We start from the raw sequence: 72,089 nt of genomic DNA, 5'->3' as shown, positions 1-72,089 counted from the left end.
CTTTGAAAATATTTTATAAACCTCACAGAATCAAGCTGAAAGTGTAAAGCACATTTCAAATCCATTGTCGTGGTGTATTGTTACGGCAATGTGTTCATAAGTAATATTGCAAACCAAAAAAATCCTCCTAATATGTCACAGAGACTCAGGAATAATGTTCATATAACAAACTGAACTCACCAACAACAACAGTACAGACAAAATATTTGCATTAAAAAAATATTTTGGAGACTGCAAATCGTGTTTATGTTTTGAAGTCTTGTTTTGGCATGTGGCGCCACCTACCGCCGTGTACCAGTCATTGCAGTCAGTAGAGTCTCAGCTGCCGAGCAACCACGGGTTGCCAGTTACGTTAGAAAACGAAAACCTAAAAGACTTATATATCTATAAGTATTTTGAACTTGAATGTAGTAACCGTTTTTGGCCACATTCTTACATATGGCACCTTTAAAGTCAAGGTATGAGGTATTATATTTCTCACTTACGATGCTGTACAAGTGTGTTTTTTACATAAATAAATGACACAATAACCTGTCAGTATAGTGTAAACCAAGTAATAGTGATACTTTAATACATTCTCCAGGCTCTGTTTACAGCCACACAACTACATTATGTCCTGTCACGATATGCTGTGACCAATCACAGGGAGTTTTATAAAGAGAGCAGGCATTCCTATTGGTTGTTCCACTCCACCTCCTCTGCATACATGTGTTTTTCCTCTGGTGGATGCACTCACATAAACTTCTTGAGCTGCAAAAAAAAGTGAATCAGATGTGGATAAGTTGCCTGGTCATAGGTCTGTCCATGCTCATAAGAGGACCTCAGGATTTCAAATTTTGAAATTGGCAAATGTAAGCATATGAGAAATAGATAATACGATGTGTATGTGCAGGTGTAATGTACCACAAGAGGGCGATATTTGTCAACCAGAGATGATATTGACAGTCTGCGTTGAGAGTTTACAAGAAATGAAGAAGGTTATATAAAGTTATACTGTATGTTTAATGTGGTGGTCCTTGAAATAAAAGCTTCTCTTAAATATATATTGTTATCCCTGATTTACAAAGAAAAAAAAATACACTCGTGTTGATTAGTTTCATGTCACAAATGTGACATTAATTTGCTCCATGCAGCTGGTATTGTAGCTCTCACGCTCCTGCAGAATGTGCATTAAATCTTGTTTCATAGTGTCACTTAGTTGTCGGTTGTGAACAACTCGTCTTCCACCAGCACAGCTGTCAAAATTCAGTGGAAAACCTGAACACGCTTGATTAGAGTGAATCATTTCCTCTTTCTTAACGATGTGACACTTCTCTCGGAATGGCACGATTTTTGAGATGCAGCTTTCAAAGCAGGTTTGTTTATCTAATGGGTAAAGTCAAGAAAGCAGCTGTAGCCTCAAGGCGTCATTTCACAGACTTCACTGAGTGGAAAATTCACTGCATCGGGGCATAGAAAGTGGAAAAATAATAAAAGCAAAATTATAAGTGTGCCTGTTTATAATAAAAGATAATGATTAAGATGATTATTTTCCACAGCAATGTTATAAGAGATCTGTTTGTCTTCCCACTTCAAATGCTCTGAGCATTAATGTTTCAGATGTTATAGCATTGTAAGCTTTTGGTTGCTTTTGCTTTTACAATTGATCACCAGCTTGCTGATTGTTCATTAGCCTAAAAGTCAAAAGATTGATCATTTCATTTTTAGTTATAACATAAATGCCAAAACAGCCCTGTTCAGAACGCTCAGATTTGAGTGTCTGTCTCTTTAAATGCAAATGAGACACAGGAAACTACGTCAGCGTCACTGAAGCTCCTGCAGCTAACAGCAGTTAGAATTTGGAAAAGCCATCATTCTCCGTCTCGAGCCGGCACATTGCCGCCATTTATAAAATGTATCCACTGGACATGTGAATCCTCTGAGGCTGGAAGTTTGTGTAGAACTCTGTGCTGCACTGTGCAGACAAGAATAGAACACTTTGCGAACTTCTGCTCTTCCGGATGCTATTGCCCTCGCCTGCACTCTCACATTTTTTTTTAGGGACAAAGCGGAGCTCCGCAAGACAACAATTCCAGGAATTACTCATTATGATGTAGCAATGAGTGCAGAAGTCAACATTGCATGTTTTATCTCCTGTACTTAGACTGAGGAGGACCACAAAAACTTGAGTGAGTCATCTTTTTCCACACTGCCGACTGATAGGACCTCCAGAGTCCCAAATCAGACTTCCCTTTTTTTAAATTTATAACTAAACTTCCTGCTGAGGCTAATTTTGGTGGATTACGCAAAGCATTAACCACCTCTACTATAGTCTAGATTAGTTAGATTGAATGTGCTAACAAAAACACTCCCCACTGTGAGATACTAAAAAGCTATCTTATCTTTTGTTTAACATGTAGCCAATTTAAGGCCACATGGTTGGTGTAGTGGTTAGCATTCTTGCCTTTGCAGCAAGAAGACCCCAAGGGCCTTTCTGCATTTTTTTGTTTGCACCGTGTGTTTTCTCCAGTTTCCTCCCACAGTCCATGCAGCATGCATAATTGGGATAAGGTAAAATCACTCTAAATTGACAGTAGTGTGAGAGTAAATTGGTTGTTTGTCTCTATGTGTGGCTCTGTGATGGACTAGCGAACTGTCCAGGGTGTACCCCGCCTAGCGCCCTATGTCAGCTGAGATTGCCACAGCACCCCGCGATAAAGCGGTAGAAAAAATGGATGGATGTAGCTCATTTCAAAGGACAATCTCGATTTGAAACAAGTCTAACAACTGCATTTGAGTATGATCTAGATGAACAACTACTGCATCTAAATACAGTGAAACCTGTCTGTTTAATAAAGTGGTCAGTGCATAATTGCCACAGTGGTAAAGTGGTGCAGCAACACCCGAACCTTACCTCCCTGAACTGAATAAAGAGGATCTATTTGCATGAATTTCATCTTGAATGTCAGTTATTTATAAGTGAATCAGTAATATAATAGCGCTAAACTTGTGTCAATCACAATAAATCCCTCTTCATTTACAGACTGACACATGCAGACATGATGAATGATTGCCTTTACAAAGCACAAGAACAAGTGTCAGCTTGACGCTGATTACGTTTGTTTATAATGAGTTGTACTCGCACAGTGATTTACACCTCTATCACTTCAAACACCCTAAAGCGTCATTACAACGGATGGGAACATCAGTGTCTCTGTAACTGAGATGTCACCCCTTGGTGTGTGTGTGCTGCCTTTTTTGAATTTATTTATATAGTTTTTTTGTGACCAAAAGACACCATATTTTGGGAGAAAGAGAGTGGTGAGAGCAAGAAAACCGACAGGTTGCATCTGTTGTCCATCACCCCATAGCCACGCCCCAAAGTATAGCCTGCTTGTTAAAGGAGACATATTATACCCTATTTCTACAAGTTAACCTCGTTCCCTGGTGTTCTTGTGAACATGTCAGTGACATGTGACATAGCAGCTCAAACACCCTGCCAAAACAGCCCTGTTCAGAACGGTCGGTTTTGAGTGCCTGTCTCTTTAAATGCAAATGAGACACAGGACACTACGTCAGCATCACTGAGGCTCCGGCAGTTAGCATTTGGAAAAGCCATCATTTGCCGACTCAAGCCAGCACATTGCCGCCATGTATAAAATGTAAATTCTCTGAGGCTGGAAGTTTGTGTAGAACTCTGTGCTGCACTGTGCAGCCAAGAATAGAACACTTTGCAGACTTCCGGAGCTCCACGAGACAACAATTCCAGGAATTTGCACAATGTGACGTCACAATGAGTGCGGAAGTGTGTTTTATCTCCTGTACTTAGACTGAGGCGGATCACAAAAACATAAGTGAGTCATCTTTTTTCACACTTTGCCGACTCATAGGACCTCCAGAGTCCAAAATATAAGTATTAAAATGTTTAAAAAGTTGATTTTGCATAATATGTCCCCTTCTATCAATTTCACTGAAAAAGGGTTTATAAATTTCCAGTGAATGCAGCATCAGTGCGATGCTCTGCCTCTCTGAGCACGCCAATAATAAAGATAAAGAAATAAAGAAATAATTGCATTTTATTCAAAAGGGTTCAAATGTTCTCAAAACTAAACAAAAACAGAAACTCAAAAGTCCAGCTATTGCTATGATGATGTCAGGGATGCGATGAAGAGACTGACTTTATAGGGAAGGCAGGTTTTCTGGAGCTTGGGGGCCGTAGCCAGCTGCCTTTAATTCCATAATTGTACCATGACGAAACCTGAAAAACATCCAGAGATCAGTAAAGCACCACACACAGGACCAGGGGTGAATGGATGAAGGAATGACCTGATTGTACACTGGGCAGGATAAAGCAAGGCAACCTCTAGTTATCATCTGTTGACCTGGATAATCTGGATCAAGTGTGCGAGCAGTTCCATCTGTGTTTGCTGAGGTGTCTGAAGTAATCTTCAGCGGAGTGTGATAACCACCAGTGAACCAGTGTTCTCAGTGGTGTTAGTCCACACTCTCCTTCTCCAGGTGAGTTAGTTCCTTTTTGAGAGCCAGGATTATGTTCATGTCGCTCTGTTATTCTGGTTGTGGAGGCTGCAGAGTTGTGGAGTGAACATGTGCTACCTTTAAAGCTGCAGTGCATAACCTTTAGTGAATTTCTTCAAAGGAGACACATTATGCAAAATCAACTTTTTAATCATTTTAATACTTATATTTGGGACTCTGGAGACCCTATCAGTAGGCAAAGTGTGAAAAAATATGACTCAGTCATGTTTTTGTGGTCCTCCTCAGTCTAAGTACAGGACATAAAACGCGCAATGTTGACTTCTGCATTCATTGTGACGTCACAATGAGACATTCCTGGAATTGTTGTCTTGCGGAGCTCCGCTTTGTCCCTAAAAAACACGAGAGTGCAGGCGAGGGCAATGGTATCCGGAAGAACGGAAGTCCATGAAGTGTTCTATTCTTGGCTGCACAGTGCAGCACAGAGTTCTACACAAACTTCCAGCCTCAGAGTATTTACGTATCCAGTGGATACATTCAATATATGACGTTAGTGTGTCGGCTAGAGTCGGCAAATGATCGCCTTTCCACGTCGTTTCCTGTGTCCATTTGCATTTAAAGAGACAGGCACACAAAACGGAGCATTCTGAACAGGGCTGTTTTGGCAGAGTGATTGAACTGCTGTGGTGCTTCATCCTTAAGGTATTTTGACCAAAGCATGTCACAGACATGTTCATTAGGACACCAGGGAACTAGGTTAACTTGTAGAAATAGGGTACAAGATGTCTACTTTAAACGTTCTTCTTCTGCCTCTTTTGGTCCAAAATAATGTAATATTATTTGTATGCTGCATCCTTTGTCTGAAAACAGGCTCTGTCAAGCAATATTATCAGACCTGACTGAGGGAGTATTTATGTGTCCACCTGCAGCACAAGGGCAGTACACCTTTCTCCTGTCAAACTGCTAAATATCCAGGTTTTTATACGACTTACTTCTGACTCTAACAGACGTTTGTATGTGTTTAAAAGTTCTGCATTACACGTTTAAACCGATGAAGAATATTTCAGGACCTACCTTGCAATGAGAGCTGGAGCAAAAGTGAGCACTCAAGACCGACAGCGTCAGTGCACATTTATTATTTATGCTAATTGATTCTGGCAGTTTGGAGATAGTACCTTGTAATGCAACACCCATCCAGGACAGGAAGACGATAAACACACACTAATCTCCCCCAGCTTGCATCCTAAACACGCCACTTCCTGCACACGTGATTCTTCCTCTTGCATCCAGCTGGAAGTGGGGAAAACTGTCACTTTTCATTTCTACTCTGACACTTTTTTCGGACACGTTTGACACTGACATCGGGTTAAAAATGAAATGAACGCTTGTTTAGTCTTCCACACATATTCATCTGTAATATGTGTAACAGATTAAAAACATATATGCCACACACAAAATTCAATTAAATGCAGATTGTTCTCTGAGAAGCCTCGCGTGTTTAGTTCTGAGATGTTAAAATGAAGAGTCCACATTTTCCCTTCAACAACATCCTTTTGTTTAATCGCATGCTGAGAAGCTGACAAGAGGACTGATGCGATACGCGCACGGGGCTGAAGAATAACGAGATAAGAAAGAAGGTCAAATGCATCTTAAATGGCAGCGCACTCAGAATGGTGCTACATACAATTAAAATTTAATGGAGCTTCTCCATCCTGCTCAGCTGGAGCGGTCAGATGTCGCTGTACAGACTCAGCCTCTTGTTCTTACATGTTCAAAATATCAAATGAAAAACAACTATTATTTGTAGTATTACTATTATTATTATTAGTATTATGACATACTGTGTTTTACACTTTCAAATAATCTCCTTTGTCTCCCATGTATGTACAATTGTAAACCTCCCTGAAATCTTAGGTATAGGTGCGTAGGTATGTATGAATGTTTGTGCTCTATTTTCCTTCTGTGAATCAGCTGTCTTCGTTCGGTTCCTGGTCTTGTTCATATGTGCTGCTGGCTCGACGCAGCCTCTAGATTTACAAGGTGCCAAATCTCTTACGCATCGGCGTCTCATCGTTACCATCCACTGATGTGGCTCTGAAAACAGACCAGTTCTTCCACCAAACACCGCTGTTCAACTGTGTGGAGTTGAAGCTTCGGCCGACTACTTTGCGCTTTGTTTTCTGCAGATTTGTTGCCCTGTTAGTCTGAATTCTAACGTGTTTGTTTGGGATTTCCTTCCCAAACTGGAAATTTGACTCATGGATGTACACGCTTAGAAATAAGGGTTCTTCTACAAGGGCTGAGGTTCTACCTGGAACCATTTGCTTCTGAAAAACTTTTCCCAGAAGAAAGGCTTTTTCAAGGGTTCTTGGTAACACTAATGGTTCCAGTAAGAACCATTTTGATCCAGAGAACCCTTTCCTGAATAAAGGGTTTTAAAAGGGTTCTTGGTGGAACCCTCCAAAGAGGGTTCTCCTATGAGGACAAGCCAAAGAACCTTATATGGTTCTACTTAGCACTTTTATTTCTAAGAGTGTACTTGAAAAGCGTATCTGTTGAGATTGTGTGAACGTTCAGTCACAGGCTCAGGAGGTAGCGTTGGTCCACCGCTCATCTGAAGGTTTGCTTCCTGGTTCCTCTGCATGTCAAATTGTCCTTGATTAAAGTGAAGCCCGTAGAGCTGTGACAACCGTGAACAGTCTCAGAATGAAGTGTTTATGAATGTGTGAACTAACAGATCTCAGGCTGCAATATTTGATTATATTTTTATTGTGATTTTATATCTGTGAAATCTGTATCTGTACTTACTTACTTACTTACTTACTTAATATACAATACATTACAATGCAGAGGTATCAAGAGTACAGCCCGCATTCAAGAACCGGCCCACCAGAAGGTCCAATCTGGTGAATTTCTTGGTGGAACCCTTTTTAAATCCTTTATTCAGGAAAGGGGTTTTAAAGGGTTCTCTGGATCAAAATAGTTCTTACTGGAACCATTAGTGGGTTTTTCAGAAGCAAATGGTTCCAGGTAGAACCTCAGCCCTTGTAGAAGGACCCTTTTGGAACCCTTATTTCTAAGAGAGTGTAGGTTGTTATGCTATTGTTTTACTGGTATATGTACTGGTACTGCATATACATATGTTTGTGTCATGAAAAAAATAGTTTTGACTAGTTTATAACAAATGTGCTCATTTAGATTATTGAATGGATTGGCACAAAAATACAGGTTAAAAGTTTCACTTTATGACAAACACCATCAAAGCCACGTTCATGTCCAGATTAACAGTAAGTAGTAAACATAAAGTCTGTATATGTACACTCTGACATCATTGCAGCTGCTTGACTGACATTTATCAAGGGCATTCGTTCCAACTCATACTGAAGCATCAAGGACTCCATTTCAAATCCTCTGACAGACCACATCAGGAAAGAGTTTTTTCTAACATGCATGATTTCTCCCAGTGTTTATGTTTTTAACACCCTGATCTAATTTGCATAATTTCCATTATGCCATAAGAAGTGGCTATAAGCTTCGTAAGATGAAACATATTTCACTCAGCTGTCCCTTCTCTCCTCATGTAGAAAATTCATTCTGCTCACTTGGTTTTATGATAAAATTCACAGGTGCTGTCGATAAGACTGACTCAGCGAAGCTGCTGCCTGTCGTGTATTATTTGGTGATTGTATATAGCGCTTTGAAAGTTCAGCAGAGCGAGGCACAACGGAGATTGTGATGCATTTTATCCAGCATGGCTTTGTATAAAACATTCAACAAACAAACCTGTGCCGAATCCTCACTCGCTTCTCTGTTTCCTAAGATTACAAAGTGTTTTATTTAGTGCCGAAGTACGATGATGAATATACCGTGAGCGCGTGAAAGCAAATATTCATCACTGATTCCAGATAGAACAAAAGCATGACAGATTTCCTCGGCGAAAGTGTAGACGACACAGTGTATGCATCCGCTGACAAGTGTACAGACTCTGAATTTGTCAAAGGCCGCTGAGCTCGATGATGGATAACGAAGGAAAAGAAGCTGAGCTTTCATTCAACTGTCAGGAGGCGCCTGTCTGCTTCAGCACTTCTATAACGGCCTGAGAAATGAGCAGTCACCAAAAATGCTTTAAAGCTCACATAGAGTGGTCCTGTTGCACATATATGTGAGTTATGGAGGTCTACTTGCATACATTTACTTGTTTTTATGGTCAAAAACCTCCTAGTTGCTGTAAATGAGCCGATAGAAATCTCTCCTTACTGACGCTCTCCTCAGCCGCGGTGTTTCAGACTGAAATTTCACCCCCAGAAGGCAAAGTGTGTTGTGATTGGCCAGCCAGCGTAGAGCCTTCCCAACTGTCTTGTGATTGGCCAGTACCCGGATGTGACATATTTAGCACACCCGCTCTCAGAAGCGCAGCTCCCCCCTCTGGAATGGTGGATGCACTGCTACTCATTATAAAACATTGTTTTAACAATGTTTAAAAATAGCTTCGTCACGACTCCCCGCCGCAGTCCCTTTTATGACTTTGACCCGGAGTCAGACCCAGAGTCAGAAGACACTGTCGCTCGTGAAACACCTCCACAACGGACATTATTCTTCTTCTATGGTTCAATGTACGCAACCGGATGTGCCCGGACTAGTGCCCGGAGCAGGAGGATCTGCTGTTCAGGAGAACCACTGTTTACGTAACCAGAAGAGAGATCTCGCTGAGCCCGAGATTACAATAAAACACAACTGTTTGTTTCGAAACTTCAGGGCTTCTTAGACAAAGTAATGACGCAGATACACACTAAAAGCATTAATTGGAACTTCCAGTCTAGGTCCGCTTTAAGAAATAATAAGAGTGAATTGTTTAAAAAGCCAAATATACAGTGGTGTCACAGATTAGTCATAATAGTGTTATGGAGTTTTGCCTTAACATAAATCTTGGTGACTGTGACAGTTTTTAGATGCTTTCGTTATCATTTATTCTTTCACTTTTTTTTTTAACGGAATTAGTCATTTTGAATTCATTTAATATTTTATCTCTGAATCTGCGTCAGGGTTAGCTGCAATGCACGGTGCAGACAGTCATCTATGCAGTGAATTTGTTAATAAATTTAAAGTTAGAGCAGGGAGAGTGGGAGTGAATTTGCATGCAAAGATGAAAAACTGAGATTGCTTCTTGCCTGCACTCAACCACTCTTTTTTTTTTTTTTTTAACACTAGTTAATCAGAGAAAATGTTTATAAAATCAACAAGCCACCGGGGCATTAATATTTTATGACAACATGAGAGCCGATAAAGAGGAAAGATAAAAGCTGTGCTCATGCTGCACTCTGGATGCCGGGATCCATCACATAGACTTGTGTCTGTGTTGAATCTTAATCTGAGTGTCTCAGTCTTTGGCTTTGAGGTGTGCTGCTGCTGCTGCTGCTGCTGCTGCAGTGGGACAGTAATGACATACAAAACATATGCATATAATACTGGATATTTAAAGGTGCATTATGTAATAAATCTAAAGCAACTCACCGTCAAATCCTCCTAATATGTCACAGAGACTCAGGAATAATGTTCATATAACAAACTGAACTCACCAACAACAACAGTACAGCCAAAATATTTGCATTAAAAAAATGTTTTGCAGACTGCAAATCATGTTAATGTTTTGAAATCATGTTTTGGCATGTGGCGCCACCTACCGCCATCTACCAATCATTGCAGTCAGTAGAGTCTCAGCTGCCGAGCAACCACAGGTTGCCGGTTACGTCAGAAAACGAAGCCTAAAAGACCTCGGTATTTTGAATTTGAATGTAGTAACCGTTTTTGGCCACATTCTTACATATGGCACCTTTAACTGGAGCTTTGTTTACAGTCACTTTTCTACTATATATAATATATTGTGGATGTTGTACAATTTATTTCAGATACATAATTCCAGTATAAAATGTGACGTGATTTCAATTTGGCATGCAAATGCATTTACTGGAGCTATTTTCTTTAAATGAACCCTTTACGTGAACATGAAAATCTTTTGTTTTGTCTAATTGCTTAATTTTTCAAAACAGAACACAGTATAATATTCATAACGATTAATGTTTACGGCGTTTAATGTTTGCTCTCAGCACTGCAGCGGTGCTTTTTGTGTCCTTGCCGTCTGCGAGTGCACAATGCGATCAGTAATGTGTAATAACTTAACTAAAGCTTAATGTCTAATTCAGCCATTTGGGTCCTGTCGTGCACTTTTCCAAGAGAAATGAATTACCAAAAAGAACCCTCTTTGTGATAAATATGTTACTATATATGCACCATTAAAACATATTATAAAACAGGAGCAGCTCACAGATCTACAGTCACACTGCGTCCAGCACTGCATCAGTTATGTCCCTGGGAACCTTGTGTGAAAATTAGCATTTGATTATTTCCCTTTGCTGGCCTTCATCTTCCATTAGCACCACAACTTTACTGTTCCCAAGGACTATGAATGTAAATTAGCAGTGCAACTAAAAAACTGTTATCAATCTCAATAGTCTCTATGGGTGTTTGTTTATTTTATGAGGAGGCCAATGTTCATTGGTGCACATTATTGGCAGAGCAGAGCATGGGCTGGTGCGATATAAGATGCGGCTAAATAACTAACTAACTAAGGACACATATCAGTGAGCGACACGGCGTTGACAGAGAAATGGTGAGACACCGACGCGTCCATATCAGATAAAGCGAAACGCCACATTCTAGTGGTGCAGTAACTCTTCTTTTCCAAAAGTTCAAACCAGGGACGGTCTCAGCATACAAATAGCACAGATCAAATAAAAGGTGGGGGTTTGAGCACCTTATCTCTCACAGTCAGTCACTTTTGGAGTCGGTGCCTGGAAACACGTACCTCTCACACACACACATGCAACATTTTTCTCCAAAAAATGTCATCATGCTTTGTGGTAACTTCATACAGCAGCACAGTAGCAATAAAGTAATCATAATGTATTACATCTGTAATATCAAGCCAATTCCATTTTATTGTAATCAACAACTATGGGACATAAGGACTTTGAATGTTAACATTTTTACATGGAAATATTCATTTCAATTTACAAACATTTTCACATGAAGATGTTACATGTGATATTTTACATATTAATTAATAAATGAATATTATAGTAATTCTCATTACCAAGCAATAACCTGGATATTCATTTGGAAATAATATGTAATTACTGCTATATTATTATCACACTTTACCATTATTATCATTATTACCAAGCTATACATTTTATTAGAAATAAGATGATAAGATTAATTATGAAATGATTATCATACCATCTTATTATAAAGTTGGTCTTTTAAACCGCTTCAGTTATTCTCCATTTTAAACTTGCAGATTTTGAGTTTGAGGCACAGAAAACGCATTGAAATCTCTTCAGCTATGATGTGTTTAATCAGCTTTCGTCATCCAATCATGGCTATTTCTTCTTTCTTTCTTTCTTTCTTTCTTTCTTTCTTTCTTTCTTTCTTTCTTTCTTTCTTTCTTTCTTTCTTTCTTTCTTTCTTTCTTCTCAAAATAGAAATGTGAGTAAGCTATGAGATATCCTGTCACATGAGGACAGCTTGCTTTGATTTGTCTCGTTTTAAACCCAGCCCGTATCCGTCTGTTGTCTAACAATATCAAGTATACAGCTGAAAGCTTTCTCCTTTGAATTAGGGCAATGATTCACATTAATGAAGTCCAGTGTTTGTGATTTCCTGTCCCTGTTAGGTAATTAGGAACAGTAATAAATAAATAAATAAATGAAGGCAAGCTGTATATGATAATTTCACAGTCCGTCACACTAAGAATAAAGCTCCACACAACTCTTGATGCTTCTTCAAAGCTTTGTTGTTTACTCAGCTTCATCTTATTTTTGGTAACCAAAGGAGCCCATGTTTGAATAAGAGGGTGGAGAATTCAACCGAGTGCTAATGTTTACTGATGTTTTAAATCCATCCATTTTCTACCACTTCATCCTCCACAGCAGGGTTGAGGCAGGTGCTGTGCCAACATCTCAACAGGGCAATAGGTGGGGAACACCCTGGACAGGTATAAATCAAATCAGTAAAATTGCCTCCTGCTGGTCATTCAGGAGAATACAGGTTCCAGACACTTCTGCAGTGGCTTCAGTCTTGGGATCCAAAGACTATAGCATGTTTAGCATTTTAGCACGTCATCAACATTTGCAAATTCACACTAAAAATAACTTCAAAACTGAAACTGATGGGACTGTCATATAGTGACTTGCTTATGGACGTATTAGACCTTTTTAATTTTAAACTGGACGAGGAACTAAACCTCAAGTCGTTGAGAATTGGTGCTTTTCCACTACACAGTTCCAGCTCGAGTCGACTCGCTCTGACAAGGTTCCATGAGAGCTGAGCCGGTAATAACGTTACGTTGTCAGACTGATTAGCAGAAAGAGTCGGCACTGGAAAAGTCATGACCACAGCGTCCGGCACAAGAATCAAAGTGAACAATGTGATACCGAACTGTAGATCGGTTGAAAAGACTTAAAATCCTGAAGACATGCATTGATTTCCAACATATGTGAATTATACATTACATTATAGCAAGAAAATGTCTAAAATCTCAACATTTAACAGAACTGAACTAATCTTTTTAATTAACTGATTCTAATGATTCAGTACACCGAAATGAACTGCTTTACAAGTCACAAGTCACTAGTTTGTGTGTGTTTTGTGCTATGATGACATGTAGAGAGAATAGAGACATGTCATTGCAATAAAATATCCGATAAATATGAAGTTCATCTGGGATCTGTTAATGCCTGTTAATTTACTGTAATGGGAACGAAGATGCAGCCAATACCAGGCTCATCCCAGTCGCATACATACATCCAATAATTCAGAATAAGTATGGATGTGAGAGAGTCTCAGTGAAAATTAAAAACATTTTTCAAAGGAAAGATGTTGCAGTCTTGCATCACCCGTGTGCTGCACCACTGTTCTGTTTGCCTGTGATGATCTCATCTTCTTTTATTCATTCTCATCATGTACTAGACACAATTTGGTATCAATGTACATCTGAAGAGTGGGGAAAGTCTTGTTTTGTTTTAGCATTTGGAGAAATGTACCAGACACAAAAACACATTTGACATGACAACAAGCTGTGGATGTGAATGAATCTTTATTGCCACAAAAACTGACAATTTACATCAGCCGAGTCACATTTATAACCTAATCTAATCTAGGGCTTACACAAACAACTCTCAACTATAGCATCAGAATAATTTGATTCCCTAGATTAAAATTACACTTGTAACTGCTTTATCGAGATATTCCCTAAACATGTAGCTGCTGTTTTTCATGTACATGTTGGATGGAATGAGGATGGTAGTATTTTATAGCACTTACTAGCACTGATTTATTTTACTTTATGTATGTATTTTATATTAATATTTATATATGTTACATATGTTTTACTTCTTGTCAAGTTATAATCAGTTATTTATGGGGGTTTTTTTTTTTATAATAATTTTAATTTTGCATCATAAATACGTTTTTACTGTCATGTTAAAACGGACACTTTTATTTAGAAATTCTGTGTACTATTGTCACAAACTGTATGCAACTGAATACACATACATATATATGAATATACATAATGAGAATATATATGTATATTTAATATTATTATTATTTTCTTTCTTTTTTTTTTCATTCCTGCATATGACGCTCAACACACAACACAGCACAAGGCTTTGATTGGTCCATAGAAATCTCGCACCCCTCGCTAGATCTCGCGATATCAAAAATCCTTCCCAATGAGAAGCGGATCAGGAGCTGCAGTCAGTCAGTGGCTCTTGTGGCAGGGAGACAGAACACTCGGTCCACGGTCGCGCTGGTAGCTCCATGGTTCAGCTTGAGCTAAAGCAGGACTGTTTAGAACTAACCGACGAAGCCGAGATAATTCCCACTGTCGTCACGGAACAACGTCCTGCTCTTCAGGACACATTCAATCCTCCAGGTAAGGTTTGGAGCGTCTTGTTGTCGTCCTCTGTCCAGACATGCAGCGCTAGCTGATATTTACCACAGTTGACTTTTATATCAACACAGACACGTTTAAATACCCACCAGCTTTCCCCTCCCTGTCAGTCACAGTATATCCCGGCGAAACAGTCATGTATGTGATTTAAACCCTGCTATTGTCGACTTGTGTCAGCGGAAGCAGAGGAGTGCAGTAACTTCAATTCTCATTGTTGACTATCTTTAAAATGCATTCCCCCCTGTTAGCTACTATGCTAACAACACAAGTGCTAGAGATAAAGTAAGTGTTGGTTGTTTGTTTGGTTTACCAGCTAGCTGACAATGTCGCCTCTGAATGTGTGCGCTTTACCTTATTGTCCTCCTGGAGAGGTTGTGATGAGGTGGCTACACGAGGAAGCCATGACAGGCGTTTTGTTTTTTTTCTGAATGGATCGGTTTAGAAACGGATTAACTCAACCTGTGCCACTTGTCTTTTTTTTGGTTTTAATCAAAGTTAGCTGAATCCGCTAAATATGTTTTTACTCTGCTGCAACTTAAGAGCCACAGCACTGTGCAGAAGTTTGGACGCTAAAAGTAAAGTGAGCAAGTGATCTCGTGTAGTTTAAAAAAAAAAAAATATATATATATATATATATATACACGTGTGTGTATGTGTGTATTATACACACATATACACAGTGTATATATATATGTATATATGTGTGTGTATATATATATATATATATATATATATGTCTGTGTGTGTGTGTGTGTGTGTATGTATGTATGTATATATATATCTGTATGTATGTATGTATGTATGTATATATGTATCTGTATGTGTGTATATATGTATGTATGTTTATATATATATATATATATATATATATATATATATATATATATATATATATATATTTACGGATATATATCCATATATATTTATATATATATCATTATTAAGACAACGCTGAACATTTAAACAAAAGTGTTCGTATGCGAACGTTCTTCAGAGCGCCTTGGATTGCTTGGAATGTGGATTTGGTCTGTGTCAGTAAACAGGTTATCATTAAAATTGATTTGTGGATGCCGTTCGTCGAGACAAGCAGTCTATGAATTTTTGGATAAATGCTAAAGGGGACATTTTTCTGAGAAAATGGTCCCAGTGATTGAATCTGTATCCAACAATTAATGACTTAAATAATATTTAAATTCAAAATCCCCCCGTTTAAGCAGCTCAAAATCTTCTTGAAAGTAATAGTCACTTGGTGTGTTTCCATCAGCCTGTTGTTATGTACATTTCAAGTTGCACTTAAAAGCCCTGAATAAAAACACAGAAAATCTTTAACTAGCTTATAAGGTTCCGTGCTTGAGGAAGGAGATAAACTTGACAGTGATCTAAAATGTGAATACGTGCAATGTAAATAGATTCAGCAAACACAGTGTGATGTTTAGAAATTCTGTTACTGAAACATCGGTATGGTGGACAAAATTATAGCCACGCAGATGAGAGGTGGAATGTGTCTACAGATGAGGAAATACCATTACTCAAAAGAGCAGAAGAAGCAAATATTGCTGCAAAAATAATGGAAAGCAGCATTGAAATAAGAAATAAAAAAAATACTTGGCGCTCTTGATTTACATCACCAAGTTGCACCTTTTCATTATTCTTCCGTGGTAACCCTGATTTAAACTAGAGATTGATTACTCTCTCCATTATTTTCAACAACAATCATGATATTATCGTATACGATATGCTATAGGAGGTTACAATCAAATTAAGATGTACAGTACATGCCTACACAATGTGAATACAATTAGAATACTCCACACGGCTGAATATGATTATGGCTTATTCCAGGACATACCGTTTCTCCTTGTTTTCTTCTGATTACTGACTGAAAGGAAAAAGCTATGAACAAAACAGTAACAAGCCCAGGGATCAGAGCTGTATCTCTGCCTGTGTCCAACAATAGTGTATAAACTGTAAAAGAAAACCATATTCTTGTAGGACATTCTTCAACTATATTGTATGTGGGACAATACTACGTTAAAGTTATGTGGGTCTTAATACACAAACATAGAAAGTGTGCTTCTGTGGGAACAGTAACCATGACACACTTTATTTTTAGTTTTTAACCTCAAATATTGAAAGATCCGCTTGTGAACTATTTTAAATTCCACCATTTTGAAATTCCTCACATATATGTTAATAAGGACATGACTTACCCATGCACAGTGTGTAACCCTATAAAATATTTCATACCAGTATGACATAGTATAGCAATATACATTCCTACAAACAAGATGGTGAAACACTGGTACATGACAGAAAACTATTGATTATTTTAGGTAAACACTGTTGTACATTTTAATACTAGATACGCTGCTTATACCAATCAATCAGATTGCAAGATTTTGATTTGGTCAAATTTGTGAATTAGGAAAATTGAACACTCTAAATTAACAGCAGGTGTGTATGTGAACGTTGATGGTTTGTCTCTATGTGGCCTGTCCAGACTGTACCCCTGCCTTTCACCACCATCATGTGGAGGTTAAAGCAGTAGAAGATGAATGGATGGATGGATCCATGAACTGTCTGAAAACATACCATGCAATCGCAGAGGCAGTGTCAAATGAGATATCCACTCCTGACAAAGTAGTCCTTTAGACTGTGGTATCAATCAACAGTTCTATCAGCCCTTCTGAGATGTTTTCGAGATGTATTTCCTGCGCTGCGGTGCAAAATGTACTTCTTCTGAAGTTACTCCTCCCTGTTGCATATTAAATGTTTTATGTTTGCATATTAAGACCGACATAACTTGAATGTAGTCTTGCATCTTGTCCCATATATCGTTGAAGAATGTCCTACTAGAATCTCACTTTCCTTTTTAGTTTATACTCCATTATCCATCGACACAGGCAGAGATACAGCTCTGCCCCCCGGGTATGTTGTTCATAGCATCTGGTTTCTTGGCTGGGTGTATTTATTTACACAACTTTACAATACTTAACTGTGTGGCATTCACAAGTCACAAATGGTCTTAAACCATCACTATCTTCAGAAAATATCAAATGTCTGTTGCTATCTGCTGAATTTGCCAGAGTTTTGTTTTATGTCTCCGCTTTGATTTATTGTTGTATGTCCTTCCAAAGCCATTTTCAGTCTCCTCCCTGATGAGCGCCCTTAATCTGCACATTTCACGACACTGCATGAAGTGTCCTTGTGGCTGAGGTTCTCTCTTCTTATGTTAAATGAGTGGGTTGTTTGAAGAGCACAGGACAGAGAACATGAGTCATGTTTGAAAAGGTTGATTCGTTGAACTTGATGATATATTTTCTCCCTTTTTTCTGGGGTATTTGTACTGTGCAGACGTAGCTGTGTAGGAACCAGTTATGCAGCTTGTAACGTGTCCAGGCTTCTGCTTTGAACACACAATAGTAATTACTATCCTTAAAACCTGAGACCTCTCTATGTTGCCTTTGAACTGCACCCTCTAAATTATGTAGTTCCCTTTTCATCACATATTGTTATGCTTACAGTTTTAGTCCTAACATGTTTGTCTCAACTCGAATCAGCAGGAGCAAGATCAACTGAAAGATAACACATTTGTGTTTATGGCATTTGTATGTCTGTAGCTTGAATTATTCAACTCGTGATCACTATATCATCGGAGCAAAAGATAATTTCAGCAGATGTGACTAATTAGCAGAAGTAATGATTATCTTGTGTTGTGCCTGCAATGCATCAACCAGAGTGATAACACACACGGCATTCTTTGTTCAGTGATATATTCTTCAAATTACACTAGTATTTTCTGTTACTTATCAAATCATCATACATTTCGGCTGAATGATTTGATTTCTCATCTTGGGAGACTGAATATTTTTACATGAATAGGTTCATCTTTTTCATACATCTCTACAGGAAGGGTTTGCATGAGGCTGATTCTCTCCGCATGCTCTTGAAACGCTCCCATCTGTTTGCCTTTGTCAGTTAGATTTGGGGGACATTGCTCTGTCCTTCTTTTGATTGATTTGTGGCGTCCTGATTTTTTTTGGGCCCCATTAAAAACTCAATTTATTTGTAACTTGAGGGTTTTTCTTGCCGTTGACTTTACTTCTTTTTGTTTTGACTCTTTGAGACACTTGGGATGCCATCTTAAATTTACCACACATAGCCTCACTAATCCCACAAAACAAACCTTGGATGTGATGTAGAAAGGTCAGAAAATTTACAAAAGAGACAAGTGAAGAATGTGGCCTTGTACTTGTTGCTTTCCATCAATGTAGCAACCATTTAAATATTTTCTGATAATAACTTTTGGCATTTTTCCATTATACAGTTTGGCTGGTAGTACCTGGTACCTAGTGCTTTTTTTTGGTTACCTGCACTGACGAGGTTCCAATGTGACGTTGACAGACTGCCATGCACTGATTGACAGTGAGTGTCATGGACGCGACGTCCCGAAATCTAACCGAACAATCCGGCTTAAAAATCCAGAAAACGTGTTGATCTTCAAATTTTAGCAAAGGAAAATTGGGGTAATCTGTCCACCACTATGAGACACTTAATGTAAGTGTGCAATCCCAAAACGAGCTCTACAACTACTCTTTACATAGTCTGGTCTTGGCGTTGAACTGCAGTTCAACTTCAGTTTCAACTCCTGTCTGCTATAGTGCTTAGGGATCAATTTTGATGATGGTTATGTTCAAGGATCAAGGAAGTTTATTGGGATTGTGTCACAACAAAATTCAGTTATGATGCCAACCCCTTCTCAGGATTTTGAAATTTTACTATAGTAGCATTTGGCCAATTGCTGCAACACAGTTTGTATCTTTGTGTCTGCCTTGTTTTTATGTTGTTAATAGTTTTCACCAAGCCAAGTTTATTGGCAGTCCTCAAACCTTCATTTCTTGAGCTTTCTAAGATCTTAACAGTGTTCTACTCAACCAGCCCTTCATAGTGACTGCTTTTGTTCACTTTTAGGTCACATGTTTCTTGTTTCTCTAGCCTACATTCTTCAGTTCACTTTTGGCTGTGGATTTAGGCAGCCAGATGAGTCCAGTCTCTTTGAGGGACATTGCTATTCTAAACCTTGACCCTCACAGTACATCCAATATGCCCTGCTTCAAAGGCAACACACACACTCCACTCATGTCTGCATACTTTGTAGCCACAACCCTCCCCCATGCATCCTCTTCTATAGCGCTCCTCAATGCTAAGCACCAGCCACCCCATACAACAAAAGAGAGTGGCCCCAGATGCCCTTAGGCATGGAGTGAACAACTATGCTCCCATCTCCTTATGCTTCACACTTTTTGGCTTTCATTGTACAGATGTCTTCCAGAGACATTTGTCTAACACTGCATTTGTATTGTGTGCAGCCAGGATTATGCGCTGGTTTGTCCGCATAGGCTTTCCAAGGAATTGTAACCCCCTGTGGGGAGTGAGATGCTCTGGTTGGCCCGCTCGTGATCATGTGTGGAAGATTTGTGCCTTTGCCTTCTGTACCGTCTATCACATTATCAGTGCCTGAACCCGAGAACCTCACTGCACTGCTTAATTAAAGCCGATAATATAGCACTATTTGTCAGCCACAATTGTCTCTAGCTTTGAATTGTGATTTCTATTCAGTGGCAATGAACTGAAACACCACCGTTCTGTCTCTCAGCTTATGCTGTGCAACCAAAGTTGATCATGTCATCAGTGCTATTCACTCCCTTTTTTACTCACTCCAGACTTCATGTGTCATTTTCTTTTCCAAAGAATTGTTGTCCTTCATGTAGCCGAGACAAGAAAAAGCTAAAACTTTTTTGTTACCTTCACAAATTTTATTTTATTTAAACCTTTGTGTTTCAGCCTTCAAAATTTCAATCCATCCAACCTTTCTTATGCTTTGTGATAGAGGGCTCTATTTTTTTTTATATTTATGGTATTTCTAAATCTGCTTTTGCTAATGATGAAAAAAAACTGCATCAGGTGCATGGTTTAAAAAGGTTTATGATCTTGGGAGCAAAATGCAAAATAGTGCCATCTCCCATTCCTCTTAATACCCATGTGCACTTGCACCGTGGCATATTGATATTATATAAGCTGGTAGATTTACAGTTCTGTGCAAAAGTCTTGGGGCACATCACCTCAGTGTCCTCTCTTTTTGTGTGTTTGTGTCTCGTATAAAACAATGTCACGGCGGTTAAGTGCAGCTGTGCTATGACCGCCCCACCCACGTGGAGGAGATGCTATGAAGTAATGGAAAACAATGTGCTTGATATTCAAATTCAGTAGAGCTAGAACTGTATCATGGAAAAGCACCGTAAGGGTAAGACACACAAAATACTTTACACTGTAATCTGTAGAAGCTGTTTTTCTTCCCAAAACATTTGTCATTTTAAAACTGCATACACGTTTCCTGTATATTATGTTCCAATGTAGTGACTGAGAAATAATCATACCGTATGGGCACATCATTGTACAGGGAAGCTGGAGAATACTGAAGAGGAAATGGATCTGTTTGTAGGCAAAGTGTAAGCGAGTGTGCAGCAGAGCATCAGTGGGTTTAACAAGCAGAGCATCAGTTGTGCAGCCACCTATGTAGCCACACAATGCTATCTAAAGTGCTGTCAACATGAGAACAAGTTTTCCCTGGTCTAGAGCACAGTTCATCTCCTGCTTCAGGGCAGCGATGCATCAGGAACAGTGCTGCAATGATTAATCGATGAATTTATTGTCACCTATTTTGACAGTTGAATTTCACTATTAACCACTTCTTCCCTGACCCTCTTTTTGGAGTCCCTGCTCGAAAATGACGTGCCCAAACTAAATAGAGTAAACCTCTGCAGTTACAAGCTCTATGTGGATTATCTTGGTATCAAAATGAAGATAACACTTGTGAGATTCTACCAGAGGTGTAAGTTTCACTGTAGATGCCACTGTATCAGAGTAAATGTACATGGAACACAGCATAATTGAAGGATTTTTTTCTCTCGCCTAAAAAAATATTGCATTTTAAAGCAAATATCACCTTTTAAAATATGCAGTATGAGCTTAAAAACACATGGAGGTCATATAACAACATGTGGACATGTGCAAAGTCTGATGCTGCTGAAATGAAGTAGAGTGAAATTACAGAGGTTTTATTAAAGAGATGTCTGGGCGTTCTCACTTTTGGCACAGCTTGGCACCATCTGTGCCATTTGAGATTTCTTAGGTACCAAATTATTAAAAACCCATTTAAATTTATTTATATGTCACTATTGGTCTAAAAAGAACTTGTTTTGAAAAAAAAAAAAGTATGATAACTCGCTGTAAATCGATGCTTCCTCTGCGGTGCGTAATAACAACTCTGTGACTCTGTAGCGTCTTCAGTTACGCAGCGCCATAGCTCTGGCTTACCTTGGTCAATTAGGGTGTTTGTCAGCTTGTTTTACTGTGAAGAAGAGGTTAAGTAAGTTAAGCGCTGTACTCGTTAGTATGGTTGGTATTATTTTCTTTGTGCACTTCCTTGTATTTGCAGTATTAATCGCCTTAATGTATATACTTTGGGAGTTGTGTGAATATTCATGTAAAATATATTGTAGGCTATTTTTTAAATGAGTTGCCTTTTTATGGCTCTGAGTTACGTCCCTTCGGTAGAAAGCAGTGGCGTAGTGTGTATATCTTTTGACTTTTATTTGAAAGAGTAAGATTGCATGTGGTTGCTGTGGTTGAGGGGTCTACGTTTTCTGTATTATTTATTTTCTTTATCAGATTGCTCTTGATGTGCATCAAAATTCACCTCCAAATTATTTCCAATTCCTTGCTGTTGGTGAGTCGCATTGCTTATGATGTGCAAAGGCCTTAAGAGTGCAAATGATGAATTTATGAATGTCCGTTCCATTTGATAACGGATAAGGGTTCAGCCTGAGCATTAAGGTTGTGTAGTAAAACGCCTCTGGACTGGACCATTTTACAATCACTCTCATGAGAGCTATCAATGAATGAATGATTTTTTCTTAATTGTTTTAATAGTCATCTTTATAACTCCACACCCTCTAATAGTGCAAAACCAGACCCTGACCAAAGAAACCCTTACTCGACCCTACTTTGCTGTACATCTGTGACATTCACACTTGAATGCACTTCTTGCAAATGTAGTTTTTTTTGTGTGATCAAATGTTTTCTTTTAATAGCCCAGATAGTCCTTAATCAAACGCATATTTAACAGTTGACACAGCTTTCCAAACATTTGCCACAAGTGGGCACTCCCAAAACATAAAGGAAGGTACCTTGAGCCCCCAGGAAACACAAGGTGCACACGTAATCATCTAGTATATGTTCAAGTAGTAGTATGTTCAATATGAACTATGCCCATCGAATGTGTTTGTGATCAGGATTTATTATGAGATGACAATTTGATATCGGCCAAGACAGATCCCCAAACAAAAGCAGGACTATTTTCTGCAACACCCTTCTTCCAAAGATCTTATAGAGGAAGGTCTTTATACTTTCAAGTAAATAAGTATACAAATCAGAAATCATGCCCCCGGGGGACCCTAGTTCAGTGATAATGAGTGACCTATCCTTTATGGCTGTTCTCAAGCAACCCCATAAACCCTGAGGGCTGCCCTGAGTTGAGTTGGCAGGTTAGAACAGTTCTTCAGATCTTGAAAAGATCACAGTTCTGTCTCATTGTAGATATTTCCTATGGTGCAAAAACCTTTTTTAGCCCATTGTGAGAAATTGACAGGCCTTTGCACTACATTTTCCTTTCTTTGAGGTGGGAGGCACAACCTCAGCCTAGGAGACTTGACTAGATTGGTGGGACATACTGCTAGGAGGATTTCCCTGCAGTCATTTGCAGCAGTTACTCCACCTACTTTATCAGCGCTTGTTTCTGGTTTTCATTATTTGGATTGGTCCAATACTGGTCAAAATCACAGGCTCAGATATTGAAGAACAAGAATCCTAAAAATCCAATACCATCCAACTATAAATGTCATAAATGCTCCACTAAGCACAAGTTGTAAAGAGAAATGTGTACCGCCAGTGTCATGTGACCAGAATGTGAGCGTGGAATGCTCATGTCTGCCATGCTGCATTGATTATGTGAGCTATGTGGACCTATTTTAAGATAAAGGCAATGCAGATTGAATCTAGTAAAAGGAGAAAAAAATCACAACCTACATCATATCGATAGGGGACACTCAAAGCTGTAATATCAGTATTGCCTATATAAATGAAAAGTAAATAAATAAAATTCTGTAATATTTTCTTGTCTCAAACATTTCATACATTTCATGGTGGTGGTCAGAAAATCTGACAAAAATAACCTTGAGCTATTCCAGCAACTAACAATTTTACCATTATGACATGATGGCTAGCTATTTTTTCTTTCTCGATTCTCCAGTCCATGCAATTCACAGACATCCATGAATGGAACGTTTTAAATTGCCTATTGATTTCAGCCTCACAAAAATCAAATGTTCAATTAACTTCCAACGAGTTGGTTTAGTTGTAAAACTCAGCAGGTGATTGGACAAAAGCTAATTTAATTCACTGAATTCAAAGACAATTTCCTCCAGTTTAATTACTGTTTTATAACTCACAATTCTGCCGCAAAGTAGAAACGTTATCCTTGTACAGTTTCTTTCTTCTTACATAACCTCTACTTTACTACTTGTCCAGAAAAGAGCATATGCAAGCTGTTTAATTATGATTTATTTCTGCATGAGCATTTAATGATTCCCGTTTTTGGGGCTTAATTTAAAAATGTTTTTATCTGCCTTGTCATGAGGAATTATGCTGAAGTCTGAAGGCCTGGGAATGCTGACTACAGTATAGGGTTTAAAATTACACAGAGAGAAATCACAGCCAAATAAATAGGCTTTGCTTTGCCATTTGGGATCGAGCATGTCTCTTCTACTTATTCACTGCCTATACTGATCCATACACCATGCCTGAGTAGCACATTATCCATTCAGCTCAGCACTGACAGCAGTGGTGGTATTGATGGGCCGTGGCTGTCTCAGTGTCATGTCTACAAACCACCTTTATCCATCGAATGTAACAGAGAGTGCGACTGTCCAGCCAAGGGAAGAGCCTTATTTTTGCGATGCATATAATGGACATAAAGCTATAAAGGTGGGGCAATAGTTAAACTTTAGAATTAAGAAATGTTTTAATTGTTGCTGTGCACGTTAACGGTGATTATCGGCGTCAATGTTAACGCATGCAGTGTTTCCATGATGACTGACGGCAAAAAGACACATGCGCCGTAAACGTGACGTCAAGCACGTCTTTTGCCGGTCAGTCGTCATGTATGAAACGCATCATGCGTTAACGTTACCGACATTAACGTGCCCAGCACTAGTTTTAGTATCATTACCTGTCACAGAAACAAGCTTCTATTATCAGGTTGTCAATTAGGTACACCTTTAGCCAAGCCAGACAATTTTGTAGTTATCCAGATACAATATATAATAGAGGTGCACCTAAAATTCGGCTACCGAAATTTTCATCCGGAAGACTTTTAACACCAAAACAAAACGACTGAAACAGGATGTTGTGACGACGCATGCAAAAACTGCATCTAGAGTCTGTGAGTACACGGTGGAACAGCACCTATTAAATGCTGGAAAGTCTCTCTGTGCAAAAGCGAAACTTGGCTGCATGCATCGCAGATTATAACTCCCCGCGACATTCACTCGGCTCCACTGCACTTCATCGCGACTGTACTCGATCCTCGTCATAAAGATCATCATCATACTTGGATGTGGGGATAAAGCAGCGCGTAGAGAAATTATCCAGGCTGCGTTGTGCACTTCTCCGTCTCCAAGCGGTGTGCTGTGTGATGTGTCTGTCTGCACCAGATGGGGGGCATGCACCCTTGTTGTCTGATATGTTTGATGAGATGCTCCTGAATAATTTCATAGATTCTTAATTGGTTTATTCTTTGTAGCATGAATATTAATCTATCCAATTGACTTTAGTGAGGGAAGTACACACAGTCCCAGCCATAACCGCAAAATTAGAATCAAAAAAACACTGGTACAGCATTGGCATAATAATTTCCTTCGGTGTTTTGGGCCAACAATTTTTATTTCGGTGCATCCCCAATATAGTAGGTAAAATGTTTATGTCTGAGTTGTTGCAGCGATGTCAGTATTGTTTGTCAAGAGCGTTTAAATTGTGAGAGATCTCTTAGGTCTCATAGGTAACCTGAACTACCCCAGTGCTTTGCAGTTAGGTGTATTGCGGTGGTGTTTGTTTGACTGCCACAGTAATAGCGTGGGCAGTTTTGATTGAACATTGCAAGTTGGTTCAGAGCGTCAAGGAGTCAGGGTTATAAATTCACCAACGTAACCCTACTGTTAATGCTTGTGACATATATTGAAAATGCATATAAATGCATACAGATGTAATTAAAATGGTATGAAACTTAGATATAGATTTACTTGTTTAATTGATGTGCCTTTTTCCTATGAATACCTTTTCTAGACAATCTGAGATACTTTAACCAAGCACTGCACATGCAGAAATCATTTTAGGAAAAGGAGACATTTTGCAAGACATATAATCAGGCAAATCTCCTTGCAAAGTGATCTGACTTTACTGCAAAGGGAGTGTTCATGATTAAATCAACATGTTTTCTTAGTCGAGCCACAAAAACCTGCAGCGCACACCCTTTGGAGGTCTTTCAGTGCAATCTTGTAGTTTTCCTTAAGTCTTTCTGCTTAGACCTCAGATGATCTAATCATTTCATTAGAAACTTGACCTTAGACTTGTCCGGAGAAAATCGAACAAAAAAGCTTTCTCATCCATAAACAGGCCATGGCAAGATTTCTAATGTGCTTCTTTCCTTCATCCCCTCCTCTTTTTCACAACATTTTATATGGTTTTTTTTTCATTTTGATGTTCCCCACCCAGTGGAGGAATGACCAGAAACTGAGAGTGAATCGCCCAAATTGCAGCACATTTGGTTTTCTCCATATTCACTTAGAGAATAGAGAAGCAGATATACTAGACATTATAGCATGGGTATCTTACTTATTAATGCTGTAAATGCAGTCTGCATTTTGACATTACTGAAAGTGAGAACTGAGTGTGCCTTTTATGATCAATGACCCGAAACATTTTGGTGTCCCACTTTCTATTTCCGATTCTGTCTTTTTTTTTTTCAGTTGGAAATTTTGACATTTTAAGAGCAGCACTCACTGATTGTGGAATAATATGATATGTGTATATGCCAAATTCGGAGAGAAGAATAACCTCTCCCACCCTCAGCTCTCTGGAGCTCTTTGTTTCCCTGTCTTTATTTTTCAATTCTGTCATATCTGCCAGAGATTGAGCGATATATATACCATCAAAGCTTTTTTTGAAGCTTCCTACTTTCTACCGAAATCCTTTTGATTTCCGACAGCATAAGCTACTTAATATTCCAAACTAGTCGGTGGCCTTTTCAGAGAACTAACAAGGTTTTGAAGATGCAAGTCTTGTCTTCATGTGAAAGGCAGCTGTGACACAGCCCTCCTCTTTTTCAGAGCTCACACCGAGGTGTCTGTGCTGCTTAAAAAGTTCAGAGCTGTTATTCAGGCCAATAGGGCATGTTGTTGTGTCATTTTCCCTGCTGTACTTTGGGGCTTTGCAGGAATGTCCTTCCTCCTTCCTGTGAAAGACCAAACATGTTCTTCCGCGCTCGTCTTCTGCTTCAAAGGAGGCTACGTCGGGAAATGCTAGTCTCTGTGTCGATTATTTATACAGCGGAATGATCTACTCCATGTTTGAGCTGAAATAATTACTTGATTAGATGTTTTACAGAAAATGACTTGGCAGTTATTTTGACTTTGATTAAACACCGACTGCAATTTTCAAGCAGCAATGCCATGCTGCTTCCATTTTCTATATTATGCAGTCTGTTTTTCTTTTCTTTTTAGTGTTGGTTTGACAAATTGAGCAATTTTAAGATGAAACAATGAATTGGTAATGGATAATTGGTAATTAAAATTGCCATTAGTTGCAATCTTCCATCTTTTTGTAAGATATGGAGATTAAATATGGTGTGAAGCGCATCGGATCTGATTAGCAGCACAATGACCTTCCATAGATCTATGTTAATATTCGGGCTGCGTGATATATTGTAAATCTATCTTCATCCACAAGGCGCTTGAACAACACCTGCTTGAACTGAGATAAATGTTGGTTTGCAGCGCGACTCGCTCCTAAACTTTCACACAATCATTAACATCAACAGGCTCTTGTATTTGGCTTGTTTTCTCATGTCATGTCTCCACTCTCTTTTCTACCTGCCAAGTTCTGTATCTCGTGTATGAGCAGAGACACACACGGGTTGGAGTGAAAGGTAACTTGGGTAAACAATGAGTTAAATGCTTCTCATAACACAAAAAAACAGAAATATCTGCTGCAGGAGAGGCTGCACCTGTGGTGACAATTTTTATTATACAGTGCTGTGCAGAAGTCTTAGGTCATTAGATTTGTTGTGTAAGCAATGCTATAACGACAATAGAGGATAATTATTTCTATTTCTAAATCTCCTCTACAGGTATCAAGTATTAACGTGATCTACGTGAACTCTTTTAATACTGGAGTGGAACCTTAATTAATGTTACTGGTAAATCCTGTGTTTGTCCTAATATTTAATTTTAAGAAATATCTGCTGTAAAAAAAAAAATATTACTCCAGGTTTATTCAAGACATGCTTGAGCATTACATACACATGTTGCCTGAGTTAAACTCATTGACAGCTCGCTTATCTATAAGAGCAGCTTTAAGTCGCATCACTTCATTCCAATAATCACAGAATTTGACAGACATGACTGTATATGACATTAAAGTATGACTAAAATTACTATTTTTTTTCTGTTTTTGTTGTATAATTCATCTTAGTGTTAACTGTATACCAATATACATACAAAACAATTGTATTAATAATTTATTTGTAAGCGACATCTAGGTTATCGCATGATTTCCTAATATCGTGCAGCCCTAGTTAAAATGATGGATCTAAGTTTTCCACTTTCAGCTTTGTTGCATCCACAATAAGATTGTGAACAATCCCCGTGCCTTACCAGCTTTATTGCCGTTTTTTGTGGCTTATTGGTATAGTGGTATAGTGATGAGCACTGTCTCTATCTCTACCTATCTCATACCTGTTCATTCTGTTATTGCAAGAAGGATCTACTGACAATGACGCATGGTATTCTGCCAACAATACAATCCAGTACTTTTGGGAAAAACTATAAAGTGTGAAAGTGCATACTATTTCAGGGAGTCACAAATGAAAGTGCACTTTCTGCATATGAAAGAAGGGAGTAAACTGTTGGCAAACTGTTGTACCCAGCAGGAGCGTAAGCCACTGCAACCGAGTTGCATTATTTCACACGAACAAAAATAGAGCAGCAGAGTCCCCCAAATATATGCAAAGTACCATTTATATAACTTCAGAATTTACTGTCTACATCCCTGAGCAGTTGTGACAGCCACAACACATCTCGCACCATGTGATGCTGACACACTGAAAACTTCTTTGTTGACTAAATCCGGTGTGAAAATGGCCCTCACATTTTGAGAGTTGGGAGAGTTTGGCGTGGGGCCAACGGTTTGGAAGTGTATTCCTATCGTTGGTGACAAGTTTGGGCCCTCAGGTTTTTATCTTTTAAAGTGGCACTTTGCAAGTTCGGTCAGTTTATTTCACCTTTTTCTCTATGGAGCTCCCCCTCGTGTCTTCCACTTTATCCTCACTGTCGTAAAAACTCAACACTGATGCTCCCCCCTTCCCTTCCCCTCGCCTGGCTGTCTAAAAATACTTCATGTAGAGGAAGAAAACGTATAAGTTGCATCTGTCTATAAGTCATATTCCAACAGCAGCATGCTGTTCAATATTCTAATTCTATAGCTCTGTCCATCGCGCTTTCAGCTCGCGATTTGCCTTCTTTGATTTGTTTTCATAGAAGTAAGAGTTACCGCTGCTTTTCGCCTCTGACAAGTTTTTCACTCACTCCAAACTTTCTTTCTGCTGCTTGATAACTGTTTTTGGCTGCATACTTTATCATTCTGCAGTATAGCATTTTTCTTTGGTGGTGCCCTCTTGTGGTCATAGATGACATAGTGTATATTTTGATATACGAGTCGCTTCTAAATATAGGTTGCATGGCCAGCTAAACTACTAAAAAAAAGCATGACTTATAGTTGGGAAAATACAGTACAGAACGCCAGGACTGCATCCATTTACTTGTGTGTGGTCCTTTTGCTCGGTTGCTTTTCAGTTTCTAGCACTGCACTGATGAAGGGTCTAAAATAATGCCATCGCTTCCTCGAATCTTATAGGCAGTACCTGGTTACAGTGTGTATGTGTAAGATGCACATTGTGAGGTTTGGAAGGAAATCCAATAATGTTTTTTGTGTGAAGTAATTATCTCTGTATTGGCAGCCTTGGCAGGTTTTTGGCTAATGCCAATTTCAAGATGGATGATTCAATTTAATTATCATCATAGAATTTATTTTATTATTTATATTAATTTATTATCACAGAACATCAGTGTGACGCACAGCCATTGCAGTATGCCTGTTTTTCTGGGCGTGTTCATGTTGCTCTGAGATGAAAACATCAAAACTTTTTGCAAATGCAGCAAGCACTTAGAGCGTAGTGTCTTACCCTGGATTTCCACTGGACGCGCTACAGCCGCGGAACGTCAGCGGCGCAGTCGCCGTCGCAAATCGCTTCCATTCTAATCAATGAGAGCATTTCCACCAGACGCGCTGCGGAACGTTTCAGCAGTGTCCCAGAAGCGGCTCGCCACGCCGCAACGCTATCGATAGGTAGCAGTTCTATTTTTGCCGTTGCCGCTGCTGAAACTCGTAATTTCCAACAGAGCAGTTTGCACCAGACAGGAAAAGCGACACAGAATCAAAGTAAAACATTTCCGCCCCACTTTCAAAATAAAACACAATACGCAGGTCATATAGCCTGTCACAACTTCACATCAACATTACGTCGTGACCGGTGCTACTAGGTCAACAATCAATTAATCAGAGCGTCTCAGAGAGTCATAATGTACGACGAGAGACTGATTGTTGAAGTGGAAAAACATAAAATCATTTATGACACCAGATCAACAGTTCTTCCATGTCAGAGTATGAAAAGAAGCTGTGTTGCTGTCGTTTCCTTTATACACACAGTCTATCGCTGGATCTCGCGAACTCGCGTCCGTTCAAGATTATCACGCGATTTTCCATGAATACCGCTGGCTCCCAAGGCACCGCGCCGCTGCCGTAACGCGCCTGGTGGGGATTGCCGCTGGGCAGAGGACAAAGCAGAACCGCGCCGCTGACGTTCCGCAGCTGTAACGCGTCCAGTGGAAATCAGGGGTTAGTCAAACCGCTAATTTCCACACAGGTTTTAATTGTATTCTTAGTTTAATGTGTTAATTCAGGGAGGTTGCAATGCAGTACTTAATCTTAATCAGCTCCCAGATTGCTTATTAATGACGGATGCGACAGGAGCGCAACCCTATACTCACGCGTTTTTCTTTGTGGACGCTGCATGTTGTAAATTGTCCCTTACACACCCCAAGATAAATATATCAATGAAAGAAAAAATTCTGAAGTTGTACAATTAATATATTTTAATAGCAAGGTGTGCAAGATTAATTTAATAATCCTTCAGCTTTAGGAATGAAACAGTTTTGTAATCTGTTGGTTCAGCAGTGGATATTTGTGTGTGTGTGTCGCTTGCCAGACAACAACAGGGTGAACAGACGGTGTCTGTGGCGTGTATCGTCTTTCCATATAATTTCATGCAGTAGCCTTATATTATTTCATTACAGTCCATTTTAAGAGGTAGCCCATATGGTGTAATTTTTATTGCCTGTAAAAATTTTCATTATAAATTGAGACTAAAAGGAGACACGTTTTCCTTTGCTTTCAACTAATTAAATGTTCTAAAGTTACATTTTTGTGCCTGTATTTTGTTCACATACATAACAGTGTGGGTCACACAAGTATTAAAACGGGTTTGACTAATTGGCATACAGACGTGCGTCTTCCAAACACTTCTTTAAAAGTGTTGTCTTCCTAAATACAGTACATGAAGTGCTAACTATTTTTGTACAGCAACTATGTTGGACCAAATCAGGAAAAAAAATGAGTGTACATCTCGGTTGTGTGCATGTGTGCAAAGGCTGATTTGATTAAATAGCTGAAGAAGGGATCACATTTAATCTGTTTACTTTAACTCTGAGCACTGAAATATTCATTAATTCAGCTCTTTACTTTGCAGACTGAGAATTCTTGGATATTGCTGTGGGTATCAGATGGTCAGTGATAGTTGTCACCATGGTGGCATCAGCAGTGCAGTCATACAATGTTTGCCCAGCCAAGAACTCCCCAGAGAAGATATACTGCTGGTATTATGAATGCCCAACACATGAGTCTGCTCTCCATCTCCCTTTTTACCCCGACTACAAGCCCTGATAGATGGCTGCCACTGTCACGTTGGCGGGCAAATGAGGAGCGACTAAAGATTATTAATGACCTAATATCATTCTCAGTTAAGCAGCTGTAAAAGAAACATATTCTGCACAATGTTCAAAATGGTTGCCATAAAGTTCCTAATTCCTATTTAAGATTTTAGACTCTTGCCTGAGAAAGGTCAGCTGAATGAGACAATATGCTAAGGCTATGGAAATGGTGTCAACATGATGCTAAGCTAGGACACTTTGAAGTGGCGCTAAAGGGTTACTCGGCTTAAAACATTCTTAATTACACATCCTTAATTGGTTACGTCTACCAACCTATTCCCTGGGTAAACTCCCAACTCGAGAGACAAAACTTAAGCCCCTTTTAATTTTTAGTGAAGTATACGCAATTATCACAGATGATGAGCTCGGTTTTACATGTCTTCTTTCTCAACTGACAATCTCCTTAAACAATACAATGCTTTATCCAGTTATTAAAATATAACTACAGTTGGAGCTGAAACCATTAATCGATGAATCGATTATTAAATAAATGTTTGATAGTGCTGGACGCGTTAACGGCAGTTAACGGCGTCAACGTTAACACGCCTTACCGCATAGCGTGTTTCCATGACGACTGACCGGAAAAAGACACGCTTGTCGTGATGTTTACGTGACTCCCGATTGTTAAAATAAGTCTCTAAAGTAACGCTAAACTTTAAAAACAGAGGCACACATATGCAGTACACAGGTACGCCGGTTATTTGTAGCGCTGCTCTTTTCGTTTAATAAATAGACTGCTCCAGTTCGACTGTAGGCACGCTAACGGCACTAAACGAGCTAATGCAGCTTACGGAGCTAACTGGTAAATGGTGTTTACCGGTGTCACGGCACGTAAACATGACGTCACGGGCGCCTTTTTCTGGTCAGTCGTCATGGAAACAGGTCATGCTTTAACCTAGTGCCCAGTGCTAATTTTTGATAATCGATGAATCATTTTTGTTTTTTTCATTATTAAAACAAGATTTATGATTGTTTTAGCTTCTCAAATGTGAATATTTTCTTTGTTTCTTTGCTCCACATAACAAAAAACTCATTAAAACTGAATAATTTTGGTTTGTGGACAAAGCAAGACATTCGAGAACATCGTCATTTCCACGTTTGACAAACACTGATCAACGTTTTTGGACATTTTCTGACTTTTTATGGACCAAACGATTAAATAATTAGTTAGTTGCAGCTCTACCTACGATGAACATTTCCTTACAAAATGCAGAGATGGCAGAAGTGATGCCGGGCGGGTTGCAGAAGGTTTGACATTTACTCTCACATCTGCCTGCAGCCCACCAGCCTCAAAAAGCATCACTTCACCCATACAGTAGCCACGGAATATTGATTAAGGCTGCTGACATTTCTACTTCTTTTCACACTGGCTGGGTACAACCTGTGCCATCTCTGAGATGGCGGCAGCTTTCACACAAAAATGCACCATGCTCCTTCAACCCCATCATCAGAGCTTCAGTGAGCCACAAATATTTATATAAATGTGTGGTAAATCTGACAGAACTGTTTCTCCATGTCTTTATTACTTGGAGTATATGACTTCACACTATAACTGGGATTTTTTAAGTGAAGCTGCTAAAGGGGCAATTAACACCATTCCCATTGCCATGGCACTGTGGTCGTTTTCATTCCTGTTTCACCAATGCATGTATTGTGACGTGTTGATAAGACAAAACTGAATAAATAAATGATATTAGGTGCTGTGCTGTGTTTTCAAAAGTAAAGATTGCGACAAAAATGCATTGCCAAAGGCTATGCTAACAAAGCCAATAAAAGAAAACTGTGTGTATTGCACTTGACCAGGGAGTGAATGCTGACCAAACACATTCTCCCTGATAAAAATCCAGGTTTTTTTTTTGTTTGTTTTGTTTACTTTTACCTGAGGGACTTCAGGTATAATTGACTTTATGCATGGTCTCTTCCTGGTTTTCAAAAAGCCACAGCCCAACTATTTACAGGAAGAGGGATGCGGCAGTGCTCCACTTTTGTCCCCTCGCGACGCTTAAATTTAAACTCCTTTTTCATTTCAGGCCATTTTGAATCCATGTCCAATGCTCAAGTTTCCCCCTTAACGACAACTGACTGGAAGTAAAGGAGCTGGCTTGTGTTGCAGCAGGAGTTGTAAGTGAAGCTGTGTGCATAGAGTCAATTGTCGTGTTCAGCTCCAATCATTTACATGTATTCGAGAGCGAAGATACGGAAAGATCAACTGCTTTGACTTATTTGTGTGATTTAACTTGATTAGTGTTGATTTTGACTGTTAGCCTTGTATTGATGTTGGCCTTCTCTCCACATATGGTTGACTGCCGTGGTCCATACATGAATCTTATTTTAATTTTTTTATCATTTCATGTCAACAGTATCTAATTTAAGTGTCACAGGCACATTTTCTGAAAAAAAAATGGTGCCTTCCCTTTTAATGTGTCAATTTAACACATTCTTTATTTTAATAGTCCTTTTCAAAAGGTGCTAGAAATACATTGGTGCGATTAATTTCAGGGTAAAGTATCTGTGTCGTTCTCCATATTTGCAGTGATGGATTGATTGTCGGCAGAGTAGTGGTTAGTGCTATTTCCTTGCAGCAAAAAGACCTGAGTTTGTGACTAGAGCCTTTCTGCATGGAGTTTACATGTTCTCCACTAAGATGAGTTGCCCATAAGTGTGGGTGTGAGAGTGAATCGTTGTTTCTCTGCGATGGACTGGCAACATGTCCAGGATGTACCCTGCCTTTTGTCCTATGTCAGCTGGGATTGGCCCCAGTAGCCCTGTGACCCTCATGTGGAGGATAAATCGCTGCAATTACATATATTCATTTGTTACTTAACCTTGATTTATAGTGTATCTATGGAGTCCGTCGTGCTGTATTGATTCCAGCGTCTAATTGGACTCAATGGGAAAAAAAACAGTTAATTTTGTTTCCTTCAGTACAAAGTTTATATTGAGAAGCTGCTTAGCACAAGAGTAATCAGTCATAATTATTTCTCCAAACATTTAACATGTCCCAGGAGCATTGAAACCGAGTTGCACATGTTCAGCAAATGCGACGACGGCTTTACATGACTGAACTGAGATCTGTGATTAACAAACAAGAGCTTTGAGCAACATTTAACAGTATCTCCTCCATCGCATACTTTGTCCTACATACAAGGCTCTGTGGTATGTAAAATGTCACATGGTGCATAATCCTTACGAAAAGAAAACACAGCATCTACATATTGATAATTGGTTTTACACATTGCCCCGCATACGCGCTTGATTGCATGCCATGCCAAAAAAATAAAGATATAATACAGATTTGAATTAACTAAAACTTGAATCTACAATGACCAAAAATCCACTGTCTTCTCTCATGTGAAGGTGCTGAGGAAAGAAGAAAGTCAAGACTCGGCAAGGCTACGTACATCAGGAGGATGTCCATCTAATTGTCCCTTTCACTGTGAATGGATCAGAGGTCAGTGTCATTATCCTTAAAGCCCTCATTGTCAAGATTCATATGCAAGATGACAGTTATTTCCAAAGTTACCCAAGTTAGAGTAAGCCCACACAGAGGGGAAGTTATTTTCCAGATGTGTTATAGTGAAGATAATTCCACATGCTGTATTTGTATATTTGCAGGCTAACCTCTTGTGTGTGCTGATTTGTGCCAGACTCCATTACATGGACAAATTAAATCTTCTAAATACTCTAATCCTCTATGAAAATGGCCTTGTCTTGCATGTATGAGAATATGATTCAAGCATAGCTGTAGCTAGTCCTCCAGAGTGCTGCATTCCTCTTGTCAACACTGAATCATTTTCATTGCATTTGGAAAGACTGAGCTCTTTGAACTGACTCTGGGTGCATTCATTTGGACATTTCAACTGTGTAATTTTGAGTGTGCATTTAGAGGAACTGCTGAACTTATGACACCGACACACACCCCAAACCCATCACTTGTGTCATAAATATATAAGAGGCCATAATATTGTCATTGTGTCATTATAATTCTAATGTTTATTTTGAAAACTCATTTAATGTGTTTGTTTTTATAGAAACAGTTTTACTGTGTTGTAATCAGGTCTTAAAGGATTCATAGTATACCCTATTATACTAATAGGGTATACTATACTAGTTAACCTAGTCTGTGACATTTTTTGTCAACACTAATTAAGGATGGAGCACCATAGCCCTGTTCCGATTGCTCGGTTTTGAGTCTCTTTAAATGCAAATGAGACTGAGGCCTGAGCACATGTAACATGATAGAAATTAAGCCTGAACCCGTCGGGTTCTGTATATTTGGGCAAAAATCTTCAGCTCTACTCCAGTTGTTGTTTACTTGCAGTTATAATTTATCACAGAATCATGCTTCATTAAAATAGACTCCACCTTTTGTAATTTACAAACCTTTATGGAACGGCTACATCTAAAGGTGGTAATGTGAGATTTAGTACTCGTGCTTGAAAGGGGCCATCAGTAGAGTTTACTTTATGTTGTTCTCCAACACTTGTTTCTTTGAAGAACATAATGCCTTGTTTATTTATTACAGCATAGATAAATTGTTTTGGGATTATTGTGTCCCCTGTTGGTTGTTGGCCTTAAATTCATCCTGATACCCACACGTTATCATAATCAGGCTCAGAACCATGACACCCCCCCCCCCCCCCCCCACACACACACACACCTGTCAGAGAAACACACGGATCTACACAAACCATCCCATCTCCACAGCAGCTAACATGCCCCCACAGCTTCAGCATAAGCCCAATCATTTATCGGCAGTCAAAAGCTCTTACTTCACCTGTGGAGAAGAGCAGTGAACATGTCTGGAGTTTAGTTAGGGATACGGCACATCCACCTCACGGTTACAGCAGCCTTCTGCTCCAATAGCTCCCTAAACGTGGCTCACTGGCTTTTATTGCTGTGATGACTGCCTCTGATTTTTATGGTCAAGGACATGGTGAAAAGAAAAACAACTCTATTTACCCGTCCCTATGCTGAGCGCTGCAGCAGGGTTAACATTATTCTAAATCTTGTACATTCTACACCAGAGACCAAGACGGATTTTAGCAATTTCATATAAGATGCACTTCACAAGGTCAGTGTTTTTTTTTCTTTTGTTTTAATTGCTGTTGAACATATTTGATTTCATGCTCTGCTCAAACTGAGATATTTATGGTTGAAATACTACTATTATAATGCGCCTACTAGAGTTTTCCCAGCCTCATCATTAGGAATTAGGATTAAGATTGAACATCCAATAAGGATTATTTTTATTTTTACATATAGGATTTAAGAAAGTGTGCTTATTATCTATGTTCAGCAGATGTAACAACCTTTGATTTAAGCTAGAGAATAAGTTGCTGCATGTATTACAATTCAGATCTTTGTATTACGGACATGAGGAGGCCCTGGTAGCTCAGTGAATCAGGAGTGTGAACCTGGACAGAATTGTGGCATAAATGTGGCATTGAGCCTTTAAAAATGGAACCGTTAAAGCGCCACGTCACCCAATAAAAGTATAACATTTTTTACAAATTTCCAGAGATGGAGGATTTGGATCTGAGATGTATGTCTCATTTCCAAAACAACAGAGGAAGATGGGATTTAACTAAATAAATAAAATTGACAAAAAGCCGATGTCAAAGTCGCTTCCTTCAGATAAAATAAAAGTCCTACTCTGATCTTTACAGTGTAGCTGTCACGTTTTTTGAGTAAGTAAAAGATTCAAATGAATAAATTAAAAAAACTGGTGAAATTAAATCCATCTCTGTAATTGAATGTGAATTAAACAAATATGGCAGCATCATATTGATTTTAAGTTAATTCTTCATTTGACCAATTGGGAATATATGGGTGAAACCACACTTTAAATTTGTCACGATTTGTCTGAAACTGTTTTCTCGAATCAGCCATCTGAGACAAACGACTGAGTCGGGTTCGCACACACAGTCGACTTGATCCTTAAAGCAATGACCACTTAGGAAAAATAAGGAAAAACGGCATACTAACAGGAGTATCTAGTGCAGCCTGAACATGAGAGTAGCCTCCAACAAGCTCATCACTATCTTAAGCAGGAACCTTTAATGCTAGTCCTGGGGGCCCACTGCCCTGCATGTTTTATAAGTTCCCTTGCTCCAACACACCGGATTCAAATAAATGGGTTGTTATCAGGCTTCTGCAGTGCTTGCTGATGAGCTGACCACCTCAATCAGGGGAAACATCTAAAACATGTATGAAACACACCTTAATATACTTAAAAGCACTTCACATGACTGACAAACTGGGAAAAAAAGCACATGAAGTAGTACAACGTTGTGTTGCGTAATTAAGTTCATTTGTATTGCTTCTTAATGGATTTTATTCAATCACATTTAAGATATTTTCATGGTAAAATAGGTGTAAATAAAAAAGCAGAATTCAGAAAAATGTAAACGTACAATTTATCGGACAGATACTTCTAAGTTAAAGTCAGATGTGGTCCACCACTTGTGTGTCGTCATTAGCATATTGTGAATAGAACATATGGTGTTTAGTTATCTATAAATATAATGTGTCAGTGGTGATAATGATGTTTCCTGTGAGCCCTGCAATGACTGCCTTCATTAGTAATTCATCTTTTATCACTTGATTATTCTTTTGAGAGCACATCACTGAGTTCTAAATTCTTTTCATATTGTGGATATTCACACTCTAAACGCTTGAATTTATTCATGATCTAACCTGTTGTTTTTTTGAGAAATTCAGCAGAAATGTTTATATCGCCAATGGTCGTGGACTGTGAAAAATATCCTTCCTCTTTAAAACACACGTTCCAAAATGTCATGGATTCTTTCTGGCACCATTCACCACAGTGTCCCCAAGCTTCAAGAAAAGTGATTCAGCAGTTTTTCATAAGTTAGTTATAAGTTATGTCAGACGGTACCAAAAAACGATTTCCATGATGGGGAATATACCGTACCTGTTGTCTGCTTTGCTGCCTGCACTTAAACTGAAAATTACCTTTCAGGAATGCAGGACACCATTATATTCAATCGTAAAATTCACTGGTAAAATATTTTAAATTGGGTACTTTACATGTTTTTTATAGCCTTTAAATTCAGTTCTATATACCACTTTTTGAATGTGTGCAATTCGCTGCAGTTTGTAGTCTAGCTAAATTTGGTCATTTTCTACTGATAAAGTGAGGCCATAAAATCTGTTTCCCTTGGTCCTTTTCTTTGCATTTTCCTTGGCTAAACATGGCAACATCCTGCAAAGGTGTGACAGGAGCGTAAAGAAGTTATAGAAGTGTCCTTGAAGGTTCTCCGTCATCTGGGTCACAGTCATCTTCTGTGGTGAGCTGTAGGCGGCTGAACTAGCTTGAGTTAAGCCTCTCATCCAAGAGACCTCTTCAGTTCTGGCTAACTGGTGGAAAAAAAAGAAAAGGTATTGAGCCTCTGAGGCTGAAACCTGTCTCGATAGTTGTTAAATTGCAATGTTAAACATTGCAGATTGTTCACCCCTATGATCCAGTTTCAGGTTTTCAAATGCACTAAATATTTTTTAAGTGTCCGTCACTCCGTCAAGGGACAACGGAGACGGCAAAAGCTGTGATTGGTCCTCAGGACAGGCAGAGCGAAGCTGCTCTGTGCCGGCTCACAGTGCGCACCGAGCAAACGTCGCTGCCAAACTATAAATCTGTCATATCTTAATACACAAACCACATGTTTAGACTCTAAATGGCTAAATTCTCGCCTCAAATGATCTTAAAACTGCGTTCCGTGACACAGAAAAGTGAGAAACGGCCACTGTTTCAACAACAACAGTCTTTCTCTCTCGGACGCCATTGCTCACTGCAGCCAAAAGCACAACAACCTTGCGCAGCGACCCCTACTGATCGGGCTGGAAATTGCAGCGCGTATTTATTTTTACGATCTTTTGTCAATAGCCGGCCGGTGCGCACATGCAATCGTTTGCTATCGTTTACTTTTCAATAAGCCGTGGTGTGTGGTAACTGTCAGGTGAATATGTCCGTGGTTGTGGTATTTGTATGAGTATCATCTTATAACTGACAACCTAATAACTTGACTGACAAAAGGATCGTAATAAATAATCGTGACGTAAATGTGTTCTTATTCTTATTTTTTTTTGTAGTTGACAGACTGGACGCAGCTTTCGCGTTATTCTGCCCCCCGCAGTCTGAAGACGTAACTGCATTTAAGGGGTGTCCCATTTCTAAGTGACAAAATAACCCTCAACACTTGGTTTTGAGGGCCAGTTAAGATTAAGGTTTGAGCTTGAGGGTTAAGATTGAGGGTTAAGATAAGAATTGGAATTGGCCTTAAGGGTTAACTTTACAAAGACACAAACCTTCATTCACTCCTTTTCCATTTAAAAGGTTTTTGAATTCATCAATACATGTGCTGGCTTGATTTTTCTGTTAATTACTAAGACTGAGGCCACCATCTGAAATCCATAAGTCTCAAGACGTCGTTCCTCACAGTTTCAGGCACTTTTCAATAACCTACGGCAAGACACTGCGAGCATGTAAGCTGAAAAGCTGCTTTAGTTTCCCCAATGTCCTTTGTCTTTATCTGTCAGGCTTGGAGGACCTTTATCCTCCAACAGGGTTGCCATTTATCTCCTGTCCAGTTGCATCAATCATGTGTCTTATGTCGGGGGAGTTAACTTGCAGATGATGTTATTACCAGAGGGTTTACACTCAAAGCATACGAAGAACTGACGAGCCACAAATGTCCTCAAAAATAACTGATAAAAAAAAAAAAAATCTTGCAAATTTTCAGTCACATGCACATGAATAAGCAGCTGATGCTGCTGTGTTTGTTGTGAGATCGTGAGAGTATGATCCTAATAAATGTAAGCGAATGTGGGTCAAAATACACCAGAGACAACGAGGCTTCTGTCAGAGTACCAGCTTAATTTTGTTTGCTTGCCTTGTAATTAACTTGTATACAGCAGCAGATTTGTCACAACACAGTCGAGAAGTGTTAAACTGAATCATTTGTAACAACTTGGTTTCGAGGAAATAATGCAAAAAATGCCATTGCTCTGCGTGGATTAAGAGAGGCTGGATGCTGGAAGCAGAAATTGGGGGTGAGATCAATGCGACTTAAGAGATTAGACGCACTTTGTTAATAAAAGTGTTCCAGTCACTAACGCCACGTAAGGCCCATCATGTAGCTTTCTGGACCAAAACACCAATTGGCAGGAAGCCGCATATATGGGTTTAACTGAAACCATATTAGCAGGTAACTCATCTCTTTACCGGCTGTATCCATAAAAACTGAAGATGGAGGATAGCTTTTGTGTCCAAATACTGAGGGACCAGCATTTTGCCAGATCCTTCAAGATCCCAAGAGATGGTGGAGGTGGATTACTGATATAAAATATACGTGAAGCGAGCCAAGAAGCAGGAGCGATGGGAACCCGCAGGCAATGGATTCCTCTTGTGTAGTCATCAGGTCATATCATGTAAAGAACGCTATCTAGCTTTAATATCTTGTTTATTTTACATACTTTAATTGCGTTTATAATAATCGTTTTCTGGAGTGCAATGAAGGTAACTTGAAGATGGGTTACTACAGGCCTTGTTTAATGTCATGTTTCCATACTTGTGAAAATAATCTGGCAGCATTGTAAGGGTCAAATATATTCAGTCTCTCAGGTTCTGAGATATACAGTATTGAAAGTGTGCGGTAAACGCTGGCTGAAACCCAGCATACAGGTTTAGTGACATTTTCATTTTCATTAAAGGTGCATTATGTAATAAATCTAAAGCAACTGGTCATAAAATCCTCCTAATATGTCACAGAGACTCAGAATTATTATTCATATAACAAACTGAACTCACCAACAACAGTACAGCCAAAATATTTTCATAAAAAAATATTTTGCAGACTGCAAATCATGTTTATTTTTTGGCATGTGGTGCCACCTACCGCCGTCTACAAATCATTGCAGTCAGTAGAGTCTCAGCCCCCGAGCAACCACGGGTTGCTCGGGGGCTGTATTAATCGAGTATTAATCGATTAATTATCGATTAATACTCGATTAATCGATAATTAAATGAAATGTCAATTTTAGTGTTTTTAAGGAATTAAAGCCCTAAAGTTTTCTGATTTTACAGCTTCTTAAATGTGAATATGTTCAGGATTCTTTGCTCCATATAACAAAGAAATCATTCAAACTGAATAGTTTTTGGTTTATGGACAAGACAACAAGAGGAGACAATTGAGAACACCGTCCTTTCCTAGTTTGAGAAACGCTGGTCACCACTTTCTGGTCAACACATTTTTTGGACCAAACGATTACCCAATTAATCGATTAAAATAATCAACACATTAATCGAATATGAAAATAAGCCCTAGTCATTGACATTGCCTGGTATTGCAATCAAAACAACTTTTAACTGCATTACCTAGCACTGTTAGCCATAGACTCATCCCATAATATTGCAGCTACGTTTGATGTGAATGTCTTGGCAATACCAGCCACATTGTACAATTCTGATGCCCTTCTAGCTCGGTACAGATCAGAATTGAATGGTTGACATCTAATGTTGCTGTGCCTCCGGGCCTGAAACATTCTCGATATAATAAGTCTGCCTCTGACAACTCGGACTTCTGCCATCTTTAATATACTATAATGAATGAAGCATTGAAGAAGCAAACTCCTTTTTTCCGATTAAGCGGTCACGCTTCTTCAGTCCGTGTCTTCTCAATGCTATCTTCTTTGGTGCTTCTTTGTTGAACAAAAGCCTCGAGAACTACTTCAGCCATACGAGCAAATCATTTCTTGAATGCCAAATGTAGATGAGTCAGATTGTGAGATCAGTGGGTCAAAAAACATGGATGATGTTTGATCCATCAATTGACTGCATTTGTAATTTACCGTTGTCTCTTCCACTGTTGTGGCGTTTGGGTAAATTGCATTTGTGAAATGTCTCAAGACAAATGGTCTCTCAGTCATTGCAAGACATTGGCATTAGTACTCGAGTCCGCCTCGATCCACCTTGAACCTGAACTCGACGCTTGTGACAAATTATTATAAAAAAGAGCCAATTATTTATAGTTGGTTCCCTGACAGGCTCATCTTCCAGAGTGCAGTCCTCAGTCCTTCTGCCTTGCAGCTTAAGCACCGTCAGAGCCTCGACAGCCGCATCTGTTATCACTGCACCGGGCTGACATTTCTCTAAATATCAATGGATGTTTTTATTTGTGACAATAAATTATAAGACATAAACAAAAACTTTCTTTTTAACAAATGGAAGACAACAGCAAGATCCTTTTATTACTTTAGTATCTGATTTTCCTTCACATACATAATCTATAAAAAAGTGTTGGATGTCCATATTAAAAGTTTTAACAAGTCTGGAGTTCAAAGGTTTTTTATTAACTTTAAATTCCTCAACATTTGCGGTTTCAGCACTCTGGAGGTCCACTTTCCACCCTGGAGGGCCAACGCTGTGGCTGATAACTAGTGTCCAATTAACACACGATAATTGAGCTGACCTTTAAGCACTGGCTCACGTCAAGCTCAAATATTTAAATTAACTTTGAAGGCAATGATCTCGCTCCCCGCCTTCCTCTTTCACCAGAGCACCTGGCTCTGTTGTTATTGTAATTGTAAATTCTATGAGCTGCAATTAGCGGGGATGAGCAGGCTCTCGGTGAATGCATCGATTTATTGCTGGGCTTGAGCAAAACACCAGAGACGCACAGAGGACATGAAAACATGAATCCAGACCGACTGTTCACTTGATGCGTTTTCCCCATTCAGTGTAATAAACTTCTACACTCATTAAGATTAAAGTGACAATGTTGTCTCTAGTTAGAGGCTCATAATAATATGTTAAAAATAAACTGCAGCCTGTTTAGAACCTTCTGCCTCAGACTTTGTCGCTCTGTTTGGTCAAATTGGACAAAACGTGTCGGAAATGTCACGTATCTAACATGGTTAGCCATCAACAAATTATTAAAAAAATTTAATGTTTGCACCTTGTAGCCATTTTCAGGGGAATATGATTAGAGCTCGTAGTCGATTAATCTGATTCATCTAAATATGATTGTCAGCACTGTTTGGTTTGTTGTCTTTTAACAGAAACATATAGGACTCGGTCAAGACTAGGGCTGCAACAATTACTCGATTATTCGATTACTAAATGAATCGTCAACTATTTTGATAATCGATTAATAGGTCTGAGTGTTTGTAAGGAATTAAAGCAAGTTTTCTGATTTTAAAGCTTCTTAAATGTAAACATTTTCTGGATTCTTTGCTCCATATAACAAGAAATAATTCAAACTGAATAATTTTTGGACAAGACGACATAATAGAGGAAAGGACATGTGTGGCGACTAACAATGTGACCTTTTACTTTATAGATACATTATAAATTACTATTATGTACTATTTACCTTTTTTGGCCATTTAAAGTTGAGTAAAATATTCTTAACTGTGTTTACGTCCTTGTACTTTGCGATCCTCTTGTGATTCATGCCAACACATGTATTTTTATGCCTCTAATTTTACACTTGTGATTGTTTCCTCCAGGTGACTTCTAACCATGCGCTGTCTGGCCGCTCGTGTGAACTACAAGACCCTCATAATTATCTGCACCCTCTTCACACTCATCACTGTGTTGCTGTGGAACCGATGCTCCAGTGACACGACCGTGCGCTTCCTGCCCCGTGCTGCCTTGGTTGCTCCGAGTCCCAGGGTGGGAGATTCTAGCATCAGCAGCCAGCAGCACCCTCCTCAACCTCCAGAGCCTCCGCCTGTTGTTGGCGTTGCTGGTGCTGGTGGACTAAAATATGAAGAAATTGACTGCCTGATCAACGACGAATCGACTATCAAGGGGCGCCGTGAGGGCGGAGAGATCTACCTGCCCTTCAGTTGGATGGAAAAATACTTTGAGGTGTACGGGAAAGTTGCGCAGTATGACGGCTATGATCGTTTTGAGTTCCAGCACAGTTATTCAAAGGTTTACACGCAGCGTGAGCCCTACCACCCCGACGGAGTCTTCATGTCTTTTGAGGGATACAACGTGGAGGTCCGAGACCGTGTCAAGTGTATAAGTGGAGTGGAAGGTAAGTTGTAATGTTGTTATTTACACATTTTCATTCACTCACTCATCTTCTACCGCTTAATCCTCCAAATGAGGGTCACAGGGTGTCAGCTGGTGTCAATCCCCGCTGACATATGGCGAAAGGCAGGGTACACCCTGTACAGGTCATCAGTCCATCACAGGGCCTTTTCACACAGTTTAACACAGTTTAATGTTCACAAAATAAACATTAGCATTTGAATATCAATATATTTGAAAATCCTGAACGGGGCTTTTAGATGGGATCTTTTTAGAGGGTGTTCATTTTCGTTTCTTACTGGCAGTTATTGCCACCAAAGAAGCCAAAAAACTCCAAAATACTCCTATAGTTATCAGGCTTAATGTAATTTTTTGTAAATATTGTTAAAGGTTTCAAGATTACCTGCGCTTTCTTCGCACGAAAAAGGTTACAGAGACGTCATATAGTCCAACAATAACAGCGTCAATGTAATGCGAGATGTTAGCTAAGCTAAGCGCTATTACGCTAGAGTTCATCTGAAAACAATCATGGTGGCAACAAATCGACTGCTCAGAAGGCTTGAATCAAATTGAATTTTGAAGTTACTGGAGAAAAAATAGTATTCAACATGCCCTGCTGCTAAGCCACCATGTTACTCCACTTTTTTTATTGTAAGCATACACTGTCCATGAGACATAAATTAAATGCATAGAGAAGTCGGTGATACTGTAAATGTATGGGTAAATCAATGAGGTCTAGTTCAGTAAATGGGCCCTTGCACAGCAGACATTTTTAGAGGTCACAGGAGGGGAATCACAGGTGTAAATAATCAGATTAATGGTGGCTGAGTTCCATTAAGCTTCTTTGGCTGCAGGGTGCATGCTGGTTCACTGTCACACTATCCTGACTGAACAGAACCATTGTGAATGTAATCAGTGATACCTTTTCTTGGGGAAAAAAAAAACATGTTGAAATTTCTGCTGTGCAAAGGGCCCGTTGATAAAGGAGGCATGAGATTAATTTTATGTCGATTTTTATCAAGTCAATTAAATTTGCATCTTTTCTTCACCTCATGCTCAGTATTTTTATCTCTATTTTGCTGAAAGACTGAGTTCATTCTTCCCTTTCTTTTACGTTTTGTTTGCCTTTTAATGGTTCCTTCAAAGAAAATAATTGCCTGGAAAAATCAATGGCTCATTTTAAAAGACTATTAGTTCAAACCACATTGTCATCAGTACATTTCCGTGCCCTGCTTCCTTGAAGAAGTGGTTGTTCATACATGCCTAAGATAATTTCATTATTCTTCCATCATTGGCAAAAAGCTAATGTCACCAAATTAAGAAAATGCTAAAATACCACAATGTGCAGGAACTCACAATGAAGAGTCCGTTGTTACTATACAAACTTAAAAATCCACACACACTGTTGTTACTATTGACAACGGCAGACAAATCTGACCATTTACAGTCAATAAGCAAGATTTTTGTTTTGTGGATATGTGTAGTAAACGGTGATTTATACACTCGTAAAGTGTCAGTTGCAGATGTTAGCTTGTTGAGAAATGACAGCCACTCTCTGTAAGAGCCATTCACAAGCAGTAAACTGATATTTTTTGCTGAGATGAATGGTGCAATTACTCAAATTGGCATTTGTGTGGGCTTTTCTGTTCATCACACAAACAGATTTACAAGGAGCATTTGTCTTTTGTAATAAAATGTTTCATATTCTGTAATTCTCGTGCAGAGAATTGTAAGAGGTCAGAAAACCTAATACTTGCTTAATTAGGTTGTTTTTAACAAGTTCTTCTCATTTTTTGAAATCAAGTAATTTATGGGCTTTATGGGCGATGACTCGTGCTACCTCCACCATAATCATGCCCTACTACAATATGTATGGGAGTCAGCATACGTACATCATAGAAAATGGGTCAGGTAGGTATAAAGCCATATCTCTGAGCAGCGGAGAGCCCGGTTTTTCTCACCCTCCACTTGCTTTCAGATCGAGTACAGAACTGAGAAAACACTTCTAAGCTGTCATACGAACATGCACCATTCATCAAGGCCATTAATTAAGCCCAAGGCTCTTTGCTTTGTAGCACTTCACATCGGCGAGCATGCACACCTCTCTCCCACTTAGCATATTTTTATAGGTAAAAATAGCAATTCATTAATTAGCCCGTAACAGTCAGAGGCTAGAACCAAGGTTGTAGGATCATTTCTCTCTCAATGCACCCTTATGCCCACAGAAAAGTGATTTAACAGGACCCTCAGTGATGTGCATTAACTGTCGTGATGATCCTTCTACATCACTCCAGCATTCAAGCTATGCACTTTCAACTAAATTGTACTGATATCCGCAGTTTTTTCCCTATATTGTGACAGTATTGGGACAAAAACAAGATTTAGGCTTCAGATAAAGCTAGTCTGATGTCTTTGGATCAATGTTCACTAGATTCATGGAACACTTATGTGCAATTTCTTATCACATCCCCTGAAGGGCTTGAGGATTTATAGTAGATTTAGGTATTTGTGTTTTAAAAGATGTTGAATTACTTAAATTTAAAAATAACACATTGAAGAGGTTGTACAGAGTAGAGATTTGCTTAGGACCCTAGTGAGGTCAGGACTGGCTGGAAGACATATAAAACATAGAATTCTTTTTGGAAAAGGCTGTGCTGCCAGATTGAAAAACTCAACTTTTTGTCAGGTATTTTCCAGATCTGTTCCACCGTCTTAATACCAAACTATTATTAGTTTGCACAATCCAGATTTCGATTCTGCTCTGTCCTGTTCATGCAGTTCCAAGTTAGTCTTACATTACATTCTGAGTGATATACATTTTGTTTAAAATGTCATACATTTTACTTAATACTCCAGCAGGAATTCACAGAAGAAGAGAGAGCTATAGCTCCAGCAGCCAGGACACTATGGAAGTAGTTAAATCATGATCAGTTTCTTCTACTTTCACTACCTTTTATCTTCACTTGTTCTGCTGGAGACCACCATTTAACACAGTCATAGAACAGATATTAAATCATAGGAGACAATGTGCATGTGTTATTTGTTTGATTTACTGTATTTTAGAGCTGCAACAAACGATTATTTTCGTAATCGATTAATCTGTCGATTATTTTCTCGATTATCGAGAATCGTTGGGTCCATAAAATGTCCTAAAATGTTAAAAAACGTTGATCAGTGTTTGTCAAACCTGGAAATGACGATGTTCTTGAATGTCTTGTTTTGTCCACAAACCAAAATGATTCAGTTTTATTGATTTCTTTGTTTATGTGGAGCAAAGAAACGAAGAAAATATTCACATTTAAGAAGCTAAAACAGTCAGAAATCATGTTTTAATCATGAAAAAAGCTTCAAACCGATTATCGATTATCAAAATAGTTGCCGATTAATTTAGTTGAATTAATCGGCAACTATTTGCCGATTAATCGATGAATCGATTATTAATCGATTAATCTTTTCAGCTCTACTGTATTTCAAATGTTCTACTCCTGCATTTCATGTGAATTCCTGTCATTTGCTTAAATGGACATGTTATGCAAAACCAAGTTTTTAATCATTTACATTCCTTATATTTGGGACTCTGGAGGTCCTATCATTCAGCAAAGTGTGAAAAAGATAACTCACTCATGTTTTTGTGGTCCTCCTCAGTCCAAGTACAGCAGATAAAACACTCGCTGTTGACTTCTGTGCTCATTGGGACGTCACAATGCACTAAATTCCTAGAATTGTTGTCTCGAGAGTGCTGGCGAGGGCAACGGTATCCGAAAACCGGATGTCGCGAAAAGTTCTATTCTTGGCTCCACAATGCAGCACAGAGTTCTACACAAACTTCCAGCCTCAGAGGATTTATCTGTCCAGTGGATACATGTTATATATGATGGCAATGTGCCTGTTAGAGCCTGCAAATGATCACTTTTCCAAATGCTAACAGCTGTTAGCTCCCAGTAGCTTCTGTGGCTGATGTCCCTTAAGGGTTTCGTTTTATTTTTATTTTTTAAAGTGATGGAGGGTTTATAGCAGGGTGATTGAACTGCTGTGGTGCTTCATCCTTATGGTATTTTGACCAAAGCATGTCACAGACATGTTCATTGGGACACCAGAGAACTAGGTTAACTTTGAGAAATAGGGTAAAATATGGCCCCTTTAAAGCTTCAGTTGGCAGAATTGCTGTTTAATGTTCATTCTTCAGTTTCATCCACAAAAATACTGAGGTTTTTTGAATCACAGCTCTTTTCCCTGAGCTCTTCTCAACACCTGAACATATGGATGCACTTGTTGCCCTGCTCACTATGAACTGTCCTGTGATTGGTCAAATCCTCCACAGATTTAGTTATGGTGAGACCAGAGCCGAGACAAGGTGTCGTTCCCTCTCAAAATACTAATAGATTATAATGGAATTATCGGTTAATAATGCTCCAAAAAAATCTACATCTGAACAATACCAAATATGGTTCTGATTTGCTCATCCCTGTTCAGTTACCTCTTTTGCTGCAACTAAAAATTCGATTTATAATCGGTGAATCTGTCCATTTGTTTTTGTTTCGTATGGTCCATAAAATATCCGAAAATGTTGGTTAGCGTTTTCCAAAACCTTGAAATGATGATGTTCTAAAATGTTTTGTTTAGTCCACAAACCAAAATTATGCAGTTTTAATGATTTCTTTGTTATGAGGAGCAAAGAAGGAAGCCAGAAAAAAGAGCTTGTTTTTATTATAACATACGGTGCGATACTTCAGCAGATGAACATGTACAGAGCTATTAATGGTCAATGCTTTGCCGCGTTGCTGTTCTGATGGACATCTGTGAACGTTTCCCTGAGCGATCACAATAATTAACCGTCATTAACAAGCCCAGGTCTACTTCAGCCCTCAGCAGCAGCTTTACATTGGGTTTTTATTCACAAAGAGCGTTGTGTGTCCACTGACTGTTGCTCATTTTACACACAGCTGCGCTTCAACACTTTTGTCGTCGCTATTTTTAGAACTGTGCTGCAGGCACCTTATGGGCATCGCCGCGTTTGTGGCCACTAGTTCAATAAATATTCCCCCCGAAAATGTTTGCAACCAGCTGTTATGCAAACATTAAATGTGTATTAAGTTGTTCTAGCCACAAGGTGGAAGAATATTAAACACAGCTCTGATTGACTGTAAAGTTGTTTCTAAGGCCAATAATATGATTGCAAAACCTAAAAATAAGTCCAACATTCACTGCTTTAGGCTCTACCTGTAGATTATTTGTCTTCAATGGTTTTTGACTTATAATATTATTATTATTATTAGGTTATATCTATGTTGGATTGTCTCTAGAGCTGTAACTAACAATTATTTTAGTCATAGATTAATCTATTGATTATTTTCTCGATTAATCGTTTGTCAAACCTGGAAATGATGATTTTCTCAAATGTGTTGTTTTGTCCAAAAATCAAAATGGTTCGGTTTTAATGATTTCTGTGTGGAGCAAAGAAATGCAGAAAATATTCACATTTAAGAAGCTAAAACAATCAGAAGTCTTGTTTTAATGAAGACCAAAGCTTCAAACCGATTAATCTATCAAAACAGTTGACAATTAATTTAGTAATCGATTAATAATCAATCTGAACATGTTTTTCTGAGTCTTGATACTCTGTATGTTGTGGACATTTTGCAGAGTTAATGTCTTCATGTATTCATCCACGTGTCAGAGGTTTGCTGACGTGCTGTAGGGCATAAACAAAGCTAGTGATTTAAAGAAAATAAATGTATATGTATGTGGGCAATATTACTGTCAGTATTCATGTTATGGACTGGAGACCTAGTTTTTAAAATTCAGGTCTGTTTTCTGGAGTTGGAGAAATATGTGGCTGAGGCTTAGCAGTCAATTCCACATGGATTAGTATTATTCTCTGAGCAGCACAGTGCTACAGTGTTAGGATTTTGACAGTCATTTGACTTAAGTTGTCAAGGGAGATGCCAGTAACAAGACAGGCATGGAGAAACTCTGGCAGGGTTGTGAGTGTGTGTGTGGATGTGTGTGTATTTCCTACTGTGCTTTTTTTTATTATTAATAACACATTAATAAAATAATTTTGTTCTTTTATTTTATTTAATTTTTTGTGTGACATTGTCAATTGGACGCTCCATGTTTGGACACTAGAGAACAGTAAATGATTATATCGAGCATTCGTGCAAAATAATCTGTTTGATTAGGAAATCTGCAGCAATGAGAAAGCACGACTTAAGAATCGGATATGTGCAGCGGTGATTAGTTGCAAAGGAGGGAGGCGGCACATCATCATCACCAGCCATCTTAGTGTATTATGTTCTTCTCAGGAGGATGGGGGGGGGGTTGGGTTGCCCCATTTGCTCTCTCTGTCACAAGGTCTTGTAGTGAACTATCTGTTAATCAGAGTGATGCTCCTGCCTGAGCTATTTCTGGCTGTGTGAACAGGGAAGCTGGCCTCTGGTGAAATGCAGTAGATTATCTTGGATTTCACCGTAGCTGCAGGTGTTGGGGATTTTTTTCCCCAACATTTTTCCCCCTCTCTTTTTCTCATTGACCATTTTCTGATGTCCTCTGTTTCTGAGTCTGTTGTTGTCATTGTTGGGGAATTTTTATGAACTCGGTGTGCCACTGCTTTCCCCAAAACCTAAAAGTACACTGCTTAAAAGAGAGAGAGAAAACATGAATAAATTGATAATGTCAGCACAAGATATTGAATGCATTCAAAACACTGAAAGTAACGGCTAGAAAACGACTATAAAAACCACAGAAGCATTCCTTTTTCTCATTTTAATTTGACAAAATTCTCAACCCATGTGCAATACTATCTTTTTACACAAGTGCAATCAATATAAACATATAATAGCTCATTCTCAATCTCTATTTATAATGGAAATATCTAGTCCATACTGTATATTCTGGAAATAGTCTATAGTATAATTTACACTATTCTCAGTGTTATGTTTTTATATTGTACTTTTTTGTAATGCATGTTTATTATTTATAGTGCTAGGCATGTTAACGGCGTCAACGTTAACGCATGGTGCGTTTCCATGACAGCTGACCAGATAAAGACGTGTGTAATGTCATGTTTACGTGACTCCCGATTGTTAAAATGAGTCTCTCTAAAGTAACGCAGTTTTTCGTGCCACGGCACCGGAGTCCAGACACTGTTTACCAGTTAGCTGCGTTTAGCTCCTTTAGCGCCTTTAGTGCGCCTACAGTCGAACTAGCAATATCTGTGCACCAGCAATACCTGTGTACTGCGTATGTGTGCCTCTGTTTTTTAAGTTTCGCGTCACTTTAGAGACATGAGGTCAAGCGCGTCTTTTTCCCAGTCAATCGCCATTGAAACGCATCATGCGCTAACGTTGACGCCGTTAACTCCGTTGACATAACCAGCAGTAATTATTTATTATCCTTATCTTTACTGTCTTGCTGCTGCAACGATGTACATTTCCCCACTGCGGGACAAATAAAGGACCATCTCGTCTTAATATTATCCTTTATTCTCCTTCCCTTCATTTCCACACAGGCGTTCCTCTGTCCACTCAGTGGGGTCCTCAAGGCTACTTCTATGCCATCCAGATTTCCCAATACGGTTTGAGCCATTACAGCAAAAACCTGACTGAACGCGCTCCCCACGTGGAGATCTACGACACAGCCGAGGAGAAGGACAGCCGTGCCAGCACGGCGCCCTGGAACGTACCGAAAGGTTGCAGTCTCACCCGTGTTCACGACAAGACCCGAGCGACCTCCGTGCGTCAGTTCAGCGCTTCAGGTATGTGAGCCCCTTTTCGTGAGCCCATCCACAGCCTTGGGCGGGGGGGGGGAATGCCGCTTATCTCCTTTAACTGTGGCCATAGGAGGCTTGATATGCAAGTTCACCCCTCAGGATAGGATGATAGTCGGTGGTGAGTCACAGCGAATGTCAGATAATACTGGCAGACGATGATATGTGACAGTAGAGACACCACACAATTACAGATGCAGCAGAAACGGCATCACACATTTAGACAATGTCACATTTATGTCGATCAAATGCTACGTGAATGTTCCCGAAGGCGCTCTATAGTCAGACTATGGTTGATATTATATTGTGATCGACCCAATTGATATGTATTGCAAAAAAAAATTGATAGAAAAGTTCATCAATCATTGGGTTGACGTCATTAAAAAGCAAATTTGGTGAGATAAAGTAATCATACCAATGTCTTTATTTTCCCAGAAGTGAATCATTAACAAGGTTTTATTCATTTTGAATCTCTCTTAATTAGAGCTGAAACAATTACAGCAGGGGTGTCAAACTCATTTTCACTGAGGGTCACATCAGCATAATGGTTACCCTCAAAGGGCCAGATGAACTGTAACTGTCATACAGAATAAACGTAACTAAATTTGACCTAATATAATATAAAATAAAGGTAACTACTCCGTAACATATTGATAAATAACTTTCTGTATTTATTACTTATTTCACTCGTCACATGATGCACAATGATACACTGCGATCTAGTGGCGATGCCGTCACTTTGCGGGTAACGCAATCGCCATGCATTGTGGGAAATGTAGTTTATGGTCAACGCACACCTTAAAGCAGCATAGACCTATTTTAACACCGATTTTTAAGACCAATTTATCACTCGTGGGCCACATAAAATGACGTGGCGGGCCACATCTGGCCCCTGGGCCTTGAGTGACACGTGAATTACATGATGAATTAAATTAATCAATCACTAATTTAAAAGTCAATAGTTTGAAGCTTTTTTCATTATTAAAACAAGATTTACAGGTACCTCATTTACAGGTTTTTTTTAAATTTTCGGATATTTTATGGACCAAACGATTACTCGATTAATCAAGAAACTAATCGACATTATTCATCTACTCTTAATACAATTCACTGACTTTACAGTGTTTTTACTCAGGAATCCAATATAACTGGCGTCGTATCCCTGGTTCACCTGGCACTGAGATCACTTATGTTGTGCTCCAAACTCCTTTACTTCACTGTACAGTTGTTAACTATTGTGGGCACTTAAATTTCATCTATAAAAAGACAAAATATGAAGGTGGGGAAAACCTTGACGTTTATTGTACGCTCATTACTTCTAAACAGAATTCAGAGCAGCAGTATGAGTGCAATACCAATCTAGGGCAACACCACCTTTGTTGTTTATATATCTGTCAAAATCTGTGATCATTGGCATTTGGATTAATGATGTGACTGAAAGTTGGTCTTATATTATTAGCAAATTTTGATTGAGTTTAACTCATACATGTGTATGTGGAGCTCAAGCATGTCTTGAATGAACCATGAAATGGAACAAACACAGGTTTTACAGTAGCAGGATTCCACTCCAGGCTTAAGAGAGCCAGCGTTGTGCTGTTGTTCAAGTGTTAGGGTAGGGTGCACTAAATTAAACCAATTAAAACCGTAGAAAATGTGTTGTTCTAAAACAGCTTGCATGTTTCTTGTATCTTCTGGATCTCCTTGATCTTAAAAAAAGTAATTGAGAAATAATTCTGCTGTGTGGTCATTATAGCATTGCTAAAACATCAATTCTAATCGTGGTCTCAGACTTTTTGCACAGTATAGTGTGTTGGGGGAAGGATGGAGTCTGACTCACATTTCTGACGACTTGAAATCCCACAAAGAGGAGATACAGACTGAGCAGTGAGGGAGAGTGGAGAAGGGCACTAAAGCAATATACTGTATATAACGATGTTTGAACCCAGCTGATTTAGCTTCTTTGAGGTTTGGTTACCTGGAGAATCTGAGCCAAATGTCTTCATCATCAATGTAATTAAGGCATATCATGATCATGGCCTATCAAGGCCTACCTTAGTGATCCCCAGTCACAGGCAAAGCATCGATGAGGGTTAGAACCAGAGCTGAGCATGTTTACAAGGACTCTCGGGACAACAAGGCTTGACTGAACCTTCTACTGGGGTCCGTGTAGTAGTGCATTGCCTTTTCCTAAGGGTAATGCATGCATTTGTTCTCAGGTCCAATGATGCTGCAAAACATGAGGAAAGCACAAGGCTCAGATTGACAGTTGTAAAATAACCACAGCCACAAGATTGGTGACGATTATTTATAATTTCAAGTCAAAATGTTGACTCCAAGCTTCTTGTACTCTCTGATTTTCTGTTACTTCCAGGACAATCTCTCCATAATTCTATAGCTCTCCCTCTCTCTCAGTTCAGTTCTTCACCCACCGTTTCTTCGAGCTTCAACTGCCCATCTCAGCTCTCTCTTTCCCTGACATCATCATGTTTTCATCAGCTCTCCCTTGGCAGTCCTCATTCTTCATAAATCGTCCCTGTCCGTCTTCAACCTCTTCTTATTTCCCCCCTACTTATCACTCCCCCCAGCCCCCCTCTTGTGCTCCCTAAACATTACAATCAGATTACCCCCAAAAACCATTTTCATGCCTTATTCTGTTTTCATGCATATTTTCTTTTTCCATTCCCGTGCTGTCAGCCTCTTTTTCCTGTCTTTGCCTCCTCCCCACACTTCTCCTACTCCCCACACTTCTCCATGTATCCCTCCTCAGTGTATCTAGGACACTGGAGTTGAACAGCCTCTCAAAGCTTCTGACAAGTGGATCAGTCGCCTGTCCCCTGATAATAACCTACTGTCTGCCTTCAGCTCATAGCTCCGTGAACACTGTGAGCACCTGTGGTTTCGGAATCCTCATGGTCAGTCAGTTGATGGTTTAAAAGTTCTGGTTAGGATAAGTACATCCACCGCATCCACACGTACTTGTGGTAAAAGCTGTCACAGTTTAATCACAAATAGATATATAGATAGATAACAGCCTATCGTAAATGCACCTGTAATGTGACTCGGGTTGCAAAGGTCCGGGAACGTGGAAACTTTCCATGGGAATTTAAGGGAATTTATGGGAATAAACTGGGAATTTTCAAAATTGAAGGATGGATCTTCATAGGGAACCTAATCTTGACTAGCTCGATTGACCTATAGTCAGAAATGGGTCTTTGCTCGTTGGGAGGTAACGCTCGATCTCCTTGGTAACACTTTATATTAAGAAACACATATTCATCATTAACTAGGTGCTTGCTAACATGCATGCATTAACACCTTATGTAGGAAAAATCTTAATTCATGTCATAATAGAAGTAGAATAAGATTATGTAGAATAAGGTGATAATATGTACTTAATAATTACTAATAAAGGACTAGTATGTTACTTATATATGTTAGTAAGCACCAAGTTAATGGTGAATAAATGTTCCCTAATCTAAAGTGTTACCAACTCCATACCCTTTTGCCAGCAATAGAAATATCATGTTTTTAATTGTGTAATTTTGCATGGATGTATTCTTATGACTATTATGACATTTTGATGACATTACCCTATTTCCCCAGTTAGTTCCTCTATTTATTCCCATGGATAGCTTCAAATATGGAATATTTTCAAAATTCCCCAGCTAAGCCTTTTATGGAAATTTACTGATTTATTGATTAAATAGTCACTTGTGCATTGATTGTTCTTTTGTCACTTGGCTCTTTTGTGTATCCCACAAACAACACGTTTGGGGGTTAGGGTGTTCCATGCACCGCATGTAAACCTGGTTTGTGTTGACATGTGTTTGTAACTGCATGTCTTCTCTCCCTCCTGCCTTATTGCTAAACAGCTCAAGAGCTAAGGAAGAGGAGGTGGAATTGCCTCCTCTATATTCCCTGCCCATCCTTTATTGATGGCAGAGTAATCACAGGGCCAGCGTACAAATCCACTTACTCTCTGCATTGCCTTAAGTAATGGATTTATGAGTGCATTAAAGAGCTATAGTCATCCAGAGGCCCCTGCCAGACTGGCGCTTTCCCCTCATTTTCCTGCTGATCAACTCTGTGTGTGTCTCGGTCGACCTTGTCGAGCTGTGCTTTTTCAGCTTGCGTCATGCGAGATCTCTGTCTCTGACTCTTGACTGTCTTCTCACTTTAGCTGATTTTCACCCTCTCTGCTCTTAAGAGCACTTGTGTGACACATCATTCCATTACCCTCCTCTTCTCTTTCTTCCTTTCTACCCACTTTCCTTCCTTCGTTCCTTTGGAGAGCCTTGATTAGAATGTTCTTTCGCAGTTTTAGCTCAGCAACAAGACCAAAGGGGAGCTCCACTGAGAAGCCGGCAGTACTTCAGGGTGTCCAAAATGAGCTCAAGGCGACTGGCTGAGAGATGATGCAGCAGAGTGGAAACTTGAGTTTTGTTGGAAAGACTTATGACGAAAAGAAAATCATCTCTCCCTTCTTCCATCTCAGCTTCCTCCCTCTCTTCCCTGTTTTTTCCTACTAATTAAGTTCAGTTTGCAGTTGCACATCTGTTGTCCTTATCCCAAGAGAATTGTGTCTCTGTGTCTCATCTCCTTTCTCACGCATACAAACACACAACAAGACAATGATTCTTCACCCTATAGTAGTGTAAAAGAAAAGAAAGCAAGGCTTTGACCGTAAAGTCGTCTTTTAGTAAGTGACTACAGAGTGAATCTTTAAGTAAAAAGATGAGAGTCAAAGAACCAAAGACACTTTGCAGACGGCTTTCAGTGACTGTGCTAAAAATAACCCACTGTCCTCCAATAATCAGCGGAAGTTTCAGTCATTTTTATGGAAATGCTCCTAAATACACTCTGTAAAATGCCTTTTCATGTCTCCCTTGTGCATTATACATATTTCTTTCTTCACTGCAACCAAACAACCCCCCCCCACCATCCTCACCCTCCACAGAGTCCTCAGAAGGCGTCTCCCTCCAGCTGGGTAACTCCAAAGACTTTATCCTCAGCTTGGACATCAAGTTCACCTCCAATGGCAGCATGTCCGTGATTCTTGAAACCACGGAGAAGGGCCCACCGTTCACCATTCACTACGTGACCAACACGCAGCTCATCGCCTTCAAAGATCACGAAATCACCTATGGGATCGGACCACGGACCACCTGGAGCACGCTGACCCGAGATCTGCTCACCGACCTCAGGAAGGGCGTCGGGCTCTCCAACACCAAGGCTGTGAAGGCCACAAAGGTGATCTGTGATAAATGATACTGTTATGTGATGTCATCAAGCCAGAACTATGACTTTTAAGAAGAACGTCAACTATTTTCTTCTCATTTGTGAAGCTTTGTTGGTTCTTCCATTTATAGTTTTGCTGCATTTTGCCATGAGAACTGTGAAGGCTATCTAATTTCTCTCAAAATTTACTGTAGTTTAATATATAGAGATGATCTTAAAGGGGACATATTGCACAAAATCAACTTTTTATAATCATGTTTTTGTGGTCCTCCTCAGTCTAAGTACAGGAGATAAAACATGCGATGTTGACTTATGCACTCATTGCTACGTCACAATGAGACATTCCTGGAATTGTTGTCTCGCGGAGCTCCGCTTTGTCCCTACGAAACGCGAGAGTGCAGGCGAGGGCAATGGTATCCGGAAGAGCGGAAGTCCGCAAAGTATTTTCTTGGCTGCACAGTGCAGCTCAGAGTCCTACACAAACTTCCACCCTCGGAGGATTTACGTGTCCAGCGGATACATTTTATATATGACGGCAATGTGCTTGCTAGAGTCACAAATGATGGCTTTACCAAATGCTAACTGCTGTTAGCTGCCGGAGCCTCAGTGACGCTGACATAGTTTCCTGTGTCTCATTTGCATTTAAAGAGACAGGCACTCAAAACCAAGCGTTCTGAACAGGGCTGTTTTGGCAGGGTGATTGAACTGCTGTGGTGCTTCATCCTTAAGGTATTTTGACCAAAGCATGTCACAGACCTGTTCATTAGGACATCAGGGAACTACGTTAACTTGGAGAAATAGGGTATAATATGTCTACTTTAACATTCATATTTGAATTATTACTCAATCTTAATTCCACCAGTAATTATTTTCTCTACTTATGCGTCTGCTTTCCTTCTTAGATCATGCCCAGACGGGTGGTGCGCTTAGTTCTACACGGCCGCGGCTCCGTCGACAACGTCACCATCTCCACCACGGCCCACATGTCCGCGTTCTTTGCCGCCAGCCACTGGCTGGTTCGCAACCAGGACGAAAGAGGCGGCTGGCCCATCATGGTCACTCGCAAACTGGGCGAAGGCTTCCGCTCTCTGGAACCCGGGTGGTACTCGGCCATGGCTCAGGGCCAGGCCATGTCCACGCTAGTGAGAGCCTACCTCCTCACCAAGGATCAGGTTTATCTCAACGCTGCCCTGAAGGCAGTCGGACCCTACAAGGTGCCTTCAGCACAGCACGGGGTCAAAGCTGTGTTCATGAACAAATACGACTGGTATGAGGAGTACCCCACCACGCCCAGTTCCTTTGTTCTCAACGGCTTCATCTACTCCCTGTTGGGCCTCTATGACTTGACTGAGACAGCCGGAGAGAAACTTGGACGAGAGGCAGGGCAGCTGTTCAGTCGCGGCATGGAGTCGCTGAAGGCCATGCTGCCACTCTTTGACACGGGCTCTGGGAGCATCTATGACCTGCGTCACTTCATGTTGGGCACCGCACCCAACCTGGCACGCTGGGACTATCACACCACACACATTAATCAGCTACAGCTGCTGGCATCTATAGACAATTCGCCCATCTTCAAAGATGTGGTCAAACGCTGGAAAAACTACTTAAAGGGGATTCGTGCCAAGCACAACTAGGCAAACTGTCTATATGACACAGCTGAGGTGGTGATTGAAAAGAAGTGAGTGTGCTTTATTTGTGAAAGCTGTGAGGATGGCGTGTTCCGGTCTGGGTTGAGGTGATTACTGTAAAAGATGAGTTCATTCAGCTGCAGCTCTCAACTCTCTAAAACTTTCTCATGTGCTCTGTTGCAGGTTTTATAATCTCTGCAACAACAACAACTGTAGCTCTCCATTCCTGCTCTTTGACTCTACTGTTTGTCATTATGCACAGACCGTGGATGTGTGAATGCGAGTGTGTTTTTGCAGGCATGTACATGCGTGTTAAAAATGACAATGTATGATGTTCGAAAACGTCCTTGAATGATTAAAACGCAGTCCTATTTGCAAAATTCTTTCACGCACTCACCACAGACTTTTTTTTTGTTTTTTCGGTAACAGTTTAGATTAGGGAACACATATTCACCATTAACTAGGTGCTTACTAAAATGCATATAAGTAGCATAGGAACCCTTTATTAGTAAATATTAAGCACGTATTAACACCTGTTGTGGAAATTCTCTGCTGCTAGTGAAGAATGAAATAGAGACTTGCCGGCCGAAAAGGTTTTTAATTAAGCATCTCCCCTTTCACATTCCTCCAGTAGACAAAGGAGTCTGCCTTTCCAGGCCGTGTTTTCACACCTATTTGTCTACTGCAGGTATCAGGGAGCCGACTCCTTGCAGATGTTGGAGGAAGGTGCAAGTTCAGTCGAGACATTGTAATTTGAATGCACAAAAGGACCTGATGCTCTGTGTTTTTTCGGAAAAGGGTGATGGGCAGCTGTAGCTCTGAGACAAAGAAATTGAATTTGCCATTACACACCTTATGTAGGAAAAATCTTAATCCATGTCGTAATAGAGGTAGAATAAGGTTAAGCAGAATAAGGTGTTAATACTTGCTTATTAATTACTAATAAAGAGCTAGTATGCTACTTATATGTGTTAGTAAGCACCTAGTTAATGCTGAATGTGTGTTCCCTAATCTAAAGTGTTACCTTTTTTTTTTTTTTTTTTACAGTTTCAACCAAGATTTACAAAGAAAACAAAGAAGATTAAGCTGTAAATAACAGAATATATAAATTATAAGGAGAAAATTGCCAAAAAAGAAAGAACCTTAATGGTTATTTTTATTTCTTTTCTTTTTTTTCAATTACATTCTTTATGCTTCCAACCCAGTAGCACCCTCATGTCCAAGAAACAGATGAATAATGGCAAATGTTTTAGGGAATTAGACAGTAAAACTCCTTCAAATCCCTTTTTTATTGATATAAATATTGAGTTATGCACTAGCTCTGTCCAGGTGCATCACTTCAGAAAAAATACCTCAAACCACCATATTTGATTTTAAACTGTTAAACCGAACAGCGACCGGTTTCTCCTCTTTGTTCTTACCCATCATTGACACATTTGGTTGCCTACGTCTTAGCTAATGCATCTTAATATTGTTGTGTTTTTGTTGACGTAGAAAACCTGAGTTTAGCTCATCCAACCTGCAATAATCCATAACTAAAAATGTGTGATTATTCCTCCGTGCTATAATGTTGACTGTAATGCTTTAAAATGCTTTCAAGGTGACGCAGTGTTTGTCGCCGTTGTAACTAAAAACCCAGCACAGCGGTTCATTGGTCGGTCACAAATATAATTAATAATTCATGTGCCGTTGTAGAACACTGCCACAAGTAATTAGTTCTGCTTCACTTTGAGTTCAGCTCAGTTAGTGATGTCGGATGTTTCCCACATCAGAGACCTTGACTCAATCCTAGCAGCGATTGTTCCCCTCAGCCGATCATAAATGAGCTTTTAATGAAAAAAAAAAAAGGGATCAGAAATGATTATTTACATTTGCTGATTCAGAGTTCAATGTCCCTGCTGAATTCAGATAAGAAGAGTCCACCACCGCCGTTTATGAGCTTTATTCGCTTTCATAAGGGAGTCTTCAGAAAAGCTCTTATTCTATCAGGTGAAGTCACAGTTGATAACAGGATATAAGTGGAGCTGATGTAGGAGGGCATGTCTGTGGCGTTGTTTATCGTGCGATATGAAAGAGTGGGCTCGCCGAGGCAAAGCTGTGTCTCTCGCTAACGTTTAAATCAGCTACAGGAAGATCGCTGTAGCTGGAGGTAAATTTCTTTATAAACACAAAGAGGCTGTCGAGACGCGGCTGACTCTCGTCTCGACGCTCAGCCGGTGCAGGTGCATGAACTCGGCTTTCTCGTTTGTTTGTTTTCAAATGCGAACGCCGCCCTTTTGACCGCTGCATGAGAAGGAAGACGTCAACAATTCACCCGGCTAATAGGCTGGAGAGTCTGCACACAGAGCAGCAGCAGCCATGAGTCAGCATTCACTGGCATCACACACAAAACAAAGTGAAGTGGAGCATCAATGAGTTTTTCATCGATCTGCTTTAAAGGTTAGAAATGAGGAGATGGAGAATTTGACTGCTTTTGTTTTTTTCCTCTCTGGTCGTTTTCACACAAATGTAAGCATGTTTTCACACATAGTCTGGTTTGAGGGTTTTTCTAAATAGTGTAAAAAAAAAAAGTAGGTTCCCGACTTCTCTGTGATTTGACCGCTTTTTGTTTATTTGTGCGACGTAGGTCTTTGAACGCGATGACTTCTCTCTTGTGAATCAGTTGTTTTTCTTATTGTGTTTTCAAAGGGATCCAAATGCAGGGAATTGTTTTAAGGTTCTGAGAAATAGAGCGTATATACATTTATAGATGAAAGTGGAATTCCAGAGAAGAGGATTGACTGCACATTTTTGATAGTCCATTTTTTTTTCATTGTTATCATTTTGTTCCTACTCTCGCATGAGTTTTAACATAAGCGATTCTGTGTAGTTTAAGGGGAACTTTCAGGTCCAGTTTTGCGTGCGACGACCTGGCTCCATTTTGGTTCAAACCAAAGTCATTGATTGAGCTTCGTTTTGATTTGTATATTTTATGTTCAAAGCGTGAAAGTATTTAATGGCGAGTCCCTTCGGAGATGTTGATGAGAGATTGAGAATTTGTTAAGGGTTTTTGTTGGGGTTGTTTTTATTAAATGTAGGTTAAAAAGATTATAGCGACAACAGATGGCTTGCTGTGAAAGGGTGGCATGTGCAGCTAGAGTTTAGCATTTTAGTCTAACTGATGCAGGTTCTCCTTGAAAACATTTGCTTGTTTTTGGTTTGCTGTGTGTGACTGTTTTTCATTCGTTGCATCTAAATTTACAAAAGCACAACTCATTTTTGTTTTTTTTATTACTTTAGGACAACATTCTTTCTTTTAATATTTCTTTTCAAGGATGATGTGCAACGCCTTCATTGAGAAAGCTGCTATTATTGTTCACTGTGCGACAGATGACGACTTCATTTTTCCATCATAAAGTGGTATTCGTTCATTTTAGTCTATCCACTATCCATGAAAAAAAAAAAAACGTAAAAAAAAAAAAAAAACGTCAACATACGACCACTGAGGTCAAATGTGATTTATGCAATAAAATGTTTACTGGGGTCGTATGACCACTAGAGACCCACAGCAGTTGTATAGACTTTGCAATCAAAGCACAATGTGCAAAAGCTACCATTTTTTTAGCCCAAGGAAGAGACGTGTTTATATAGAGAGAAAAATCTTTGTGCTTTAAATTTTTGCTTTTTAAAGGTGTAAAAAATAAATAAAAGCATTTTTCTTAACGTACTGGTCTTCTCTCTTCTGTTGTACCGCAGATCTCCAGAGTGATATGGAACACTATCGCATATGACGGGGTTAAGTGTCCTCACTTGTAGATTGTGAAGGTGCGATACAGTAAAATATGAACCTGCAACTCATTTAAAGGTGCCATATGTAAGAATGTGGCCAAAAACGGTTACTACATTCAAATTCAAAATACTGAGGTCTTTTAGGTCTCGTTTTCTGACGTAACTGGCAACCCATGGTTGCTCAGCAGCTGAGACTCTACTGACTACAATGATTGGTAGACGGCGGTAGGTGGCGCCACATGCCAAAACATGATTTCAAAACATAAACATGATTTGCAGTCTGCAAAAGATGTTTGTTATATGAACATTATTCCTGAGTCTCTGTGACATATTAGGAGGATTTTATGGCCAGTTGCTTTAGATTTATTACATAATGCACCTTTAAGAATCACTCTCTGGTTTCTAGCTCAAGTTTAATGATCGAAAATTAAGCGTCAAGTGATGTTTAAGCAGCACTGAAGCAACAGCAACAATAAACCTATAAATTGATGCTTAAAAAAATGTTAATTTATATTTTGTGATATTACATAATTTATTTGTATATCATGATACAATGTTTAACAAATGAAAATCTTTTTTTCATGTGATAACTTACAGCCTGATATGTTGAATTGGCAACTTATTTCCGCTCTAAAATGTCCATAAATGTCTATGCTGTAGCTGTTGCCTCCAGTGCTGGGCAAGTTACTTCAAAGATTGATATTGATATTTACATATATTATAGTCAATAGCTCAGTAGCACTTACCAGTTAAGGCAATGATAGGCTATCAAGGTAAGCTATCGTTGCTCGCCTGGGCAGTGATCTTGCGCGCAATTTCTTCTAAAAGATGGAGAATACACTGTTGAATATTTGACAACATACTCTGCCATGAGTCACTTCTTGAAGTTCAAGCATCGCAGTACATGAGAATGTTTGTTTTTGCTGCTTACTTTTTTCTCCATTATATTATCACAGTATTTAAGTCATGGACGATATTGAGGTATTTAAGTCACAGTACACTATTATCACGGCACTTAAGTCACAAGACGATATTGCGGTATTTAAGTCATGGTACGATATTATCACGACATTTCAGTCACGGTATGATATCGTGGTATTTAAGTCACGATATGATATTGCGGCATTTAAGTCACAATACGATATCGCAGTATTTAAGTCACAATACGATATTATCGTGGTATTTAAGTCGCGATACGATATCGCTGTATTTAAGCCACGGTACGATATTATCGTGGTATGTAAGTCCCGATACGATATCGCAGTATTTAAGTCACGGTATGATATCACGTTATAAACTCACGCAACAGCTATATAGAGAGTGAGCACTTGGCACCATTTAGTGGACTGAAAGTCGATAGATTTTTTTTTTCCAACGCAAATCCAAAAAGAAATGTAAATGTTTATTTGTAATATCGGTTAAAAATCATAAATAACTGTGGTGTCTCCAAAGTCATACATTAAATATCGTAAAATATTGTGATATTTCACTGTATTCAGCGTTACTACATGCATTTTATGTGGAATAATGTGAATTATGAGTCTCATAATCAAACTGTCTAGCCTTCATTTTTACTCTAAAGTTCTTGTGTCGTTGCCACAATCTGCTCAATCAGTTCAAGTCATTTTACACCTAAAATAATACATTTGTTTGCAATGTTTTTCTGTGGAGCAGAACGAAACCACGCATGAGCTCGCTGATCCTCTGTGAAACTGCTGAGGAGAAAAACAATACAGATGAATAATTTATACTAATTAGGCCTAACCAGTGAGGAGCGCCGACACCTGAGAAGGACTATCACTTGCCACCCACTCGCATTTTTTATTACCTTCTGGCATTTATACAGCGCGGCCGTAATTTTTCGCTCAAAGTTATACACTTCACCCCACGCATCTCATCCTTCCTCTTTCCCGGACATTAATGATATTACCTGGCCTCCTGATAGCGAGTCTGTCTCCCAGGCCTGTAATTAACCCAACATAAAACCAATAAGCTCGGTCTCTTCTCAGCCTCTGCTGCAGTTCAGGTTCCTCTGAGATGGCCGTGATGGCATCACAGTGACTCCTTGATATTCCAGCATCTGGAGGCCGGAGCCTTTATGGTGATCATAAATGTGCCCACTTGATGAAATCAACACACGGCTCTGCAAGGTGTAGATCGACTCTTCTGAAAGGGGTCGTTGGGCTAAAGAAACACAGTGTTTTATAGTTGCTTGTTTTTCATCTCGGCGTGTTTGTCCCCAAATGAGGTTTTTCACCCCGAGTGAAATAAAGGTCCAGACAGGGGTGTTGAGACAAGGAAGGCAAAGGAGGTAATCACCCCCCGAGAAAATAAAGCCAAAACCATGCAATATTGTAGAGAGAAAGCGAAACCAAACACACAATGAGGGAGCGCTTGGCACCAATGAGGAGAAAAACTCCCTTTAAATCTCTGGTATCACTTGGAAATGTGCAGCCATCAGCCTGAGCCAGTTAGAGTGAGGGATTTGGTGAGAACACCCTTAAGTTTACATAATGTATAAGAGGCTGCAGTGAAACCACATTCATAAACCCCTTAACTAGCTTACTTTGATACAGGTCAGTGTATAATGACAAGACATTGCATTACAGTTGAAAGGCATTCTATACTGTCAGGGGAATTATGTTTTATTTAGTTTGTTTGGTTTGGTTAAGTCACAATACAATATTATCCCAGTATTTAAGTCACGATACGATATTATCACAGTATTTAAGTCACGATACGATATTATCACAGTATTTAAGTCACGGTACGATATTATCACAGTATTTAAGTCACGGTACGATATTATCACAGTATTTAAGTCACGATACGATATTGTCACAGTATTTAAGTCACGATACGATATTATCACAGTATTTAAATCACAGTATGATATCATGATATTTAAGTCACTGTACGATATTATCACAGTATTTAAGTCACTGTACGATATTATCATAGTATTTAAGTCACAATACGATATTATCACAGTATTTAAGTTGCAATATGATATTATCACAGTATTTAAGTCGCAATATGATATTATCATGGTATTTAAATCACAGTATGATATCATGATATTTAAGTCACTGTACGATATTATCACAGTATTTAAGTTACAATACAATATTATCGCGGTATTTAAGTCACGGTACGATATTATCGCGGTATTTAAGTCACTGTGCGATATTATCACAGTATTTAAGTCACGATACAATATTATCACAGTATTTAAGTCACAGTACGATATTATCGCGGTATTTAAGTCATGTACGATATTATCACAGTATTTAAGTCACGGTACGATATTATCAAGTTATTTAAGTCATGTACGATATCATATTTAAGTCACTGTACGATATTATCACAGTATTTAAGTCACTGTTCGATATTATCACAGTATTTAAGTCACAATACAATATTATCACAGTATTTAAGTCACGATACAATATTATCACAGTATTTAAGTCACTGTAAGATATTATCACAGTATTTAAGTCATGTACGATATCATGTTTATGTCACGGTATGATATTACCGCGGTACTTAAGTCACGGTATGATATTATCAAGTTATTTAAGTCATGTACGATATCATATTTAAGTCACTGTACGATATTATCACAGTATTTAAGTCACTGTACGATATTATCACAGTATTTAAGTCACAATACAATATTATCACAGTATTTAAGTCACGATACAATATTATCACAGTATTTAAGTCACTGTAAGATATTATCACAGTATTTAAGTCATGTACGATATCATGTTTATGTCACGGTATGATATTACCGCGGTACTTAAGTCACGGTATGATATTATCACAGTATTTGAGTCACGGTACGATATTATCGCAGTATTTAAGTCATGAGGTTTACATTTACCATGTGGCTGCAATAATGTTGTTTTTGCAGCTCTTTGTGTATTATTAGAGGATTCTCCTGAAGTCTAGCTATCTCTGCGTTGATTGTTCAGGCTTCTGCAAAGTAAGTTATGACAAAGAGAATCAACACTTTTACTTACTCTCAGTTCCACCCATTAAATATACATCTATGGACAGCCAGCACAGAAACTAGAGCACATACACTAGAGGGAAGTGAGAACAGCTATAGCCTGGATCATCTGCATTGTGTCTTTTTTTTTTTTTAACGATGAGTAGAAGACCAGTTTCTCTTTTGTGTCACCGTTAAATATGTCATGTGATCAGTCACAGACATTTTCCATACAGCAATATATCAGAACAGAATCTTGTATATAGTCTGCTTAACTTGTCAGTATTTGGACTTTTTTTAAGCACTTAAAACAAACACTCCTAACAACCATGCTTAACAGCTCTATGACTTAGATCACATCTGCATCAAATAACCACACAGATAAATAGGTTTTTCCTAATTGCAACCAACAAGAGCGCAGTAAATCGGCCATAGGCTACAGAAATTGCAAAATGAACCTCTGACATCCTATTGCCAGTCCCAGATTAGTAACAATGTCAGCTGCACGTAAAAAGGTGCACTTTTAAGCCGTGTAGGCCTAATACATTTCATTATTTACATCACAAATGACCTGTATGAGGACATGTTTTCACAATATTAATAACTCGCCAAATGTGGACAAAAGCAGCCCACATTTTATTCACCCGCCCAATGTATTTTTACAAAAGTAGCCCAATTGGGTGGAAAACTGCCCAATCTGGCAACACTGGGCACACTGTTTTGTGTTAATAGCTGTTGTGTGCGGTTTTTTTGTGCGTACGGGTTGAAATCGGGAAGACTCTGATGTGTTCCGTTGACGTTAAAATCGCGTCTCTTCTCACTCTTCCTCACTCTACAGGATAATTTGGCCAGATAATCTGTTCAAATCTGCCTAAAATCAGAAGACAAGGGGCCGATCAGGATTGAAATCTGGCCAATTATCCTCTAGTTTGGGCTTAACAGTGCACATTTTCTCATACCGTACAAACATTAATACATAAAATCTTACACAGCGATGTGGCTCTGAAACTCACCTTGCAAGTCACAAGTAGAATTTTACTGCTACCTCTAGAGAATTGCCCCCTATATTTCCCACAGATATACAGAATGGATACAGTTTTTTTGCTGGTTGCCAGACAATTGTTCATTTTACGCTCCAATGCCCCCTCTTGAGGTTTCACTTTTTTTAATGCTAAGCTAAGCTAATTTGCTGCTGGCTGTACCTTTTATCAATCTCTTCGTTTAATTATTCTTCAGGAAATGGAAATTTGACTTCTAAAAACACTCAGCACTAAAGCTTTTTTCTAAATCACTGAAGACCGTCTGCCAAGTCATTCTCAAGTCAGCCTCAGTGTCACCCCTGTCTGCTAAATGAACGGCAGACGCAAAAGAAGCAATCCCCGCACTTAGAATAAAGTAAATCCATTGTCTCTGCTTCCGAGAACTGTATTTCTGATCGTTTGCGAGCAGCTGGCACGCTGAGATCTACAGGGCAGAGAGGGAATAAGAGTGTTTCAGCAGAGCCATCTCCAGCAGAGTCAGAGACGGTGATAATGCTGCAGGAGGAGAACAGCGAGGAGACGGCAGCAGTCATGGGTCGAATTAAAGAGAGAAAAAAATGACAGAGGCGAAGGAAGAGAGGAAAAACAAGTCTGCGGTGCCGGTGAGGAGGGTATTGCTAGACTGAGGCGATGAGAGAAAGCTGTGGAAGTCGGAAACTCCTCAGAGTAAAGAGAACAGAGCTCCTGGAGTCTTGCCACTATTAATAATGTATCAGACACACACACACACACACACACACACACACACACACACACACACACACACACACACACACACACACTACACCTCATCACCAAAAACACCAGGGAGCCAATGACTCTGAGCAGCTGCAGCACCGCAGTCTAACTCCCATCTGTCAGCACATTATCATAAGATAATAACATAATATGTTATCCATTGAAAATATTTTCAATGGATTCTTGTTCAGGGCGTCGTTGACTATGACTGAGTACAATTTCAAGACATTCCAACATACTTGGAATGTCCAAGTGCATGGATCGCTTTCCAGATTTTCAAAAATTCATTAAAAATATTCTTCAAGAGATATGCAAATATTTTCAACAGAATCTTGTTCAGGGCATGCTTGACTATGACTGTGTACAATTTCAAGACATTCCAAGATACTTTTGGGGTCTTTTTTGAATAAAAAGTTAAGTCACTGCCTAAGTGCACAGACTTTCCTCATTTTCAAAAATTCATTAAAAATATTCCTTAAGAGATATGCCAATATTTTCAATGGATTCTTGTTCAGGGCGTCGTTGACTATGACTGAGTACAATTTCAAGACATTCCAACATACTTGGAATGTCCAAGTGCATGGATCGCTTTCCAGATTTTCAAAAATTCATTAAAAATATTCTTCAAGAGATATGCAAATATTTTCAACATAATCTTGTTCAGGGCATGCTTGACTATGACTGTGTACAATTTCAAGACATTCCAAGATACTTTTGGGGTCTTTTTTGAATAAAAAGTTAAGTCACTGCCTAAGTGCACAGACTTTCCTCATTTTCAAAAATTCATTAAAAATATTCCTTAAGAGATATGCCAATATTTTCAATGGATTCTTGTTCAGGGCGTCGTTGACTATGACTGAGTACAATTTCAAGACATTCCAACATACTTGGATTGTCCAAGTGCATGGATCGCTTTCCGGATTTTCAAAAGTTCATTAAAAATATTCTTCAAGAGATATGCAAATATATTCAACGGATTCTTCTTCAGGGCATGCTTGACTATGACTGTGTACAATTTCAAGACATTCCAAGATACTTTTGGGGTCTTTTTTGAATAAAAAGTTAAGTCACTGCCTAAGTGCATGGATTGCTTTCCTGATTTTCAAAAATTCATTAAAAGTATTCCTTAAGCGATATGCAAATATTTTCAACGGATTCTTGTACAGGGCGTCGTTGACTATGACTAAGTACAATTTCAAGACATTCCAACATACTTGGAATGTCCAAGTGCATGGATCGCTTTCCCGATTTTCAAAAATTCATTAAAAATATTCTTCAAGAGATATGCAAATATATTCAATGGTTCTTGTTCAGGGCATGCTTGACTATGACTGTGTACAATTTCAAGACATTCCAAGATACTTTTGGGGTCTTTTTTGACGAAAAAGTTAAGTCACTGCCTAAGTGCATGGATCGCTTTCCTGATTTTCAAAAATTCATTAAAAGTATTCCTTAAGCGATATGCAAATATTTTCAACGGATTCTTGTACAGGGCGTCGTTGACTATGACTAAGTACAATTTCAAGACATTCCAACATACTTGGAATGTCCAAGTGCATGGATCGCTTTCCCGATTTTCAAAAATTCATTAAAAATATTCTTCAAGAGATATGCAAATATATTCAATGGTTCTTGTTCAGGGCATGCTTGACTATGACTGTGTACAATTTCAAGACATTCCAAGATACTTTTGTGGTCTTTTTTGAATAAAAAGTTAAGTCACTGCCTAAGTGCATGGATTGCTTTCCTGATTTTCAAACATTCATTAAGAATATTCCTTAAGAGATATGCAAATCTTTTCAATGGATTCTTGTTCAGGGCGTCGTTGACTATGACTGAGTACAATTTCAAGACATTCCAACATACTTGGAATGTCCAAGTGCATGGATCGCTTTCCCGATTTTCAAAAATTCATTAAAAATATTCTTCAAGAGATATGCAAATATTTTCAACAGAATCTTGTTCAGGGCATGCTTGACTATGACTGTGTACAATTCCAAGACATTACAAGATACTTTTGGGGTCTTTTTTGAATAAAAAGTTAAGTCACTGCCTTAGTGCATGGATTGCTTTCCTGATTTTCAAAAATTCATTAAGAATATTCCTTAAGAGATATGCAAAACTTTTCAACGGATTCTTGTTCAGGCCATGCTTGACTATGACTGTGTACAATTTCAAGACATTCTAAGATACTTTTGGGGTCTTTTTTGACCAAAAAGTTAAGTCACTGCCTAAGTGCATGGATCGCTTTCCTGATTTTCAAAAATTCATTAAAAATATTCCTTAAGCGATATGCAAATATTTTCAACGGATTCTTGTTCAGGGCGTCGTTGACTATGACTGAGTACAATTTCAAGACATTCCAACATACTTGGAATGTCCAAGTGCATGGATCGCTTTCCCGATTTTCAAAAATTCATTAAAAATATTCTTCAAGAGATATGCAAATCTTTTCAACGGATTCTTCTTCAGGGCATGCTTGACTATGACTGTGTACAATTTCAAGACATTCCAAGATACTTTTGGGGTCTTTTTGGACGAAAAAGTTAAGTCACTGCCTAAGTGCATGGATCGCTTTCCTGATTTTCAAAAATTCATTAAAAATATTCCTTAAGCGATATGCAAATATTTTCAATGGATTCTTGTTCAGGGTGTCGTTGACTATGACTGAGTACAATTTCTAGACATTCCAAGATACTTTTGGGGTCTTTTTTGAATAAAAAGTTAAGTCACTGCCTAAGTGCACAGACTTTCCTCATTTTCAAAAATTCATTAAAAATATTCTTCAAGAGATATGCAAATCTTTTCTACGGATTCTTGTTCAGGGCATGCTTGACTATGACTGAGTACAATTTCAAGACATTCCAACATA

At 39.1% G+C, this 72,089-nt stretch overlaps 1 protein-coding gene across 1 annotated transcript; it reads left to right on the top strand.

The window, feature by feature from the left end:
- The first annotated feature begins 14,328 nt into the window (after window positions 1-14,328).
- Window positions 14,329-60,212, top strand: glceb (glucuronic acid epimerase b). The gene is made up of 6 exons (XM_083901247.1): window positions 14,329-14,467; window positions 35,341-35,434; window positions 44,512-45,047; window positions 52,554-52,799; window positions 57,769-58,061; window positions 58,952-60,212. The coding sequence occupies exons 3-6, from the start codon at window positions 44,525-44,527 to the stop codon at window positions 59,681-59,683; spliced, it is 1,794 nt and encodes a 597-aa protein (XP_083757373.1). The 5' UTR covers window positions 14,329-14,467; window positions 35,341-35,434; window positions 44,512-44,524; the 3' UTR covers window positions 59,684-60,212.
- Window positions 60,213-72,089: the final 11,877 nt, after the last annotated feature.

Source organism: Microchirus variegatus, assembly GCF_963457635.1.
Source record: "Microchirus variegatus genome assembly, chromosome: 14".
Taxonomy (NCBI): Eukaryota; Metazoa; Chordata; class Actinopteri; order Pleuronectiformes; family Soleidae; genus Microchirus; species Microchirus variegatus.
Note: the sequence above shows the minus strand (reverse complement) of the source record. Positions and strands in the feature narration are given on the sequence as shown.

Bases quoted from the DNA above. Each gene is read 5' to 3' on its own strand.
- glceb (XM_083901247.1), top strand. From the start codon at position 44,525: ATGCGCTGTCTGGCCGCTCGTGTGAACTACAAGACCCTCATAATTATC. The intron at 45,048-52,553 runs GTAAGTTGTAAT...ATTTCCACACAG, and splicing joins GTGTATAAGTGGAGTGGAAG to GCGTTCCTCTGTCCACTCAG. The intron at 52,800-57,768 runs GTATGTGAGCCC...CACCCTCCACAG, and splicing joins GCGTCAGTTCAGCGCTTCAG to AGTCCTCAGAAGGCGTCTCC.